The sequence below is a fragment of the Rhodamnia argentea genome, chromosome 6 (assembly GCF_020921035.1).
Source record: "Rhodamnia argentea isolate NSW1041297 chromosome 6, ASM2092103v1, whole genome shotgun sequence".
NCBI classification, from domain to species: domain Eukaryota; kingdom Viridiplantae; phylum Streptophyta; class Magnoliopsida; order Myrtales; family Myrtaceae; genus Rhodamnia; species Rhodamnia argentea.
This window is the reverse complement of record NC_063155.1, coordinates 18,220,802-18,289,655: the sequence shown is the minus strand read 5'-3', so window position 1 is coordinate 18,289,655 and position 68,854 is coordinate 18,220,802. Positions and strand designations below refer to the sequence as shown.

The 68,854-nt window shown below is 40.4% G+C and overlaps 6 protein-coding genes, 1 long non-coding RNA gene and 2 pseudogenes across 12 annotated transcripts in view; 8 read left to right on the top strand and 1 right to left on the bottom strand.

The window, feature by feature from the left end:
- LOC115751684 (sugar transporter ERD6-like 5) overlaps positions 1–1,799 on the top strand; it is a 5,366-nt gene extending 3,567 nt beyond the window's left edge. The window contains 10 exon segments of the mRNA XM_048280979.1: positions 142–234; positions 323–403; positions 469–553; positions 632–675; positions 760–822; positions 908–967; positions 1,058–1,111; positions 1,218–1,277; positions 1,343–1,457; positions 1,553–1,799. Coding sequence (XP_048136936.1) covers positions 142–234; positions 323–403; positions 469–553; positions 632–675; positions 760–822; positions 908–967; positions 1,058–1,111; positions 1,218–1,277; positions 1,343–1,457; positions 1,553–1,674 — 777 coding nt within the window. The 3' untranslated portion in view covers positions 1,675–1,799.
- Positions 1,800–6,630: 4,831 nt separating this feature from the next.
- Positions 6,631–11,287, top strand: LOC115751685 (annotated as a pseudogene).
- Positions 11,288–18,368: 7,081 nt separating this feature from the next.
- Positions 18,369–22,592, top strand: LOC125312544 (sugar transporter ERD6-like 5). Its single transcript, XM_048280710.1, has 18 exons — positions 18,369–18,557; positions 19,427–19,489; positions 19,593–19,682; positions 19,775–19,834; positions 20,189–20,254; positions 20,348–20,413; positions 20,497–20,572; positions 20,660–20,724; positions 20,918–21,010; positions 21,099–21,179; positions 21,246–21,330; positions 21,408–21,451; positions 21,540–21,602; positions 21,687–21,746; positions 21,838–21,891; positions 21,997–22,056; positions 22,133–22,247; positions 22,322–22,592. The coding sequence occupies exons 1-18, from the start codon at positions 18,369–18,371 to the stop codon at positions 22,441–22,443; spliced, it is 1,452 nt and encodes a 483-aa protein (XP_048136667.1). The 3' UTR covers positions 22,444–22,592.
- Positions 22,593–34,715: 12,123 nt separating this feature from the next.
- Positions 34,716–65,347, top strand: LOC115751691 (annotated as a pseudogene).
- On the bottom strand, positions 38,162–64,436 carry LOC125315604. Its single transcript, XR_007198812.1, has 5 exons — positions 64,387–64,436; positions 57,887–57,889; positions 47,669–47,677; positions 39,621–39,625; positions 38,162–38,233 (listed from the first exon to the last, which is right to left on the bottom strand). It is a non-coding gene; the product is annotated as an uncharacterized LOC125315604 (long non-coding RNA).
- On the top strand, positions 38,598–39,065 carry LOC125315603 (sugar transporter ESL1-like). The gene is made up of 3 exons (XM_048280981.1): positions 38,598–38,666; positions 38,743–38,857; positions 38,936–39,065. The coding sequence occupies exons 1-3, from the start codon at positions 38,634–38,636 to the stop codon at positions 39,055–39,057; spliced, it is 270 nt and encodes an 89-aa protein (XP_048136938.1). The 5' UTR covers positions 38,598–38,633; the 3' UTR covers positions 39,058–39,065.
- LOC115751683 (sugar transporter ERD6-like 10) lies at positions 39,907–45,109 on the top strand. 3 transcript variants are annotated; one of them, XM_048280975.1, is made up of 18 exons: positions 39,907–40,163; positions 40,690–40,752; positions 41,057–41,146; positions 41,229–41,396; positions 42,655–42,720; positions 42,794–42,859; positions 42,942–43,017; positions 43,111–43,175; positions 43,302–43,394; positions 43,502–43,582; positions 43,681–43,765; positions 43,839–43,882; positions 43,972–44,034; positions 44,120–44,179; positions 44,280–44,333; positions 44,425–44,484; positions 44,573–44,687; positions 44,827–45,109. In XM_048280975.1, exons 1-18 carry the CDS (start codon positions 39,918–39,920, stop codon positions 44,955–44,957), a joined length of 1,626 nt encoding a protein of 541 aa, XP_048136932.1. In that variant the 5' UTR covers positions 39,907–39,917; the 3' UTR covers positions 44,958–45,109. The 3 variants fall into 3 exon arrangements, with proteins under 3 accessions (XP_048136932.1, XP_030545496.2, XP_048136933.1); XM_048280976.1 differs by lacking the exon at positions 39,907–40,163 and adding an exon at positions 40,323–40,513; XM_030689636.2 differs by lacking the exon at positions 44,827–45,109 and having other exon boundaries at positions 39,909–40,163; positions 41,229–41,288; positions 44,573–44,728.
- On the top strand, positions 47,681–52,526 carry LOC115751689 (sugar transporter ERD6-like 5). Of its 2 annotated transcripts, XM_030689649.2 has the most exons (18): positions 47,682–47,939; positions 48,834–48,896; positions 49,077–49,166; positions 49,269–49,328; positions 49,723–49,788; positions 49,870–49,935; positions 50,029–50,104; positions 50,180–50,244; positions 50,402–50,494; positions 50,597–50,677; positions 50,788–50,872; positions 50,968–51,011; positions 51,112–51,174; positions 51,254–51,313; positions 51,399–51,452; positions 51,610–51,669; positions 51,776–51,890; positions 52,375–52,526. In XM_030689649.2, exons 1-18 carry the CDS (start codon positions 47,757–47,759, stop codon positions 52,491–52,493), a joined length of 1,443 nt encoding a protein of 480 aa, XP_030545509.1. In that variant the 5' UTR covers positions 47,682–47,756; the 3' UTR covers positions 52,494–52,526. The 2 variants fall into 2 exon arrangements, with proteins under 2 accessions (XP_048136935.1, XP_030545509.1); XM_048280978.1 differs by lacking the exons at positions 50,788–50,872; positions 50,968–51,011 and having other exon boundaries at positions 47,681–47,939; positions 50,597–50,681; positions 51,086–51,174.
- LOC115751690 (sugar transporter ERD6-like 5) lies at positions 54,396–59,518 on the top strand. 3 transcript variants are annotated; one of them, XM_030689653.2, is made up of 18 exons: positions 54,396–54,723; positions 55,718–55,780; positions 56,461–56,550; positions 56,771–56,830; positions 57,000–57,065; positions 57,169–57,234; positions 57,308–57,383; positions 57,462–57,526; positions 57,732–57,824; positions 57,909–57,989; positions 58,072–58,156; positions 58,237–58,280; positions 58,363–58,425; positions 58,513–58,572; positions 58,665–58,718; positions 58,820–58,879; positions 58,968–59,082; positions 59,166–59,518. In XM_030689653.2, the coding sequence occupies exons 2-18, from the start codon at positions 55,751–55,753 to the stop codon at positions 59,288–59,290; spliced, it is 1,233 nt and encodes a 410-aa protein (XP_030545513.1). In that variant the 5' UTR covers positions 54,396–54,723; positions 55,718–55,750; the 3' UTR covers positions 59,291–59,518. The 3 variants fall into 3 exon arrangements, with proteins under 3 accessions (XP_030545513.1, XP_030545510.1, XP_048136937.1); XM_030689650.2 differs by lacking the exon at positions 54,396–54,723 and adding an exon at positions 54,730–54,986; XM_048280980.1 differs by lacking the exon at positions 54,396–54,723 and adding an exon at positions 55,019–55,198.
- Positions 65,348–68,854: the final 3,507 nt, after the last annotated feature.

Genomic DNA, 68,854 nt, shown 5'->3' with positions numbered 1-68,854 from the left:
AAAATCTGAAACATAATCCAATTGGTGTTGACCACCCTTGTGTGGATTTGCTAATGTTGTAGAATCATAGAACTGGATGACGAAGCCAAGACCATGCATTTTTTAATTTACGAAATATAACTAGCAGATAGTCACTTGCAGGTAGTAGTCCACCAAGAGAAGGAGTTTGCAGTTGCATTACAGCGACTCAGAGGCAAAGGTGTCAGTATTACTCAGGAAGCAGCCGATATCAGAGTAATCTCAATCTCGCATGTCTTTCTTATAATTTGGAAGCATTTGATATTTTGGCAATGATGTGCTCTCATTTCACTTTTTCTTACAGGACCACACAGAGATGTTTGAACGGCAGTCTCAGTCTAGAGTTCTGGATCTGTTCCAAAGACGATATGTTCATCCACTTATGGTGAGAATTCCCCCAAATTATTCAAGTTGCTTGCGATTCTTTTCCTGATCTTGTCAAAGCATTAGATAGCAGTTGGGCTGATGACGCTTCAACAATTTGGTGGGGCTAATGCATTTGCCTACTATACAGGCTCCATATTTGAATCAGCTGGTAAAAATCAAATGCTAAATACATTAGTAACTTAATTGATAATGAAGGCTTGGTCATCTTAATATTTTATCTTGGCAGGCTTCTCAAGTAGCTTTGGTACCAGAAGCATAGCTATTATCCAGGTACCAGATATCTAGAATTGCGGTGAAAGACGAATTTTTTGTTATTTCATCGTGTTTTCTAAAGATTCTACACTTGTTTTGCAGATCCCAGCAACTGCTCTTGGCGTAATCTTGACTGATAAAGCCGGAAGACGACCACTTCTGATGGTTAGGAAAATTAAAAATTTGCTATAATCCCCTTAAAGAGAACACTTTTCTAGATACTGAACCTGAACCCAGCTTTTATTTGCAGATTTCTTCAGCTGGGATGTCCTTAAGTTGCATTCTTCTAGGATTGTCATTCTTGATTCAGGTTTCGTGAACAATAACTATCCTTACTCATGGTTCTCGATGTTTTTAAGTGACCTTATTTTTCCCTGATATTTTTCTGTTGCTGAACCAGGACCTTAATCATTGGAAGGCAGTGACGCCAATTTTGGCGTATGTAGCAATTACTGTAAGTCCCTGTAAGAGTGCCTTTTTTCCTTGTCTCTTTTCATCTTGAATCGTTGCTCAATGACGCATTCCGATGAATATTGCTGACAGATGACCATTTCATGTAGGTGTATTCCATAGCTTACTCAATTGGCATGGGGGGATTACCATGGGTTATCATGTCTGAGGTACATGGCTTAAGTCTACATTTGCACTTGGAAATCATTATTCTCAGTGAATATGTTCTCTGTAGATATTCCCTGTAAACATCAAAGGGGCAGCCGGGAGCCTGGTGACATTCACCAATTGGTCCTGTTCCTGGGTTGTGACTTATACTTTCAACTTCATGTTCGAATGGAGTGCACCTGGTACTCACTCTCTCTCTCTCTCTCTCTCCCTCGCGCCCTCCTGTGTGTGTGATATATTCAGCATCTATGCTTAATCTGGATTGTGCTACTTTCAGGGACATTTTTCATATTCGCGTGCATATGCGGTCTCACGGTCTTGTTCACCATGAAGGTAGTCCCCGAGACCAAGGGGCGAGCATTGGAAGAACTGCAAGCATCACTTGCCCATTTTCTTTAATGATTATGAGCCGCAGGGTGTTGGAACTTGAATTGGTACGAGCCAAACACAAGCAGCACTGTTAGGAAGGCTGACAGGAGGCTTTTTGTTGCAAAGTATAAATGCAATGTGAAAACGGGGAGGATAGAAAAAGGAGAAGTTCCATAGTAATACATTCCATTAATGAAGGTAAACTACACAGACCGGTTTGTGTATCGGTAATTTCAAGTTGAAGCACCTAAATTTGTATAACTGGGTATCGATAGTACAGCAGAAATTTGGCAGCCATTAGTACAAGTAAAATGAAAGCGGTACTTTTCGGATTAAAAATTCAATTTTGTCGAAGCTACTCATGTATATAACTGGATAAACAGGTCACCAGCCACCTCATTTTTTTATATTAATGTTGCTATAAATTACACCAAAGTATTTGTTTGTTACTGACCACGGACAATCAGCCTGTAATTTCTTGTATGGATCACCAAAATTGTGCTATAGAATCAGCCCTAAAGCAGTTGCTTTTACGCACAATTAGAATCAACATATCATGTAAAGAGTACCCGTTTTTACAAACTCTAAACCATAATTAGAAGTACCCTTCAAATATTTCAAAATCCACTTTACAGCTTGCTAATGAACTTTGCCTGCGCATGATAAATATTTACTTACCACGCTAACAACTTGTGAAATGTCGGGGTTAAGTGCAAACCATAGCATACATAAGGCTATCAAATGTACAAGAGTGTGGAGGAAATTATGTATATTTTATCTCCTCATCAATATGTGAACATAAACTAGCTGATAATATAAAGTGAGCAGCAAAATGAGTGCTTACTAGTTTGGCATCTTTCATGCCAAAACGATTTAATACCTTCTTAACTAGCTTTTTTGGGAAAGATACAACTTTTGTCTTTTTTGATCTCATCGAGTTTCCATGCCTAGGATTTTCTTCACCCTACCTAAATCATTCATCTTAAATTCAACGCTTAACTATGCCTTCAAATTATGTATATCAGATTTATTTTTTGCTGCAATCAACATGTCATCAATTTATAATAGCAGATAAATGAAAGTGCCATTTGGAAGTCTGCGTAACTATATACAGCTATCGTATTTGCTCTTACAATAGCCAAGTTGCACCATAAAAGAATCAAACTTTTTATACCAATGTCAGGCGATTGCTTCAAGCCGTTTATAGACTTTTTCAATAGATAAGCATGGTCTTCCTTACCTTCAAACTGAAAACTCTCTGGTTGACCCATACAAATTTTCTCTTCAAGTTCACAATGCAAGAAAGCTGTTTTCACATCGAATTGATCCAACTCTAAATCATGCGTAGCAACTAACGCACGAAAAACCCGAATGGAGCTGTGTTTAACGACAGGTGAAAACACATCATTAAAATCAAATCCCTCAATCTAAATATAGCGCTTAGCAACTAGATGATTGTTAATCTGATGTCTTCAGCTCCAGGAATACCTTATTTTCTTTTGAAGACCCATTTGCAACCCACAATTTTCTTTCCTTTTGGTGGCTTGACAAGCTCCTAGGTTTGATTTTTCTTTTCATGAGATTTCATCTCTTCATTCATAGCAACTAACACTTTGATGAATCTTTTGAAGAAATAGCTACCTTATAGGTTTTAGGCTTATAGTCCACTGGTTCTGCAATTGAATGCACATAAGCAAAAAAAGATTGAGTACCCATATTTTTGTGGAGGCTTCACTATCCTTCTTGGTTTGTCTTTGGCAATAGAGCAAAGTTCTTCTTCAGGTTTTTCAATCTCAATGTTATTAGTAGATGACGGAACTGGCCGTGAAGAAATTACTTCAAGCTCCACTTTCTCTGCAGTACTTTTTGGGTTTTCATGACAAGGAATAAACGATTACTTGCTAGGATGAATCATAGTAGACTCATCAAAAGTTACATCTTTGTTGGTAATAATCTTAAATAAATCAAAACACCAAAGTCTATAAATCTTTACACCATAAGCATAACAAAGAAAGATGCATTTTTTTGCTCTAGGCTCCATTTTCTCCGCATTAACATGTGCATATACTGGACATCCAAATATTCGAAGAGAAGAATAATCCACAGATTTACTTGACCATACCTCTTCAGATGTCTTGCACTCAATAGATGTGCGAGGAGAACAATTTATCAACCAACAAGCTGTATTAACCGCGTCAGCCAGAACACCTTCCCAAACCTGGGGTTGCCGGAGTTGGCCGGAGGGCGGCGGTTCCGGGCGGAGCAGCAGACCGACGCAAAACAGGGGACGTCGGGCTATTCCGGCTTCCTCGAGCTGCTGCGGACGGCAGTGGCATGGCGCGGTGGTGGCGACGGGTAGAGGGGGCGGAGGGGCGACGGCGCAACGCTTGGGGATGGTCGGAAGCGGCCCGGGGTGGCTGGAGCAGAACTGCGACTCCCTGAGGCGGAAACAGAGCAGGAATCCGCCGGGGCTTCTGTGGGCTGTCCGGCGGCTTCGCGGCGGCCGGAGGTGGAGGCGGAGTGGCGGCAGAGGAGGCTGGAGGTCGGAGGTGAAGGCTCGGGGTGGTCGCACGAAATTGGCCGGAGGAAGGAGGAACCGTGCGGGTGGGGGGCTGTTCGCGCGTGAACAGGGGAGGGGGAAGGGGCAGACGGGAAAGAGAGAGAGAGAGAGAGAGGAGAGAGAAGACTGAGTTGATCGGTTGAATAGGGGATTTGACCAGATTTGACTGCGGTGGGCCCACGGGTCTCTTTAAAATTAAATACTTTCATAATATCCAAGGGCAAAACGGTCTTTTGACAAATTAGGACTGATCGGATTTTTGGCTCAACCGATTGAGAATGAAATTTAGATTTTCACGGGCTAGGTTCGGTCCGAAAAAAGTTTTGACGCAAGGATTAAAAATCCTAAGTCGCGGCGATCGAGATTTCGAGACCCAATCGAAATCGAACAACTTTCCGGGAATCGTCCAAAATTCGTCACTTTCGTCCTTGCGATCCGAAATTTGCATAGACTAAAATTCAATTTTCTTTTTTTTATTGAATTCGGGCAATTTACCAAAATTCGAATTTCCCGGGTGTCACCCCAATAATCAATCTGCGTTTTCTTCTTCAAAAGCACTAGCTTGAGCGCGATTTTCGTTTCTCCGATTCTTTCCGTTCTGGTAGTTTTGATTGTTCTGCCAATTTGCATTCCATCGATTTTGCTGATTCATATCATTTTCTCTTTGTTGCTTTGCCTCAGTTTCAGACAATTTATCATTTTCTCTTTATTGCTTCTCTCAACAGACTTTCCTCTAACAACTAAACCAACCCCAAGGTCATTACTGCCTTCAAAATTCAATGCTCTCAATAGTTTCTCCGTCAACAATCACGGTCTCTCTAAAATTCTTATACGAGAGAGAGGTAGTGCAACTAACAATAAAAGAGCTTGATCTTCATCTTCAATCTTAACATCAATACTCCTTAATTCAAAGATAATAATATTGAACTCGGAAATATGGGATTTAAGGGAAGCACCTTCAGCTATATGAAGAGTGAAGAGACGTTACTTGAGCCTCAATCAATTGGTAAGGCATTTTGTCAAAAAAAAAAAAAAATCCCAAATTTTGCTGATAGACCTGCAGCTAGAGGTGGCCGGTTCCGGTTCCTGAAAAAGGTGGAACCACCTGTTCCTAGGCCCAATGGTTATTTTTTACCGAGCCTCCTCCCTTTTTTTTTTTAACCGGGTCGGAACCGGCGGTTCTGGCCGGGTTCCGACAATTATGGAACCGTGGGCCCGGTCAACGGGCCGGTTCCTGGCCGGTCAAAGGGCCGGTTCCGGGCCGCTTCTGGACCCACGGTTCATTTTGGCCATCTCTACCTGCAGCTGATATTTGATCTAGTACCTCCTGCAAAACTTTGTTCTAGAGGAACAACTGGATAGTAAACAAAGCTTTTTCATCCAAATCTTCCTAGGTTTTATCTGACGTTCTTTCAGCTTTATTCCCAAACAGAGTTCTCTTCAAACCCGATTGCATAAGAACAACCAACATATGAACCTGTCATAAGTTGAAATTGCCGTTCCCATCGAACTTCCTAGTATCAACTTTCGTTGTTGCACTTGAAGCCGTAACAAGAAGATCAAGACACCCTCTGTCTCCGATGCTAGATTATTTTGACCAGCACAGAAGCTATAACGAAATTAAAACTGAGAATAATAAACAAGCACACAGATTTACGTGGAAAGCCCTTACGAGAAAAAAACCATGGGGAGAAGAGAAGCAAATTCACTATGGAAATCGAAGGACTACAAAATGTGGGTAAAAAACTAAAAACTATTTTTTGTCTTCTTCTTAACTTAATAACTTGAATAAAAGAATATTTATACTGCTCTCAAGCCCTAATATTGGCCTAATCCCATAAAGAATTCAAGATATATTCAATACTTTCAATCAAACAAGAACACCCTAAAGAAGAGTTCTGGATCCATTCTGGGTTTCAGAGCCACATTCCGACCTAGATTTATTTCGCAGCTCAACCAGTAGATCAAAATCAAGATTGTCATACGGCCCAAAGTTTCAAAATAGTGATGAAGTGGCGATTGCGGCTTTGCATCGGCATTGAGGAATTGATTGCCAACAACGAAGGCCTGTGAGGTCTCCTATTTGTCAATTCTACATGCTATCGGTTTGGTTTGCACGTGAAAGGAAGTATTAGAATATCCCACGATGCTTGTTATCTAAGTTTTTTTATTTCTACTCTTTAAGAGTATCCCCACGTGCTCTCTCTCATCTCAACTTATACTCCAAAATATTGTAGTTTGGTGGACTTCCATCGACCAGAAATGAATGACTTGCCGCTGTAGCTACCACAAATTTGAGCAACTACTCACGTGTTCAATTAAAGATTTGGAAAACGATCATAAAATAATGAGGAAGAGTGAAGAAACCTTCTCTTGCAACACAGACCGTTACTTGGGGCTCTCTATATCTGCCTCTCTCACTCACCCCCATCTTACTCTATTCTCTCACTCATCACGACTCGTTCTTGCCAATTTTCATTTCTTGAAAACTTACCACTAAAAAGCTTTCAAATGAAAGATTTGGAGAGAGAAAGGTTAGGAGAAGATGGATTGCCAACAAGTCCTCTGCTTCCCCAAGAAGTCTGTTCCCATGGCGGTCATGGCAGCCCCATCACGTCTTCAAGTGATTCTGCAGTCACGCCACTTGTCGTTTTTAGCACTCTTGTCGCCGTTAGCGGCTCTTTCGTTATGGGGTGTGCTGTGAGTACTGCATCGACTTTTAGATTCATCACCAAGAAACCAGCTCCATTCTTTTATTGTTTCTTGACTCTCATTTTCTCCCACAACTGTATTGAATTGGAGGTAAATTGTGCAATCAGGGTGCTTTTTTTGATAATTCTAACGATTGCCAAGTGGGCAGTGTCACGGTTTCCTTCAAGTTCTACAGAAATTTTTTGTGAGTAAATGACAAGAGGAAAGAAGCACATAACTTGGTCAAATCTTTTCTGTCTTTTCATATTATTGGTCAAAATTGTATTGTCAAGAAAAATGTGGGTTTTCAATTTGGCCATGGTGTAAGTAGGATAAAGCAACCAAGATCTGTGTCTGCAACTCTGGCTGAATGGGTGCCTACTACTGTTTATGGTGCCTAATGGTTGGTAAATTGTTTCCAGAAGCACCTGTGTGTCATGTTGTTAATCAGTTGGCTGATACCAAGACATTATGTGACCTGGATTAGTTGAGAATGTAATAATTTGTCCCAACAACTACTTTGTACCATTTCCTTTTCGCAACCTGGGACAAAGGAGGAGAGGGTGTTTCAGACAGTCTATACTCGTTATAATGCCTTCATATAATTATATCAACTCGATCCCCGATAAGGCAAGTAGCTGATTAAGGATCACTCAAACACAAGACGTGAAACTCATTTATGCAAAAAAGATGTCAAATGATCTTCAGTAATTACTTCAATCACAATTATGAGAAAGATACCATTCAAAACTGCCTTTTGGCCTGACTCTTTTTTTTTTTTTTTGTTGCATCCATGGCGGAATTTTCTCGGCAATTGTGCTTTCCGCTGCATTTCTTGACAAGATTAGTCGCCACCAAGTAGAGCGTACCCTTAACTGGTGGCATGTTTTGGCAATGCAGACCGGGTATTCTTCACCAACTGAGGCAGGCATCATGGAGGATTTGGGCCTCTCCACAGCAGCGGCAAGTCCTCTCGAGGATTGGTGCTATATTTCTAGGATTGTTCATCTATAATCTGCTATACTAAGTTCAATACATTCAGTTTAGGAGAAAGACGGATATTCCTTGCTCATTATCAAGCCTTATTCACAAATCTCGTGTGGGGCTAATTGTTTTCATATCCATCAATATACGGTCAAAAAAGATTTGTTGGAGTGAAATAAAACGCATGAGATTGAGTAGACTAACAGAAAGTGACATCTGTATCAGTGACGCCAAAGGGAGAAATGGAAAGTGGATCAAAACTTGTATTCACATTCTCCCTTTTTTTTTTTTTTTTTTTTTGTGTTACAGTATTCGCTTTTCAGTTCAATATTAACAGTTGGAGGCCTAATCGCAGCTCTGGTAAATGGGAGGGTAACAGATTTGATTGGGCGTAGACGAGTAAGTGATCCTCTTCCTATCCCTTTCATTCTCCAAAGCTCAACGAAGAACCCAACAGATTTTATGGGATTCTCGTATGTTTTTCATGCAGGCAATGTGGCTTTCTCAAATAGTTTGCGCTGCGGGATGGCTTTCTATAGCATATGCCAAGGTTCCTCCCCTTCCTCTGGCCTCTTCAGAAATTTTTCTGCGTCATTGATAACTCGATAAAAAGGCTTAATAATTTAAATTGCATTTTCCACCTTTCACGCTTATCATATGGATGAGTTCATTCAGATATTGGTCGTGTAGGATGTTTTCATGATTTTTCACTGCAGTGGTGAAATTTTGCACTTCAAACTGTCTGCCTGACTGGTTAAGGATCACCGTTTGTCCAATTGATTTCTTCCAGCTAAGATGCAAGGAAATTTTTTATGACATCTTCTTTTCGTGAATGATCAAGTCATGGTTTAGGCTGTGAGATAGAGCAAAAGCACTTAAGTGGTATATCCGTTGAACCTGCAGAATGCTTGGTGGCTGGATATTGGGAGACTGCTAAACGGGCTTGGCATTGGGATTATGTGCTACGTGGTATACAGGAGGATTCGAACTTATTGTCCTCATAAAATTTCTAGAAGTTGATGCTGCCAATATGTGGTGATCGTTATCTTCGTTTCCAAACAGGTACCTGTGTACATTGCCGAGATAACACCTACAAGTGTCCGGGGAGCATTCACGGCATTCAATCAGGTCAAAAAGTTTGGACAACGTAGAAATTGAATGAGTCAAGACAATTCATTTGCTTACCAACACCCAACTGGCTTCTGTTGCAGTTCATGTTGTGCTGTGGCTTTTCATTGATTTATTTTCTTGGAACAATTGTCTCCTGGCGCATCTTGGCTCTGATCAGTAGTCTCTCTGCTCCCATTTTCATGTTATGCGGTGAATAAGTTGGGAAAATATCAGGAGGTCATTCTTGGTGATTTCACTTTCAGGTAGCATTCCCTGTGTCGTACAAATTTTGGGTCTGTTCATTGTTCCAGAGTCTCCTAGATGGCTGGTAAGTTGTTAGTGGAGTTGAGGCATAGGTATTAACATATTTCAATGGCAATCGAACTCTGAAACATAATCCAATTGGTGTTGACCAGCCTTGCAAGATTTTTCTAATTGGGTAGAATCATAGAACCGGACGATGAAGCCAAGACCGTGAAATTTTTGTTGTAAGAAGGATAACTAGCAGATGGCCACTTACAGGTAAAAGTCCACAGAGAGAAGGAGTTTGAAGTCACATTACAGAGACTCAGAGGCAAAGGTGTCAATATTACTCAGGAAGCAGCCGACATCAGAGTAATATCTGAACCTCGCATGTCTTTATTTTAATTTGGAAGCATCTGATATTTTGGCAATGATGTGCTCTCTTCACTTTTTCTTATAGGACTACACAGAGACCTTCGAAGGGCAGTCTCAGTCTAGAATTCTGGATCTGTTCCAAAGACGATATACTCATCCACTTATGGTGAGAATGGCCTCCAAATAATTCAAGTTGCTTGCAATTCTTTTCCTAACATTGTCAAAGTGTTAGATAGCGGTTGGGCTTATGATGCTTCAACAATTTAGTGGGGTAAATGCACTTGCCTACTATGGAAGCTCCATATTTGAATCAGCTGGTAAACATCAAGTGCTAAATACATTAGTTACATAATGATTGATGAAGGCTTGGTCATATTGTTCTATCTTGGCAGGCTTCTCAAGTAGCTTTGGTACCAGAAGCATAGCTATTATCCAGGTACTAGACATCTAGAATTGCGGTGATCGTGAAAGACGAATTTTGTTATTTCATTGTATTTTCCAAAGATTCTGCACTTCTTTCACAGATCCCAGCAACTGCTCTTAGTGTAATCTTGACTGATAAAGCCGGGAGACGACCACTTCTGATGGTTAGGAAAATTACAAATTTTTTATAATCGCCCTAAGGAGAACACTTTTTGAGATACTGAACCGAACCCAACTTTTATTTGCAGATTTCTTCAGCTGGAATGACCTTGAGTTGCATTCTTCTAGGATTGTCATTTTTCATTCAGGTTTCGCAAACTATAACTATTCCTACTCGGGGTGCTTGATGTTTTCAAGTGACATTATTTTTTCCTGCTATTTTTTCTGTTGCTGAACCAGGACCTTAATCATTGGAAGGCAGAGACCCCAATTTTGGCGTATGTAGCACTAATTGTATGTCTCTATAAGAGTGCCTTTTTCCCTTGTCTCTTTTTATCTTGAACCGCTGCTCAATGACTCATTCTGATGAAGTTTGCTGACAGATGACTATTTCATTTAGGTGTATTGCTTAGCTTACTCACTTGGCATGGCGGGATTACCATCGGTTATCATGTCTGAGGTACATGGCTGAAGGCTAAATTTGCACTTGGCAATCTCTATCTTTAGACCGCTCTCAATTGATATATTCTCTATAGATATTCCCTGTGAACATTAAAGGGGCAGCCGGGAGCCTGGCAACATTCGCCAATTGGTCCTGTTCCTGGATTGTGACTTATACTTTCAACTTCATGTTCGAATGGAGTGCACCAGGTACTGACTCTCTCTCTCTCTCTCTCTCTCTGATATATTCAGTATGTATGCTCAATCTGGATTGTGCTACTTCCAGGGACATTTTTCATATACTCGTGCATATGCGGTTTCGCAGTCTTGTTCACCATGAAGGTAGTGCCCGAGACCAAGGGGCGAGCATTGGAAGAACTGCAAGCATCACTTGCCCATTTTCTTTAATGATTATGAGCCGCAGGTTGTTGGAATTTGAATTGGTACGAATCAAACACAAGCAGCACTGATAGGAAGGCTGACAGGAGGCTTTCTGTCGCAAAGCGATTTGGCAATTCTCGGATCAACTAGATATTAGTAAATTCAATTTTATCGGTTACTTCCTTATATATTACTGGATAAACAAGTCACACCAGTCACCTCATTTTGACTGATGCTGTTGTGAATTACACTATAGTCGTTGTTTGGTATTGACCACGGACAATCAGTCCGTAATTTCTAGATTTTCAAAATCGATCCTAACAGTTGTTTTTTTCTTTCTCCCCCTATTTTCTTGATTTCTGAGATTCAAATTGAACCTCCGATCTGGCTCTCACACATCAAGAGAGATGCGCAGGAATTATTGAAAGCTATCATTCACGTGATCCAGCAAAGAACAGACTTAAAAAATGGAACGTGAATCACGTGGCCCTGAACCAGAAACTTTCTGAGGGGGAAAAAAAGAGGAAATTTAATAAAGCCAGGCATAAAAAAAAAAAGATAGAAAAAGAGAGGGGGAAAGGAACTTCTACAACAGCACAAAGTCGGATGATCAACCAGAATCTGATTGTTTTTCTTTTTTCTTTTGGGTTCTTTTTTTACAACAACCACACGGGGAAGAAAGGGGAGATATCTGCAAAAATGGAGGGAATAATGGTTAACGTGGGGAATCACTATCAGTTCACAGTGTTTGGAGTGGATAACACAGGTTCTGTCTTGTGATGAAGCTGACTTCATAAGATGCCCACCATCATCGTCACCCCACTACTCGTCAACACAGAGTATCTCTTCAGGATTAGCCCTCTTCTTCTTGTTGCTGCTTGCTTCCTTTTGGTTGATGGCGACAGAGACAGAAGCAGAATCTGCTGATGACCCTTTGGATGAGATGGGCAATGAAGAAGAAAGAAGAGGAGGAGGGAGGAGGAGGTTGAGTGAGCTCTTTGGCAATCTCCACTTGAACCGCTCAGTCGGTTCTGCAGAGAACACAGAGCATGAGCAATGCGCTGTGGCCTGAGCAGCCAACAAGTCGAGCCACAACCTTGCAAAGCCCAATTGATCTCACATTCGCTGTGAGGGAGAGAGACAAACATGAAATCTCTTTAGGAATTAGATTTGGAGGCTTACAAATTGAAGGAAGGAGTCCCTCATTGGCTGCCTAGTGAGGATAACGGGAAAAGTACACTAGAAGTGCCACAACTTGTGTACGGCGTTCACTTGAGTGCCATAACTTTCAAAACGTTCACTTAAGTGCCATAACTTTCAAAAATCGTTCACTTAAGTGCTACGTCGGAGCAAAATCGTTCACTTGAGTGCTACAGTAACTTTTCCGGCATGCCACGTCGGCTTTCCGGCGTGCCACGTCGCCTTTCCGGCGTCTACAGTAACTTTTCCGGCATGCTACAGTAACTTTTCCGGCTTCTACAGTACTTTTCCCGGCTGCCACGTTAGCTTTTCCGGCTGCCACGTCAACATGGTACTCAAGTGAACGATTTTTAAAAGTTATGGCACTTAAGTGAACGTTTTGAAAGTTATGGCACTCAAGTGAACGCCGTACAAAAGTTATGGCACTTCTAGTGTACTTTTCCCGATGATAACAAATAAGCTGGCTCTTTAAAAAAAATGCCAAGAATGAGATGTGGAGATTTACTTCTCTTGCCTATTTGGCTAAAGATGAAGTGACAAGTTAATTTTTTTAGTGAAAAGGCCGGACATGCGTGTTGACCGCATGTCCTGCGTGTTGAACAAGTATCGGTGCTCGACAGGTGGCGCACACCCCTAGGGCGTGTCGTTGCTTCTTAGATGAACATAACCTTATTGGAAAGGACTAGATGCATGCTGTCCAGTGCTGGTTTGGGCAAGGAGTTCTAGGTTGAGGCAGTCAATACAGCTTGTTGGTTGATAAATCATTCTCCTTGCACATATATTGAGTGCAAGACACCTGAGGAGGTTTATAGTGCAAGACACCTGAGGACTTTTAGATTTATCACCAAAAAATGAGAGCTAAGTTGGATCTTTCTTGGTTATGCTTATGGTGTAAAGGTTTATAGACTATGGTGTTCTGATTCTTCAGAGATTATTATCAGCAGAGATGTTACTTTTGATGAGTTTGCTGTGATTCATCCTAGCAAGGAATCGTCTATTCCTTGTCATGAAAATTCGGAAAGTGCTGCGGAGAGGTGGAGCTTGAAGTAATTTCTTTGCAACCAATTTAGTCATCTACAATAACATTAAGATTGAAAAACCTGAAGAGGCACAGTATTCTATTGCCAAACGTAGCCCAAGAAGGAGAGTGAAGCCTCTACAGAAGTATGGATACTCAGATTCTGTTGCTCATTCAGTTGCATAGCTAGTAGAGTATGGTGAGCCTAAATCCTATAAGGAAGCCGTTTCCTCAAAAGATTCAGCGGAACATTAGATGCTATGAATAAAGAGATGAAATCTCTTGAAAAAAATCAGAATTGGGAGCTTGTGAAGCCACCAGAAGGAAAGAAAGGTCCGCAAGTGGGTCTTCAAAGAAAAGAAGCTATACGTTGAGTTGGTATAGTCAGATTGAGAGAGTTGGTTTTAATGATGTGTTTTCACCTATTGTTGAGCATGGTTCCATTCGGATTTTTCTCGTGTTAGTTGTTATGCATGATTTAGAGTTGAAACAACTTGATATGAAAATAGCTTTCTTGCATGGTGAACTTGAAGATAGAATTTATAGAAGTCAACCAGAGGGTTTTCAGTTTGAAGGTAAGGAAGATGATATTTGTCCATTGAAAAAGTCTATATATGGCTTGAAATTCAGCATGAAAATCTTAGGCATGGAAATTCAGCATGATCAAAATACGAAAAATTTGTTGAGATGCGATTCATACTCTCCAATGATAGGAAAACACGCAGGTCCCTTGGACAACAGAGGGCTTTTTATAGTTTGAGCTCATATTTTTTCATTGGTAGTTTAGGCTTGAACCCATGAGTAGTTACTACTATATATACTCTTTTTTACTTGTAATTTAGTGATGTAACGAGAAGTGTGGTGTGCTAATTATAGTGGAATTCTTTGTTGGACATAACCCTAATTTAATGGTGTACCGGGATAAATCTCGTGTCTCGTTTTCTCTTTCTCTTTTTTACACTTTACTTCGCTATAGTTGTGCGCCGAATCCTAACAAAATTGTATCTTTCCCAGAAAAGCTATATTCAGAAGGTGTTAGATCGTTTCGGTGGGAAAGAAGCCAAACCAATAAATACTCTTCTTTTGGCTCACTTTAGATTATAAACTAGTTTATGTCCACATACAGATAAGGAGATAAAATATATGTCACATGTTCCATACTCTAGTGTAGTTGGTAGCCTTATGTATGCTATGGTTTGCACTCAACTCGACATTTCACATGTTGTTAGCGTGGTAAGTAGATATTTATAATGCCTTGGTAAAGTTCATTGGCAAGCTGTGACGTGAATTTTGAAATACTTGAAGGGCACTTATGATGTTTGTTTAGAGTTTGAGAAAATTGGTGTCACTCTTTCATTTGACTTGTACTAGCGACCAATGTGCTAAAAACGAGAAGTGCCGTTTTAGAAGAATCACTGGAAGATGTAGAGTTGCCGTGATTGCCACAATTAGAGACTTCTTTGAGAAGCAGAGAGCTTGTTGAGAGCCCATCCTCTTCTAGACTCTCTCTCGATGTCTCTTTATTTTTTTATGAGTAAGAATTGCAAGAAATGTAGGTGACAAGATTGAATATTCAATGAACATAAAGGAATCAAAGAAATGGACTTTTGGGTGTGTGAAAGTGTGAGACTTTACAAGAGAGAAAAGCTTAGGCAGTGGTTGTTTCAATCAAATTAATTTTCTTGAAATAATCATAAAAATAATAATTTATAATGCATATTTAGAAATATATATTTAATATACAACGAGTTCCAATGTGTCAAAATTCTCTATGTTTTAGAAATGACATGTCGGCGTGTTGTGTCGTGTTATATGGTGTCGCATGTCAGTGCCACTTAGATGTTCATGCGTTTGACAACACCATTTTGCTGAGGTGCATTCACAGTAGGATTTTGCCTCACAATGCCTTCAATTTTGCAGAAGTCATTGAATTCGCCTCCACAAAATTCCAGACTGTTATAAGTTCTCAGCCTCTTGATCTTCTTACCGGTTTGCTTCTCGTTCTATGTTTTTGGTTGCTTAAATGTAACAAAAACATCACTCTTTTGCTTTAGAAAATAGATCCCAACCTTTCTTCACAAATCATCAATGAAAGTGAGTATATACCTTGAAGCAATGCCTTTCGTAGGAACTTTCGCAAGCCCCCAAATATCAGAATTAATGGAATCCAAAGTGCCCTTTGATGTATGAATTCTTGTCTTAAAACTGACACTTTTGTGTTTCCAAAAGCACAATGTACACAATCAATTTTTCCAATTTTCTAATACTGGAAAGACCGCTCTCACTCAACTCTTCTATCCCTCTAATACTCATATGGCCTAATCTCATATGCCATAAGTTAGTGTTGTCTAATTCTGTCATAGCGGATGAGATTGCTGTCGAATCAGTAACTGTGGTGCCTTGTAATTGATACAAACTGCTAGTTTTTAGCCCTTTCATCAACAAAAGTGAACCTCTCACAATCTTCGTAACTCCACCTTCAGCTATAAATCTACAACCGTTAGCATCAATTGTATCCAAAGAGATGAGGTTCTTCTTTAAATCAGGAACGTGTCTAACATTCTCCAAAGTTCTAATCATGCCGTCATGCATCTTAATGTTGACAGTCCTAATCCCAACTGCTGTGCATTTTGTGTTGTTTCCAATTAAAGTAACTTCACCATTATATTCTTGTACGTAGAGAACCAATCTCGATTCGGAAACGTGGTACGCATAGCCTAAATCAAGAATCCAATTATCATTGAATTTGTCGTTATATCATCTACAACCAATAGCAATCCGCATTTTCTTCTTCAGCAGCACTGGTTTGGGCAGGATTTTCTTTTCCCTGATTCTGTCTTTTCTGGTAGCTCTGATTGTTCATTGATTTGCATTCATTGATTTTGCTGATTCAGATTACTTTCTCTTTATTTCTTTTCCTTCAATTTAGACAATTTATCTTAATATGCCCTTTAGACTTACAGTAGTTGCAAGTCAGATCCTTATGCTTCGATTTTGACTTGCTCCCGCCGCTATTGCTTCTCTCAATAAACGTTTCTCTAGCAACTAAACAAGCCTCATGACCATTACTGCCTGCAAAAGTCAATTATGTATCTAGTTTCTGCTTATTTAAAAGACTAGTCTTGACATCTTCAAGATTGATAGTTTCTCTCGTAACAATCATGGCGTCTCTAAAATTTTTATAAGAAAGAGGTGGTGAAACTAACAATAAAAGAGCACGATCCTCATCTTCAATCTTAACATAAATACTCCTCAATTCAGAGATAATAGCATTGAAGCAAAAAATATGAGACTTAAGGGAAACAACTTTAGCCAAACAAAGAGTGAAGAGACATTACTTGAGCCTCAATCGAATGGTGAAAGATTTTGTAAAAAAAAAAAAAAAATCTCCAATTTCATCCATAAACCTGCCAGACTGTATTTGTGAGGCGTAGCTAGATAGTAGACAAAGCTTTTTCATCTAAATCTTCCCAAGTTTCATCCGACGTGCTTTTAGGTTCTTCTCTTTCCCAAAGAGAGTTTTCTTCAAACCCCGCCGTGTAAGAACAACCAACATACGAACCTGCCATAGATTAAAATTACTGCTCTAATCAAACTTCTCATTATCTAATTTCGTTGTTGAACTTGAAGCCATCATATGGCTTTGATACCATATTATTATGACCAACGTGAAAACTACAACTAAATTAAAACGGGAAAAGTATACTAGAAGTGCCATAACTTGTGTACGGCGTTCACTTGAGTGCTATAATTTTCAAAACGTTCACTTAAGTGCCATAACTTTCAAAAATTGTTCACTTGAGTGCTACGTCGGAGCAAAATTGTTCACTTGAGTGCTATAGTAACTTTTCTAGCATGCCACGTCAGCTTTCCGGCATGCCACGTCGGCTTTCCGGCGTCTACGGTAACTTTTCCGGCGTGCTACTGTAACTTTTTCGGCTGCTACAGTAACTTTTTCAGCTGCCACTCAGCTTTTCCGGCTGCCACGTCAATATGGCACTCAAGTGAATGATTTTTGAAAGTTATGGTACTTAAGTGAACGCCGTACGAAAGTTATGGCACTTCTAGTGTACTTTTCCCAATTAAAACCGAGGAGAATAACTGAACACACAGTTACCTGGACAACCCTTGTGGGAAAAAATCACGGGAGAAGAGAAGTAGATTCACCATGGAAATTGAAGGATGACAAAACGTGGCTCAAAAATTTAAAACTCTTTCTATCTATGCTTCTTAACCTAATAAATTGAGAAAAAAGAATATTGATAGTGCTCTCAAGCACTAACCCTAACATTGGCCCAAGCCCATAAATAATTCAAAGACATACTCAACCCGTTCACTCAAACAGAAACACCCCAAAGAAGAGTCCTAGATCCATTCCGGGTTTCAGAACTACATTTTGATCTAGGTTTGTTTCGCAGCTCGACCAGAAGATCGAAATCGCGATTGTCATATGGACCAAAGTTTCCAAATAGTGATGAAGTTGCGATCGCGGCTCTGCATCAGCATGGAGGAATTGATGGCCATCAACGAAGGCCTATGAGGTTTCCAATTTGTCAACACCACACGCTATCAGTTTGGTTGCATGTGCGAGGAATTGTTGAAAGGAAAATGCTTCCCTCGACAGTCGATAGTACTGTCGGTTATTTCTGGCCGTAGATCAACACCCCCCCATCATTGTGTGTTTTGCATAAAGCACTCATTAATTGAAAAATCGTGGGGTTAGAAATAATAATAGTACTGTCATACTGTCATGTTAGCGGGAGCCTTGTTAAAATATCCCCACAATGCTTGTTATCTAAGTTTTTTATTTCAACTTTTTGAGAGTATCCCAACGTGCTATCTCTCATCTCAACTTATACTCCAAAATATTTTGGAATGAATGAATTGACGCTATAACTACTACAAATTTGAGCAACTACTCCCATGATCTATCAAATATTTAAAAAATGGGAAAACGAACATAAATTAGCGTGGAAGTTTTAGAGTGAAGAAACCTTCTCATGCAACAGAGTCCGTTACTTATAGCCCTCTATCTCTGCCTCTCTCACTCAACACCATCTCACTCAATTCTCACACTCACTCCGGACTCATTCTTGCCAGTTTTCGTTCCTTGGAAAGCTTACCACGAAGAGCTTTCAAATGAAAGATTTGGAGAGAGAAAGGTTAGCAGAAGATGGATTTCCGACGAGTCCTCTGCTTCCCGAAGAAGTCTCTGCCCATGGCAGTCATGGCAGCTCCATCACGTCTTCAAGTGATGCTGCAGTCACGCCATTTGTCGTTTTTAGCACTCTTGTCGCCGTTAGCAGCTCTTTTGTTATGGGATGTGCTGTGAGTACTGCATCCAATTTAGCTCTCATTTTTATTGATTCTTGACTCTCATTTTTTCCCACATCTGCATTGAATTGGAGGTGAATTTTGCAATCAGGGTGCTTCTTTTTGACAATTCTAACGATTGCCAAGTAGGGAGTGTCACGGTATCTTTCAAGTTCTACTGAAATTTTTTGTTAGTAAATGACAAGAGGAAAGCAGCACATAACTTGGTCAAATCTTTTCTGTTTTTTCATATTATTGGTCAACATTGTATTGTCAAGAAAAATCTGGGTTTTCAATTTGGTCGTGGTGTAAGAAAGATAAAGCAACCAAGATCTGTGTCTGCAACTCTGGCTGAATGGGTGCCTACTACTGTTTTTGGGGCCTAATGGTTGGTAAATTGTTGCCAGAAGCACCTGAGGGTCATGTTCTTGATCACCTGGCTAATACCAAGACATTATTGACCAGGATTAGTTAAGAACGTAATAATTTGTTCCAACAACTACATTGTACCATTTCCTTCCCGCGACCCGGGACAAAGGAGGAGAGGATGTTTCAGACAGTCTATATTCGTTACCGTGCCTTCATAGAATTATATCAACTCGAACCCTGATAAGTCAAGTAGCTGACTCAGGATCACTCAAAACTAGACATGACACTCATTTATGCAAAAAAGATGTCAAATGATCTTTCATTAATTACTTCAATCACATTCATGAGAAAGATGCCACTTGAAACTGCCTTTTGGCCTGACTTTTTTTTCTTTTTTTGGTTGCATCCGTGCTGGAATTTTCTCGGCAGTTGTGCTTTCCACTGCATTTCTTGACAAGATTGGCTGCCGCCAAGTAGAGTGTACCCTTAACAAGTAGCATGTTTTTGCAATGCAGACTGGGTATTCTTCACCAGCTGAGTCAGGCATTATGGAGGATTTGGGCCTCTCCAAAGCTGCGGCAAGTCCTCTCAAGCATTTCTGCTATATTTCTAGGATTGTTCATCTATCAGCCGCCGTACTAATTGATATCCATCAATAACTGTCAAAATTTTGTGTCACAGTATTCGCTATTCAGTTCAATATTAACAATTGGAGGCCTAATCGCAGCTCTGGTAAATGGGAGGGTAACAGATTTGGTTGGGCGTAGACGAGTAAGTGATCCTCTACCTCTCCCTTCCATTCTCAAAAGCTAAATGAAAAACCCGACTGATCTTATGGGGATTCTCATATGTTTTTTATGCAGGCAATGTGGCTTTCTCAAATAGTTTGCGCAGCAGGATGGCTTTCTATAGCATATGCCAAGGTTCCAGCCCTTCCTCTGGCCTCTTCAGAAATTTTTCTGTGTCATTGATGACTCGATAAAAAGACTTAACAATTTAAATTGCATTTTCCACCTTTCACGCTTGTCATATGGATGAGTTCATTCAGATATCGGTCTTGTAGGATGTTTTCACGATTTTTCACTGCAATTGTGAAATTTTGCATTTCAAACTATCTGCCTAACTGGTTACGGGATCACCGTTTATCCAATTGATTTCTTCCAGCTAAGATTGAAGGAAAATTTTTAGGACATCCTCTTTTCATGAGTGATCAAGTCATGGTTTAGGCTGTGAGATAGAGCATAAGCATGTAAATGGTATATACGTTGACTATGCAGAATGATTGGTGGCTGGATATTGGGAGACTGCTAAACGGGCTTGGCATTGGGATTGTATGCTACGTGGTATTGAGGAAGATTCGAACTTGTTGTCCTCATAAAATTTCTAGAAGTTGACGCTGCCAATGTGTGGTGATCATTATCTTTGTTTCCAAACAGGTACCTGTGTACATTGCTGAGATAACACCTACAAGTGTCCGGGGAGCATTCACGGCATTCAATCAGGTGAAAATGTTTGGACAACATAGAAATTGAATGAGTCAAGACAATTCATTTGCTCACCAACACACAATTGGCTTCTGTTGCAGTTCATGTTGTGCTGTGGCTTTTCATTGATTTACTTTCTTGGAACCTTTGTCTCCTGGCGCATCTTGGCTCTGATCAGTAGTCTCTCTGCTCCCATTTTTCATGTTATGCGGTGAATGAGTTGGGAAAATATCAGGAGGTCATTCTTAGTGATTTCATCTTCAGGTGGCATTCCTTGTGTCATACAAATTTTGGGTCTGTTCTTTGTTCCAGAGTCTCCTAGATGGCTGGTAAGTTGTTAGTGGAGTTGAGGCATAGGTATTAACATATTTCAATGGCAATCAAACTCTGAAACATAATCCAATTGGTGTTGACCAGCCTTGCAAGATTTTCTAATTGGGTAGAATCATAGAACCGGACGACGAAGCCAAGTCCATGAAATTTTTGTTGTAAGAAGGATTACTAGCAGATGGTAACTTGCAGGTAATAGTCCACCAAGAGGAGGAGTTTGAAGTCGCATTACAGAGACTCAGAGGCAAAGGTGTCAATATTATTCAGGAAGCAGCCGATATCAGAGTAATATCTCAACCTCACATGTCTTTCTTTTAATTTGGAAGCATCTGATATTTTGACAATGATGTGCTCTCTTCACTTTTTCTTATAGGACTACACAGAGACCTTTGAAGCGCAGTCTCAGTCTAGAATTCTGGATCTGTTCCAAAGACGATATGCTCATCCACTTATGGTGAGAATGCCCTCCAAATAATTCAAGTTGCTTGCGTTTCTTTTTCTAACATTGTCAAAGTGTTAGATAGCGGTTGGGCTGATGATGCTTCAACAATTTAGTGGGGTACATGCACTTGCGTACTATGGAGTCTCCATATTTGAATCAGCTGGTAAAAATCAATGCTAAATACATTAGTAACTTAATGATTGATGAAGGCTTGGTCATGTTATTGTTCTATCTTGGCAGGCTTGTCAAGTAGCTCTGTTGCCAGAAGCATAGCTATTATCCAGGTACTAGACATCTAGAATTACGGTGATCGTGAAAGACGAATTTTGTTATTTCATTGCATTTTCCAAAGATTCTGCACTTCTTTCACAGATCCCAGCAACTGTTCTTAGTGTAATCTTGACTGATAAAGCCGGAAGACGACCACTTCTGATGGTTAGGAAAATTATAAATTTTTTATAATCACCCTAAGAAGACCACTTTTCGAGATACTGAACCGAACCGAACTTTTATTTGCAGATTTCTTCAGCTGGAATGTCCTTGAGTTGCATTCTTCTAGGATTGTCATTTTTCATTCAGGTTTCGCAAACAATAACTATTCCTACTCGGGGTTCTCAATGTTTTCAAGTGACCTTATTTTTTCCCGCTATTTTTTCTGTTGCTGAACCAGGACCTTAATCATTGGAAGGCAGTAAGCCCAATTTTGGCGTATGTAGCACTAATTGTATGTCTCTATAAGAGTGCCTTTTTTCCTTGTATCTTTTTATCTTGAACCGTTGCTCATGGCTCATTCTGATGAAGTTTGCTGACAGATGACTATTTCATTTAGGTGTATTGCATAGCTTACTCACTTGGCATGGCGGGATTACCATGGGTTATCATGTCTGAGGTACATGGCTTAAGTCGAAATTTGCACTTGGCAATCTCTATCTTTAGATCACTCTCAATTGATATATTCTCCATAGATATTCCCTGTGAACATTAAAGGGTCAGCCGGGAGCCTGGTGACATTCGCCAATTGGTCCTGTTCCTGGATTGTGACCTATACTTTCAACTTCATGTTCGAATGGAGTGCACCAGGTACCGACGCTCTCTCTCTCTTTCTCTCTGATATATTCAGTAGCTATGCTTAATCTGGATTCTGCTACTTTCAGGGACATTTTTCATATACGCGTGCATATGCGGTTTCGCTGTCTTGTTCACCATGAAGGTAGTGCCCGAGACCAAGGGGCGAGCATTGGAAGAACTGCAAGCATCACTTGCCCATTTTCTTTAATGATTATGAGGCGCAGGTTGTTGGAATTTGAATTGGTATGAGTCAAACACCAGCAGCACTGATAGGAAGGCTGACAGGAAGCTTTCTGTCTTAAAGTATTTGGCAATTCTCGGATCAACTAGATATTAGTAAATTCAATTTTATCGGTTACTTCCTTATATATATTACTGGATAAACAGGTCACACCAGTCACCTCATTTTTCCTGATGCTGTTATGAATTACACTAAAGACGTTGTTTGGTACTGACCACAGACAATCAGTCTGCAATTTCTTGTATGGATCATCAAAATTGCGCTATGGAATCAGCCCTAACATGTCATGTTGCTTTTACGCGCCATTAGATTTTCAAAATCGATCCTAATAGTTGTTTTCTTCTTGTTTTTTCTTTCCGCCTCTTTCCTTGAATTCCAAGATTCAAATCGAACCTACGATGTGGCTCTCACACATCAAGAGAGATGCGCAGTGGCCACTGAAGCAAAGGCGTAGAGGTTCAAAAGTAGTGTCAAATTACTACCACCCAAACGAAGAGATTGTTTAAACTGACGATTTCAACTCAATCCTTGAACTTGTCCTATTTATTTATGAATATTTGTACACACTGCAACATAAGTAGCAATCAATCTTCTACTTTTTTCCAATATCTACAGGATGGCTAGCAGGTTTGATGAAACAAATACATAAACAAATTGCGGCTACAACTACCACAGATTTTGGAATTATTAAAAGCAATCATTCATGTGATCCAGTAAACAACAGACTAAAAAAATGGAACATGAATCACGTGGCCTTGAACCAGAAACTTTCTGAGGGAAAAAAAGAAAAGAAATTCAATAAAAAAAGGGATAAAAAAAAGATAGAAAAAGGGGGGAAAGGAACTTCTACAACAGCACAAAGTCGGATGATCAACGAGAATCTTTTTTTCTTTCCTTTTTTTTCCTTTTGGGTTCTTATTTTACAACAATCACTCAGGAACAGAGGAGGGATATCTGGAAAAATGGAGGGAATAATGGTTAACGTGGGGAATCACTATCAGTGCACTGTGTTTGGAGTGGATAACACAGAGTCTGTCTTGTGATGAAGCTGACTTCACAAGATGCCTATCATCATCGTCACCGCACCTGTCAACACAGAGTATCTCTTCAGGATTAGCCCTCTTCTTCTTGTTGCTGCTTGCTTCCTTTTGGTTGATGCGACAGAGACAGAAGCAGAGTCTGGTGATGACCCTTTGGATGAGATGGGCAATGAAGAAGAAGAGGAGGAGGAGGGAGGAGGAGGTTGAGTAAGCTCTTTGGCAATCTCCACTTGAACCGCCCAGCCGTTTCTGCAGAGAAAATAGAGCATGAGCAATGTGCATGTGGCCTGAGCAGCCAACAAGCCGAGCCACAACCTTGCAAAGCCCAATTGATCCCACATTGGTTTTGAGGGAGAGAGACAAACATGAAGTCCCCTTTAATGAGACAGGAATTAGACTTGGAGGTTTAGAAATTGAAGGAAGGAGTCCCACATTGGCTGCCTAGCGATTAAGATGGCTCTTTAAATGCCAAGAATGAGATGTGGAGATTTACTTCTCTTGCCGATTTGGCTATAAATGAAGTGACAAGTTAATTTTTTTAGTGAAAAGACCCGACACGCATGTTGGTGTTTGGCATGTGGAGCATGTGACAGCCGAAAATTTATCCTATGTATGCTAGTTATAAAGCTTTGAATTAGAAAATAGAAGAACGGATAAATTGAAAATTTGACTCCAAAATTGATATGGTATAAGCCGATATCGGGGATCAACCCAAAGCAGACCCTGCGACTAGTGGTCCCAACGACCCAACTGATTGCACCGGCCGGCATGGCAACGCCGGCAGCGAAGCCCGCGACAATGACAATGGCGATGATGCAGCCGAATAGTGGCGACTTGGCGGCGGATCAATGAATATACAAGTTGTCTTAAGGTTAGAGTTTACCAAACTTGTGTCCCACGGTTGTTGTTGTCCGAAGATGAGCAAGGGACTAGAAAAGTCAAGGATCTTCTAGAATCAAAATCTTAGGCCATCGTGATTAAATCTTCAATCCACCTAAGCAATTTAACTTCATTGGGCGCCTAAGCTCATTGTAATGGATATAAGACAAACTTCACGATGTTTTCGTCAAGAAACTCCCCTTTTGGACCACCTAAGTTTAATATTATGTATATAAGACAAGATTTCATCATGAAGGGACAAAAGAACTCTTTCTAATAGACCTCTAAGATATCTTAGAGAATCTGGAGGCCAACATGATATTATCACAACATGGATGAATAGCAACCAAGTATTTAGATGTAATCATAAAACCTAGAAACCTAAGGTACCACCTCTTGACTTTGGACCAACATTTAACGATTTTGAAGTGTGCCACTTAGCTTAACATAATGAGGAGGAATGATTACCAAAGACCCATAAATGGACTCATTCACCCAAAATTCGGCACCCATACACGACCCCCCCCCTCTCTCTCTCTCATGCCGTCTCTCTCGGCCTTCCACCGATTGTTGCTGCCGCCCACACCCGAGATTGGTTCAGCTTCATCTCACGAGGTAAGTGGAGTCCCTAGCTCTAGACTAAGACGATTGGTTCGGTGCTCGAGTCCGGTTACGCGTAAAGAGATTGTTAGAGCAAGAATATATAATAGTTTATGCATAACGCAGATTTGTTTATGGAGGAAAATCTTACTTGGTTTAGATGAGAAACAAACTAAAATAAGCATCCCTATAGTTTTATGCAGTTGTATTGTGATGAATATATGTTTGTTTACGCAAGTTATCTACGTGTACGGTTTTATGTTATATGTTCGATGTTCGTATTATCGCTAAAGTACAAGATAATACACTTATTGGGTGTGAACATCACGAATGTGTGAACACTAAGAAAAGATAAGATTCTTCGTAGCTCGAGGTGATGGAGATGCCTCGTCTCGGTTGCAAGATGCCCCCACGCCGCCGGGATGCCCGGAGAGAGTTTCGGGATGCCGCCAACAGCGGGCGATGCTTTGGTCGAGCCAAGAGGACCCCAAGCCAGGAGTTTCGAGATGCGGAGGAGTGCAATGCCTGGTTGATGCTAGAGGGACTGGTTGATGCCGGGACGATGACAATGTTATAAAAAGTTTATGCTCACATGTTCATATTTATGCATTGTCATAGTGGAAGTTCACGTTTATATAGTAAATAATTAGTAGTGCATTTGCTATTGATTTGCCATCAACTTTGCTCTGTGGGGAGTGTGACTAGTTAAGACATCGAACTATTTTCTTATCCTAGAATTAGTGACTCTACTTGCTGAGCGTCGTCTCACTCCATTATTTTTCCAGACTTGTAGGTATGGGTTCTTATGAAGCCCTATACGTTGGTACACCAATAAATATTGCAATGACCGCCGTGGATGTATTTGACATGGATGACGAGCACTCTATCGACGATATGATTCCATTGTGTGGGTGAAGCTGGGGTTGGCAGAGCGCGTCCCATATGACTTTTCAACATGGTATCTCGTCGTCAATGGAGTCGAACTCGGGCCCCTTCCCGCTTACAACGGTCTAGCCGGACCTAGTAGCGGAGGCACAACCACAATTAAATGACATGCCACGGGAGGGGGGGGACCAATTTTGGAAAGTAGTCACCTGTAGCGGTACTAGGTGCCCCAATCTTTTGATATAGTAGATAGTATGTGAAAATAGTGTAATGGTAGTCGGACAAAGCCCTAGAGGGCTATGTAAAATATTTTGACGTATAGTAAAAAAATGGTGTGTTTTCTGTATACCTAGAAGTTTTTTGTAGTTGTCTATATGCTTCTGCATGTTGCTAATGAAACGGAAATGAGAAAGATGAGAAAGATGTGGGTTGAACTCGAAGGCGGCGCATCCTAGGGCGTCACAAGACACACCCCCAAGGCGTGTCATTGCTTCTTAGATGAACATAACCTTGTTAGAAAGGACTAGGAGTAGTTTGCCCAGTGTTGGTTTGGGCAAGGAGTTCCGGGTTGAGGCAGTAAATACAGCTTGTTGGTTGATAAATCATTCTCCTTGCACATATATTGAGTGCAAGACACCCGAGGAGGTATGATTAGATAAACCCATCGATTATTTTTCTATTTGAATATTTGGATGCTCAACATATGCACATGTTAATGAGGGGAAACTAGAGCCTAGAGCAAAAATGGATCTTTCTTGGTTATGCTTATGGTATAAAGGGTTATAGACTATGGTGTTCTAATTCATTAGAGATTATTATCAGCAGAGATGTGACTTTTGATGAGTCTGCTGTGATTCATCCTAGCAAGGAATTGTCTATTCCTTGTCATGAAAATTCGAAAAGTGTGGTGGAGAGGTGGAGCTTGAAGTAATTTCCTTACAACCAGTTTAGTCATCTACAATAATATTGAGATTGAAAAACATGAAGAGGCACATTATTCTATTGCCAAACATAGCCCAAGAAGGACAATGAAGCCTCTACAGTAGTATGGATACTCAGATTTGGTTGCTCATTCGGTTGCATAGCCAGGAGAGTATGGTAAGCCTAAACCAATAAGGAGGCCGTTTCCTCAAAAGATTCAGCAAAGTGTTAGATGCTACGAATAAAGAGATTAAATCTCTTGAAAAAATCAGACTTGGGAGCTTGTGAAGCCACCAAAAGGAAAGAAAGGGCCACAAGTGGGTCTTCAAAGAAAAGAAGCTATACCTAGAGTTGGTATAGTCGGATTGAGAGAGCTAGTTTTAATGACGTGTTCTCACCGTTTGTTGAGCATGGTTCCATTCAGATTTTTCTTTTGTTATTTGTTATGCATGATTTAGAGTTGGAACAACTCGATGTGAAAACAACTTTCTTGCATGGTGAACTTGAAGATATAATTTAGGGTTAATACCATGAAAAACCCTAAACTGGTACACCCGTGACAAATTTACCCGAAACTATTTTTTTGACCACGAAAAACCCCAAATTGGTACATATATGACAAATTTACCCCAAACTATTTTTTTATCACCAAAAACCCTAAACTGGTATATTTGTGACAAATTTACCCTAAACTAATTATTTTGACCACGAAATACCCTAAACTGGTACACATGTGACAAAGTCACCCCCCGTTAAATCGTCACTTTGTTTTGGCTTTTGGTCCGCTACGGTATGGGAGGACACAACCCTTGATGCTCCACCCATCCGTGCGCTATGGATGGTGTCATCGTACAAGAAGAGACTATTGAAGGAAGGAGGTTCACGATTTGACATAAATAGGTAAGCCTTAGGGGCGGCCAAATGGCGAAGATCCCGACCATGGAGACCATGGGGATAACCTGGTAACAATGATACGGAAAGCAAGTCTTCGATCTTACAAAAAAAGGCGATGGCTCGAAGACCTCGTCTCTAATGCTTTTGCCTTCCACGAGACCGTACCTGTCAGATCCGAAGATCGTCTATCTCAAATTGATAAACTTGTAACAAATAGAGGGTTAAAACCCCATATTGGTATACCCGTCAACTATCACATGTCACTAAATCAACAATTTGATAGTTAAATTTAATGAAAATTAACGGAGGGTAAATTTGTCACATGTGTACCAGTTTAGGGTAAATTTGTCACAAGTGTACCAGTTTAGGGTTTTTTGTGGTCAAAAAAATAATTTGGGGTAAATTTGTCACAAGTGTACCAGTTTGGGGTTTTCCATGGTATTAACCCTATAATTTATATAGGTCAACCGGAGGGTTTTCAATTTGAAGGCAAGGAAGATCATATTTGTCTATTGAAAAAGTCCATATATGGCTTGAAGCAATTACCTAGATAATAGTATAAAAAGTTTAATTCGTTTATGATGCAAATTGACTATTATAGGAGCAAATATGATAGTTGTGTATATTGGCGCAAACTTCCAATTGGCACTTTCATTTATCTGCTATTATATATGGATGACTTGTTGATTGCAACAAAAGATAAACCCGATACACATAATTTGAAGGCATATTCAAGCGCTGAATTTGATATGAAGGATTTAGGTGCAGCGAAGAAAATCCTACATGGAAATTCAGCATGATGAAAATGCAAAAAATTTAATGAGGTGTGGTACATACTTCCTAACGACAACAAAACACGTGGGTCCCCAAGACACTAGTGTACTTTTTATAGTTTGAGCTCATATTTTTTCATCGGTAGTTTAGGCTTGAGCCCATGAATAGCTATTGCTATATATAGTTTTTGCTTGTAATTAAGTGATGTAACGAGAGGTGCGGTCCGCTAATTATAGTGGAATCCTCTGCTAGACACAACCTTAGTTTAATGGTGAACTAGGACAAATCTCGTGTCTCGTTTTCTCTTTCTCATTTTTACGCTTTACTTTGTTGTGGTTGTGCGCCGAATCCTAATAAAATTGTATCTTTCCTAGAAAAGTTATACTCATAAAGTGTTGGATCGTTTTGGCATAAAAGAAGCCAAACCAATAAGTACTCTTCTTTTTGCTTGCTTGAGATTATAAGCTAGTTTATGTCCACATAGATATAAGGGGGTAAAATATATGTCACATGTTATATACTCTAGTGCAGCTGGTAGTCTTATGTATGCTATGGTTTGCACTCGACCCAACTTTCACATGTTAGCGTGGTAAGTAGATATTTATCATGCGCAAGCAAAGTTCATTGGCAAGCTGTGACGTGAATTTTGAAATACTTGAAGGACACTTTTGATTTTTGTTTAGAGTTTGAGAAAACTGGTGACACTCTTTGATTTGAATTGTACTAGCAACCAGTGTCCTAAAAACGAGAAGAGCCATGACAGAAGAATCACTTGAAGATGTAGAGTTGCCGTGATTGCCACAACTAGCGACTTCTTTGCGAAGCAGAGAGCTTGTTGAGAACCCATCCTCTTCTAGACTCTCTCTCGAAGTCTCTTTATTTCTGCTGAGTAAGAATTGCAAGAAATGGAGGTGACAAGATTGAATATTCAATGAACATAAAGGAATCAAAGAAATGGACTTTTGGGTGTGTGAAAGTATGAGACTTTACAAGAGAGAAAAGCTTATAATGTGGTTGTTTCAATCAAGTTAATTTGCTTGAAATAATCATAAAAATGATAATTTATTATGTTTATTTAGAAATATATATTTAATATACAACGAGTTTCAATGTGTCAGAATTCTCTATTTTTTAGAAATGACATGTCGGCGTGTCGTATCATGTCACGTATCATGTGTCGGTGCTACTTAGATGTTCATGTGTTCGACATTACCATTCTACTATGGTGCATTCACAGTAGTATGATGCCTCACAATGCCTTCAATTTTGCAGAAGTCATCGAACTCGCCTCAACAAAATTCCAAACCGTTATAAGTTCTTAGCCTCTTGACCTTCTTACCGGTCTGCTTCTCGATCAATGTTTTTCGTTGCATAAACGTAACAAAAACATCACTCTTTTGCTTTAGAAAATAGACCCGAACTTTTTTTCACAAACCATCAATGAAAGTGAGTATATACCTTGAACCAATACCTTTCATAGGAACTTTTGCAGGCCCCCAAGTATCAGAATTAATAGAATACAAAGTGCCCTTTGTTGTATGAATTCCTGTTTTAAAATTGAAACTCTTATGTTTCCAAAAACACAATGCTCACAATCAAGTTTTCCAATTTTCTGAAACACAAAAGACCTATCTTACTCAGCTCTTCTATCCCTCTAATTCTCTTATGGCCTAATCTCATAAGCCATAATTTAGTGTTGTCTAATTCTGTCATAGCGGATGAGATTGTTGCTGAGTCGATCACTTTAGTGCCTTGTAATTGATACAAACCGCCAGTTTTTAGCCCTTTCATCAGCAAAAGTGAACCTTTCATAATCCTCATAACTCCACCTTCAACCGTCATTCTACAATCGTTAGCATCAATTGTACCCAAAGAGATGAGGTTCTTCAAATCTGGAACGTGTCTAACATTCTCCAAAGTTCCAACCATGCCGTCATGCATCTTCAAGTTGGCGGTCCCAATCCCAATTGCTTTGCATTTAGCTTTTTTTCCCATTAGAATAATTTCACCATTATATTCCTTGTATGTAGAGAACCAATCATGATCCGGAAGCGTGGTAGGCATAGCTTGAATCAAGGATCCAATAATCACCGAATTTGTCTTTATATCATCTACAACCAATAACCAATTCGCGTTTTCTACTTCAACAGCACCAGTTTGAGCAAGATTTTCTTTTCTTGATTTTGTCTTTTCTAGTAGTTTTGATTGTTCATCCGATTTGCATACCATTGATTTTGCTGATTCGGATAATTTTCTCTTTATTGCTTTGCCTTCAATTTTGGACAATTTATCGTAATATGCCCTTTAGACTTACAGTAGTGGCAAGTCGGATCCTTATGGTTCGATTTTGACATGCTCCCGCCGCTATTGCTCTTCTCAATAGACCTTCCTTTAGCAACTAAACAAGCCTCGTAACCATTACTGCCTCCAAAAGTCAATTATGTATCTAGTTTCTGCTTATTTGAAAGACTAGCCTTGACATCTTCAAGATTGATAGTTTCTCTATTAACAATCATGATCTCTCTAAAATTCTTATAAGAAAAAGGTCGCAAAACAACCAATAAAAGAGCACGATCCTTGTCACGCCCCAATCCTCGAACGCGCGACATCCCCGTCATCTCATCCCTCGGGTTAAAAGGATAGCGCCCCAAGCACGCTATCAACCCATTAGATTAACTATGCATGCAGAAACGTATAATATTCCCGGACAAAAATATAAAATAGGAATAAGCAAGTAGGAAAAACACATTAATTCAAAAACATGATTTTATTTACAGTTGCGTCGTGTGTCAACCGAAATGACACGCTAATTAGTCCCATACTTCAGGATGGGGTAGGATCAACTTCGTACCTACTCCAAATTGGGCTACGTCACTTTCATCCTTATCGCCTTTTCAAGAATTACTAGCTCTATCACTTAGAACTTGAAAATGGTTTAACAACGATGGGGCGAGATATAAATCTCGGTGAGTTAACGCCTAAGCCCGGCTAAGGCGTTAATTCGTCCGCAGGGTCTCATCGATCAATCACATATTGATATATAAATATCCCAATCACATGCAACTCACTGCTTGAAAATCACACGGTATGTAATACTCAACATAATATGCCACACATAACAACCCATAGATATCATGCCAATCGCATACCCGGATACCACACGTGATCCGATTATTAACGGCCATCCGGCCCAATTGCATACGACCGGTGTGACTTTACACTACGACCGGCGTGACTAGGCTTCGTCCCTTACTTCCGGCGACGGCATCTAATAGCCCGTGTGACTCGTACGACCGGCACGACACGGCACTATCGGGAATCCCTGTAGGGGCTTCGGTCCGTCACAAGCTGCGACCGGCATCCGACAATCCATGTGATTCGTACGACCGGCACAGCACAGACCGACGGGCATCCGACAAGTCGTATGATTCCGTACGACCGGCACGGTTTGAACTTGCCATGAATAATCAATTGTGTGACCACTCAAGCATACTCAGCAAAATGCCGCTTTATAATCCGCATTTAGTCAAATACTCACACGATATGCTCACACCGCAAGACCTCTTGAGTAATCACACAAATGCACATGTTATCCATGCGACCTCGCATTCATAAATCGAGTGATCGAACTCCAACCAATCAATCAATTTGACTACCCATTCGTCAATGCATTTCATCAATTAGTCCATATAAATTATAATTGAACGTAGATCAATAATTCAATGACAACATTCAATCCAATCGCACGTAATTAAATCTAAATAATCAATCAATCATACGCTCATTCTTGACCTATTATTCGCTCACGATCAACCAATGCCAAACAATTGATCGCTTATTCCGTCCAAACGAGCCACAATCAAATTAATCCAATTAATTAGGACCATTTAACCTAAACCGAGTCTCTAGCCTAAACCGGCCCTAATTAATCTACCAAAACACCCCAATAATCTAATTAAACTAATCCAAACGTAATTAACGACTTAGTCAAGGATTAGAGGTCGACTCACCGTTAATAACTCGAGGCGAGACCAGCGACGATCCACGGGAATTCCTTGGCACGAACGTGGGGCAACATCCGGACTTTTTGGCCCACGAACTTGGCCGCTCGGCCCAAATCCTCGGTCACACGGGCCAAAATTCTCGGCCACTTGGCCTGTGGTCTGGGCACACGGACCTGGACACTCGGCCAACTTGGCCCACGGAGCCGGCACACGGCCCAGGCTCTCGGCCAACTTGGCCGGACACGAGCCAGGCGGGGCCCAGGTCAAAACAGGCCACGGTCCATGGAACTGGCCCGCGACCAAGGCACACCGGAGACAGAACAGGGCAGGCAAAGGCAGGGTAGGGATGTTCGCGGCTGTGGCGGCTCTTTTGGGTGGTAAATGGCTCCGAGGTTGACGGTGAGGGTGTGAGGTGGTCGGGACAAGGTCAAAGGACAGTTGTGGGTGGCGGAGTAGTGACTGAGAGCTGAAAACAGAAGCAGAATCGCAGCGCAGGTGGAGGTAGAGCAAGGTCTCCCGTTTGCGCTGTTCCGGGGTTCCGATGGTGGTTTGAGGGGGACTAAGGGAGGTGGCTAGTGGCTCTTGGTGGTCAGAACAATTGCAGAACCAAGCGTCGCAGCAGCGAACAAAACAGAGCAGAAAACAGGGGAACAAAGCAGAAGCTTCGGTTCTTAGGGCTGTTCGGGGTTCGGCAAGGGGCTAAGGCGGCTCAACGGGGACAGGACAGGTGCGGGGGTGGTCGAAGGAAGGATCGGAGCTGCAGCAGGAGCGAAAACAAAGCAAGGGCAGCAATACAGCAGAAACAGAAACAGGGCTGCAGCGAGGGAGTCGGGCTGATTCGAGGCTCCCGAGGGCTGCTGCAGCAGCGGCGATGGCTGCAGACGGTGAAGGGAGTGGTGGTTGATGGGCTATGAGGTGGTGGTGGTGTTCGGTGGTTGAGGAGGCGTCGCACGAAGTGAAAACAGAAGAAGAAAAGAAGGATAAAGAAGAAGAAAAAGAAGAGGGGGCAGGGGAGAGTCGGTCTGGGGGGAGTTAACGTGGAGGAGAGAGAGAGATGATGGGTTGGCCGGCTGGCTTTTGGGGGCTAAAGAGGTAAGGTGGGTCCCACTTTAATAAATTTCCTTGTCTTGAACTCATAAAATTCTAGAGCGTTACAATCCTCATCTTCAATCTGAACATCAATACTACTTAATTCAGAGATAATAGCATTGAAATAAAAAAATATGAGACTTAGTAGAAATACCTTTAGCCAAACGAAGAGTGAAAAGACATTACTTGAGTCTCAATTGAATGGTGAAGGATTTTGTCAAAAAAAATATTCTCCAAATCCATAAACCTGCAGCTGATGTTTGATCTAGCACCCCTGCAAGACTTGATTTGTGAGGTACAGCTGGATAGTAGACAAAGCTTTTTCATCTAAATCTTCTCAAGTTTCATCCAACGTGCTTTTAGGTTTCTTCTCTTTCCCAAAGAGAGTTTTCTTCAAACCTTGCCGCGTAAGAACAACCAACATACAAACCTGCCATAGATTAAAATTGCTGCTCTAATCAAACTTCTCAATATCAAAGTTCGTTGTTGAACTCGAAGCCATCATATGGCTTTGACCAGATTGTTATGACCAACGTGAAAACTATAACGAAATTAAAACCGAGGAGAATAAACGAAGACGCAGAGTTTCCTGGAAAACCCTTGCGCGAAAAAATCACGGGGAGAAAAGAAGAAGATTCACTAAGGAAATTGAAGGATGACAAAAGGAGGCTCAAAAATTAAAAACTCTTTTTTGTCTCTACTTCTTAACCTAATAAATTGAGAAAAAAGAATATTGATAGTGCTCTCAAACCCTAATCCTAACATTGGCCCAAACCCATAAAGAATTCAAAGACATACTCAACACTTCCACTCAAACAAAAACATCCCAAAGAAGAGTCCTAGATCGATTCCGGGTTTCAAAACTACATTCCAAATAGCAATGAAGTTGCGACCGCCACTCCGCATCAGCATGGAGGAATTGATGGCCATCGACGAAGGCCTGTGAGGTTTCCAATTTGTCAACTCCACGTGTTATCTAAGTTTTTTGTTTCAACTCTTTGAGAGTATCCCAACGTGCTATCTCTCAACTTATACTCCAAAATATTTTGGAATGAATGAATTGACGCTATAACTACTACAAATTTGAGCAACTACTCCCATGATCTATCAAAGAATTAAAAAAGTAGGAAAACGAACATAAATTAGCGAGGAAGTTTTAGAGTGAAGAAACCTTCTCATGCAACAGAGTCCGTTACTTATAGCTCTCTATCTCTGCCTCTCTCACTCACCACCATCTCACTCAATACTCACACTCACTCAGGACTCATTCTTGCCAGTTTTCGTTCCTTGGAACGCTTACCACGAAGAGCTTTCAAATGAAAGATTTGGAGAGAGAAAGGTTAGGAGAAGATGGATTGCCGACGAGTCCTCTGCTTCCCGAAGAAGTCTCTGCCCATGGCAGTCATGGCAGCTCCATCACGTCTTCAAGTGATCCTGCAGTCACGCCACTTGTCGTTTTTAGCACTCTTGTTGCCGTTAGCGGCTCTTTCGTTATTGGGTGTGCTGTGAGTACTGCACCGACTTTTAGATTCATCACCAAGAAACCAGCTCTATTCTTTTATTGATTCTTGACTCTCATTTTTCCCCACATCTGTATTGAATTGGAGGTGAATTTTTCAATGAGGGTGCTTTTTAAAAAAAAAAAAAAATTCTAACCATTGCCAAGTAGGCAGTGTCACGGTTTCTTTCAAGTTCTACTGAAATTTTTTGTTAGTAAATGACAAGAGGAAAGAAATACATAACCTGGTAAAATCTTTTCTGCTTTTTCATATTATTGGTCAACATTGTATTGTCAAGAAAAATCTGGGTTTTCAATCTGGCCATGGTGTAAGTAAGATAAAGCAACCAAGATCTGTGCCTCCAACTCTGGCTGAATGGGTGCCTACTACCGTTTTTGGTGCCTAATGGTTGATGTAGTGTTTCCAGAAGCACCTGTGTGTCATGTTCTTGATCACTTGCTGATACCAAGACATTATATGACCTGGATTAGTTAAGAATGGAATAATTTTTCCCAGCAACTACTTTGTACCATTTCCTTCTCACAACCCGGTACAAAGGAGGAGAGGATGTTTCAGACAGTCTATATGCCTTCATAGAATTATATCAACGTGAACCCTGATAAGGCAAGTAGCTGATTCAGGATCACTCAAATGCTAGACATGACACTCATTTATGCAAAAAAGTTGTCAAATGATCTTCATTAATTACGTCATTCACATTCATGAGAAAGATGCCTTGGCCCGACTCTTTTTTTTTTTTTTTTGGTTGCATCCGTGGCGGAATTTTCTTGGCAGTTGTGCTTTCCGCTGCATTTCTTGACAAGATTAGCCGCCGCCAAGTAGAACGTACCCCTAACTGGTAGCATGTTTTTGCAATGCAGAGTGGGTATTCTTCACCAGCTGAGTCAGGCATTATGGAGGATTTGGGCCTCTCCACAGCAGCGGCAAGTCCTCTCAAGATTGGTGCTATATTTCCATCAGCCGCTGTACTAATAGATATCCATCAATATACTGTCAAAAAAGATACGCATGAGATTTAGTAGACTAACAGAAAGTGACATCTGTACCAGTGACGCCAAAGAGACAAATGGAAAGTGGATCAAAACTAGAATTAACATCCTCCCAAATTTTCTTGTGTTACAGTATTCGCTTTTCAGTTCAATATTAACAGTTGGAGGCCTAATAGCAGCTCTGGTAAACGGGAGGGTAACAGATTTGATTGGGCGTAGACGAGTAAGTGATCCTCTTCCTATCCCTTTCATTCTCAAAAGCTAAACGAAGAACCCGACAGATGTTATGGGATTCTCATATGTTTTTTATGCAGGCAATGTGGCTTTCTCAAATAGTTTGTGCTGCGGGATGGCTTTCTATAGCATATGCCAAGGTTCCAGCCCTTCCTCGGGCCTCTTCAGAAATTTTTCTGCGTCATCAATGACTTGATAAAATGGCTTAATAATTTAAATTGCATTTTCCACCTTTTACGTCTATCATATGGATGAGTTCATTCAGATATCGGTCGTGTAGGATGTTTTCGTGATTTTTCACTGCAATTGTGAAATTTTGCACTTCAAACTATCTGCCTAACTGGTTAAGGGATCAGCGTTTATCTAATTGATTTCTTCCGGCTAAGATTCAAGGAAAATTTTTAGGACATCCTCTTTTAGTGAATGATCAAGTCATGGTTTAGGCTGTGAGATGGAGCTTAAGCACTTAAATGGAATATCCATTGAATCCGCAGAATGCTTGGTGGCTGGATATCGGGAGACTGCTAAATGGGCTTGGCATTGGGATTATATGCTACGTGGTATACAGGAAGATTCGAACTTATTGTCCTCATAAAATTTCTAGAAGTTGACGCTGCCAATGTGTGGTGATCGTTATCTTTGTTTCCAAGCAGGTACATGTGTACATTGCCGAGATAACACCTACAAGTGTCCGGGGAGCATTCATGGCATTCAATCAGGTGAAAAAGTTTGGACAACGTAGAAATTGAAAGAGTCAAGGCAATTCATTTGCTCACCAACACACAATAGGCTTCTGTTGCAGTTCATGTTGTGCTGTGGCTTTTCATTGATTTATTTTCTTGGAACAATTGTCTCCTGGCGCATCTTGGCTCTGATCAGTAGTCTCTCTGCTCCCATTTTTCATGTTATGCAGTGAATTGTTGGGAAAATATCAAGAGGTCATTCTTGGTGATTTCATCTTCAGGTGGCATTCCCTGTGTCATACAAATTTTGGGTCTGTTCTTCGTTCCAGAGTCTCCTAGATGGCTGGTAAGTTGTTAGTGGAGTTGAGGCATAGGTATTAACATAGTTCAATGGGAATCAAACTCTGAAACATAGTCCAATTGGTGTTGACCAGGCTTGCAAGAATTTTCTAATTGGGTAGAATCATAGAACCGGATGACGAAGCCAAGTCCATGAAATTTTTGTTGTAAGAAGGATAACTAGCAGATGGTAACTTGCAGGTAGTAGTCCACCAAGAGGAGGAGTTTGAAGTCACATTACAGAGACTCAGAGGCAAAGGTGTCAATATTACTCAGGAAGCAGCCGATATCAGAGTAATATCTGAACCTCGCATGTCTTTCTTTTAATTTGGAAGCATCTGATATTTTGGCAATGATGTGCACTCTTCACTTTTTCTTATAGGATTACACGAAGACCTTTGAAGGGCAGTCACAGTCTAGAATTCTGGATCTGTTCCAAAGACGATATTCTCATCCACTTATGGTGAGAATGCCCTCCAAATAATTGAAGTTGCTTGCGATTCTTTTCCTGACATTGTCAAAAGTGTTAGATAGCGGTTGGGCTGATGATGCTTCAACAATTAAGTGGGGTAAATGCACTTGCCTTCTATGGAGGCTCCATATTTGAATCAGCTGGTAAAAATCAAATGCTAAATACATAAGTAAATTAATGATTGACGAAGGCTTGGTCATGTTATTGTTATATCTTGGCAGGCTTGTCAAGTAGCTTTGTTACCAGAAGCATAGCTATTATGCAGGTACTAGACATCTAGAATTACGGTGATCGTGAAAGACGAATTTTGTTATGTCATTGTATTTTCCAAAGATTCTACACTTCTTTCACAGATCCCAGCAACTGCTCTTAGTGTAATCTTGACTGATAAAGCTGGAAGACGACCACTTCTGATGGTTAGGAAAATTATAAATCTTTTATAATCACCCTAAGGAGACGACTTTTCGTGATACTGATCCGAACCCGACTTTTATTTGCAGATTTCTTCAGCTGGAGCGTCCTTGGCTTGCATTCTTCAAGGATTGTCACTTTTCATTCAGGTTTCACAAACAATAACTATTCCTACTTGGGGTTCTCGATGTTTTCAAGTGACATTATTTTTTCCTGCTATTTTTTCTGTAGCTGAACCAGGGCCTTAATCATTGGAAGGCAGTGACCCCAATTTTGGCGTATGTGGCACTAATTATATGTCTCTATAAGAGTGCCTTTTTGCCTTGTATCTTTTTATCTTGAACGCCCAATGACTCATTCTGATGAAGTTTGCTGACAGATGACTATTTCATTTAGGTGTATTGCATAGCTTACTCACTTGGCATGGCGGGATTACCATGGGTTATCATGTCTGAGGTACATGGCTTACATCTAAATTTGCACTTGGCAATCTCTATCTTTAGACCACTCTAAATGAATATGTCCTCCATAGATATTCCCTGTGAACGTTAAAGGGTCAGCCGGGAGCCTGGTGACATTCGCCAATTGGTCCTGTTCCTGGATTGTGACTTATACTTTCAACTTCATGTTCGAATGGAGTGCACCAGGTGCTCACTCTCTCTCTCTCTCTCTCTCTCTCTGATATATACAGTATGTATGCTTAATCTGGATTCTGCTACTTTCAGGGACATTTTTCATATACGCGTGCATATGCGGTTTCGCAGTCTTGTTCACCATGAAGGTAGTGCCCGAGACCAAGGGTCGAGCATTGGAAGAGCTGCAGGCATCACTTGCCCATTTTCTTTAATGATTATGAGCAGCAGATTGTTGGAATTTGAATTGGTACGAGTCATACACAAGCAGCACTGAAAGGAAGGTTGACAGGAGGATTTCTGTCGCAAAGTATTTGGCAATTCTTGGATCAACTAGATATTAGTAAATTCAATTTTATCGGTTTCTTCCTTATATATTACTGGATAAACAGGTTACCAGTCACCTCATATTTTCTGATGCTGTTATGAATTACACTAAAGTCGTTGTTTGGTACTGACCACGGACAATCAGTCTGTAATTTCTTGTACGGATCATCAAAATTGCGCTATGGAATCAGCCCTAACATGTCATGTTGCTTTTACACGCCATTAGGTTTTCAAAATCGATCCCAACAGTTGTTTTCTTCTTGGTTTTTTTCTCCTCCTCTTTTCTTGATTTCTGAGATTTAAATCGAACCTTAGATCTGGCTCTCACACATCAAGAGAGATGCTCAGTGGCCACTGAAACGAAGGCATAGTGGTTCAAAAGTAGTGTTAAATTACTACCACCCATATGAAGAGATCGTTTTAACTGATGATTTCAACTAAATCCTTGAACTTGCCCTATTTGTTTATGAATATTTATACACATTAGGATATAAGTAACAATCAATCTTCTATTTTTTTCCAATATCTACCAGATGGCTAGCAGGTTTGATGAAACAAATCCATAAACACAGTGCGGCTACCACTACCAAAGATTTTGGAATTATTAAAAGCAATCATTCACGTGATACAGCAAACAACAGAATAAAAAAATGGAACATGCAGTAATCATGTGGCCTTGAACCAGAAACTTTCTGATGTAAAGTCTTCTACTTTCACAGACCCAAAAGTCCATTTCTTCGATTCCTTTATGTTCACTGAAGATTCAATCTTGTCACCTCCATTTCTTGCAATTCTTACTCATCAGAAACAAAGAGACATGGAGAGAGATAGTCTAGAAGAAGATGGCCTCTCAACCAGCTCTCTGCTTCTCAAAGAAGTCTCAAATTGTGGCAATCACTGCAACTCTACATCTTCCAGTGATTCTTCTGTCACAGCTCTTCTTGTATTTAGCACACTGGTCGCTGTTTGCGGGTCTATTGCAACTGGCTGCGCTGTGAGTATCGGTGCTGCACCAACCACGCAATGTGTTCGAAAGCAATTGATTAGCCATCACTTGTCTTTATGAAGTCTCTGTTTTCTGTGTAATGTTTCTTCTGTTCATCATCACCAAGATGCTTTCTGTTGGACTACAATATAGGACAGGTCATACTCTTAGGAAGATGCAAATAACTTGGTTAGCAGGTCCTGCATCATGTGGCCTGTCCCTGAAAAAATAACATCCACAGGAATATTAATTGGAATTTTGTGCTTTTGTAAGAACCCGTTTACATGGGATTGGGACTGTTACAACCCCTAGGAAAGTAATCAAGTGTCCGAGCTCCGTCACAATATCAGGAGAAAAGGGGAAAAGGAAAAACAAAGCATGAAATTTGGAGCAGTGTTTTGGCTGCCTTTAAAGTTGACTCCACAATCTAGCTTTCTGACCATATTGTGCTGCCTCAGTTAAGGCTGAATTTACTCACAAGGTTACTCGCAGTTACAAAGGCAACCTTGACAATGGCGAGCAATTTACTGTGCAGGTGGGTTATTCGTCGCCAGTTAAGTCTGGCATAATGGAAGATCTGGGACTTTCTGTAGCGGCGGTTAGTCTACTTTCCTCCTCACAGATGAAGAATCTGTCGAATGGGTTGGATGTATGCAGCTTATTGCTGAAATAGGATCAGGATGACATGATTGCTGCAAAGTTTTAGATGATTAACTCTCATCTATTATAACCTAATTTTCTTCGTACTTAGTCCCTAAACATACGATATAAAATTAACCGTGTATCTTAATCGATAAGTGCTAAAAGCATATCTTGTGTTAAGGACTCCTGAGGGATAAGTGCAGTCGGTTGCGGTTCAGGTTCTCTGTACTAATCTTTCCCCTATCTTTCTTATGCTGCAGTATTCACTTTTTGGCTCGATGCTGACAATTGGAGGACTAACAGCAGCTTTAGTAAATGGAACTATAACAGATATGATCGGTCGAAAGCGTGTGAGTATTTCATGAGCAATAGACTTTCGAAAATTTCACAATTGCATTGAACCAAATGCTCTTATTGTGTCTTGTGATGCAGACAATGTGGCTTTCTCAAATACTTTCCACCGCTGGATGGCTTTCTATAGCACTTACCAAGGTTCCTTCCCTTCCTCTTGACTCTCCAAATTCTCCTCAGAGGTTGCCAACATGTGTGCTATTTGAACTTAGCAAATGGAATAGGAAATGCTCTAAAGAGAATTTACTGGTAACTTCCAGTTCGGTGTGGTTGGGGAAGATAATGATTTCCATTTCTGTTGTTCGATTACATGATCGTGTTACTATAGAAGTATGTTTAAGTTGGCTAGCCATAGGATAAATTAAAGTTTCTTGACATCCCTTTCAAAGGGTGCAATTTTTTTTTTTTTAGTAGAAACATGCTTTTACAGATACTCCAAATAAGAAAGCACTAACCAAGGCCAAGTCCTAGTCTGAATCTCCGAGGATATTGCTCTTTGCTTATCCAATACAACCAAAGTTTCTAATTTATGACAAATTCAATTGAAAGTACATATATTGTAAATTGCCGTCAATGCTAGCTTGTCTGCATACTGATTTGATAACCATAACACATGCTTAATCCTCATCTGCTGCAATTCAGCTAATACATCCCTGCATTCATTCCAAATTGAGTTCAAGTTAGGGATGTCAACACTAGTATTCAGCAAAGCATATATCACAGTACTGGCATCAGATTCGATCTCTAAACATGTTACATTTAACTCTAGGCAATAGTTAGTGCCCCCTTGATAACCAAAGTCTTTCCCAAATGAAGGGTATAACCCTTCACCAATTCCCCTTGATCATCACTTATTATGCCACCAATTCCAACAACTCCTGTACTCTCCACCACCACTCCATCAAAATTCAATTTGCAGCAGCCTGCTTGTGGAATTTCCCAATTTGATCCTGATCTGGACTTCTTTCAGCATTGCTTAATCTCTGAAAATGCTGCAGACGTTCCCTGCTCATCTAAAGAAAAAGAAGTACTACAACAGATCCTATGCTTATTGTACCAAGTTTTAGTTGTGACATCCCTAATCCACTCTCTTGAGGATTTCTGTAGCTCCCAACCGTAGAAAGAGATTTTGCAATGTCATCCCAAAGTTTCTGAGTAAAGGGACAATCTCCTAACAAATGAACTATAGTCTCACCTTGAGTATCACATATGGGACACATCTTGCACATTCATGCCTCAGTGAGCAAGCAGATGCCTTGTGGCAATATTGTTTTGAGGAACCAACCAAATGAAAATTTTGATTCTAGGGGCCACATCACATTTCCACACCCAATTCCAGTTCTCCCCTTTACCATCTCTTGGGTCCAAATCCATCGCAATTTATAGGCAGAACGCAGGCAGATCGCAGCTTACACTACTTGTTAATGTCGGAGAAGTTCCATCAGAATTTGACCGGGTGCAATGTTTTTCATTATCACTTAACTGCACTCTACATGTCACCTAGCAGAATGCTTGGTGGCTCGATGCTGGAAGAGCATTAATAGGATTTGGCGTCGGGCTCACAGGCTATGTGGTAATACGCACTTTGGACTTCCCGGTACACTTATGTGAATTGCGATGATCATCACCTCTCTTTTTCCCATCAGGTACACGTATACATCGCAGAAATAACACCTAAAAATGTCCGGGGAGCATTTGCTTCATTCAATTCGGTAAGAATAAAAATTGCAACATTATGAGCTTGCTTTATGTTGCCAATCCATCGCCTTTTGGTCTACTTTTCTTGGGTTGCAGTTCATGCTTGCCTGTGGCTTTTCATTGGCATACTTTATTGGGACTATTGTTTCCTGGCGCGCATTGGCTTTGATCGGTAGTGTCTGGGATTCTCTATTTACAGTTATTCCTGATTAAAAAAAAGTTCAGAAAATAAAAGAAAAGCCACCTCTTGCATTTTATTTTTCAGGTGGAATTCCTGGTGTAATACAAATTTTCAGTTTATACTTCATACCAGAGTCACCTAGATGGTTGGTAAGTTCCTTCAGGATTTTCCAGTAGTTGGGTACAAGTGACAATCTGATATGTGAGAAAATTAAATCTAAAGTCGTACTACTAAGCTTCCAAAAACTATGCAATTTTACGCGAAAGATTTTACAGGTAAAAGTGGGTCAAAAACAGGAGTTTGAAGCTGCCCTACAGAGACTCAGAGGCAAAAGTGCCGATATTTCCCAGGAAGCGACCGACATCACAGTAAATTCTCATTCCCTTCCCAATTCTCTAGGGAAAAGCTGATTTTTTCCCACCAAGGACTGATTAATTCTAGAACTTCACATTCTCAACTTCTGTGAATCTCACAGATCTACACAGAAACCTTTGAAAGGCAATCTTGGTCCAGATTTTCAGATGTGTTTCAACAAAGATATGCTCATTCACTCACAGTGAGCTTTCGTTCAACTACATGCGAACATTTGTACGCACATCTATATGCCATACTGTCTAGTGAGGACTTACATTTTTCAATCATTTCAAAGCTTAGGTAGGACTTGGACTGATGCTGCTTCAGCAGTTTGGCGGAGTTAGCGCTTTCTCATACTATGCAAGCACCATTTTTGAATCAGCCGGTAAAATTGAAGGCTTCACTACTGCTTCAGGAAGCATGAAGAAATAATCACAACAAATGTTTTTCCATGACAGATTTTTCAACTAGCATTGGCACCAGGAGCGTGGCTATTGTTACAGTAAGCCGTTTTTCTGTCAATTATGGAATATCGTCGTGAAATTTGACTTCCACATGTTGCCTTTACAAATAGTTTGACATGTTTTGTAGATGCCAGCACTCGCAATTACCGTAATCTTGACTGATAGAGCTGGACGCCAACCGCTTTTGATGGTTAGGAAAAGAAACTCATGCTCTTTTGGTTCCAAAAGGAATCAATCAACAGAAAGTTGAGATTGAGCTTAATCTCGATTTGCAGGTTTCTTCTGCTGGAGTGTGCTTAAGCTGTTTAATCCTAGGATTGTTATTTTACATGCAGGTTAGCTCTACTATCACTAAATCAACAACAAGTACGCTTGGGGTCCTTTAAGAATTTGACCCGCTTTTCGTTCCTTCATGTCCTCAACCCTTGTCTACAGGATCTGCACAATTGGAAGGATGTCACTCCGATTTTGGTTTTCCTAGCTATATTGGTAAATCATTACACCAGAGCTTAGTGAATCCTAGTCTATAATTGTGTGGTGAGTGTTGCTGAAGTTGCTGATAGACTGGTAATGCAATCAGGCATATTTTGTATTTGCGTCGGTCGGCATGCAAGGACTGCCATGGATTCTAATGTCCGAGGTGCGAATTGATAATGTTTTCATTGAATTTTATGATAAACTAATACTAAAAGCAATAGACTAGTGATTGCTTTGATTCCACACTGTAGATATTCCCAGTAAATGTAAGAGGGAGAGCAGGAAGCCTGGTGACCTTCACCCACTGGTCCTGTTCCTGGATTGTGAGCTACACTTTCAACTTCATGTTCGAATGGAGCGCACCCGGTATGCTTTCCGTGTCCATCGACTTTGTTTATGTAGTATGATCTCAGTATTTGGAGCTTAAGCGCATGTGACTGTGCGCTGGCATATATTTGGAGCATTATCCGATGGTCATTTTGCATCTTGACCCTGCTTTTTCCAGGGACATTTTTCATATTCGCGGGCGTTTGTGGCTTAGCGATCCTGTTTACTGTGAAGTTAGTGCCAGAGACCAAAGGGCGCGCCCTGGAAGAACTGCAAGCATCACTTGCTCATTTTTCAGCAGTGAGTTAAATTAATGAATCTTCTATTAGTCAAACGACATTGCAACTACGCCTATTGGGATGTCAAAAGACCTTTGTGGGATCAACATTTTATTCCTGATTGTTGCAAAGAATGAACTGCAACGTGAAATGGAAGAGCAAAAGCGTTGTAAATTCCTTGTCATTTTACGGAGTACTAGTCAAGTTTTTACTTTTATTTGTGGGATATGTTTATTGGAATCCTAAAACTTATTAGAAAAGTTTAATTAAATCAGAAAACTTACAAAAAAATACAATTAAATCATAAAACTTGTCAAATTGGTACAATCAAGTCATTTGTTAACTCCATCCAATTTGGCTAGTGGAAAATGCTGATGTGACTTTTTTTTTATATTTTCTCTCTCCTATGTAGCTATAACATGACGAAAACGACATCATTTTGGTCCAAATATGATTTTTACTATAACTATTACTTAAATTATATTAAAAATAAGCTAAAATCATTTATAAAAAAGAAGAAAGAAAAAAGGTTAGAACCAGCTCTCGTCGCCCCCTGTCATCGAGAAGCCCGGCCATGGTGGGGGAATGGTGGGTGGGGGTCATCAAGGCTCGGCTAGGGCTCGGAGACCCTCGCCAACCGCAAGCGAGGGCTTGCCGGCCGAACCTTGACAAGATCTGGGAGAGGATAGCGGCCCTTCCCCAAATCAGGCGAGGATTGTCGGCGCTTGCCTAATCCTGGCCGAGGGCCGCCAGAGGCGGGGTTCAGCCTCCAGCAAGAGTCACCGGGCCTAGACATGGCCAAAATGAACCGTGGGCCTGAAACCGGCCCATTGTTCCGGGCCCACGGTTCCAACCCGATTTAAAAAAAAAAAAAACAAGGGAGGAGGCCCGCTCAAAAAGAACCGTTGGGCCTAGGAACAAGGGATTCCGAACCGGAACCGGCGTTTCCAAACCCGGAACCGGAACCGGCCACGTCTAACCGGGCCCGTCAACCATTTCCCCATCATTACCGGCCCCTTGCCGCTTGGTTCTAGCTTTTTTTTTTTAGTTTAAATTTTAGCATATTCTTGAATTTAATTTCAGTAAAAATGGTATGTTAAGTCATATTTGGACCAAAATGGCGTTCGTATTTTAGCCACGTCATCACCACTTAGCAGAGAAAAAATATTAAATGAACGAGGAAGCAATAAAAAGTTCAACTTTAATTGTATGAAAATGATTATTAAATATAGATCTTGTTGCGAAATTTTAGTCACTTTGAATGCCGGCGTATCACAGACATTGCGACGCTTAGTCGGCATTTTCTATCTCCATTCTGACGATGACGGTAGTACGAATCAATTTTGACGTGTGATTTAAATCTCGTTGCAAAATTCTAGTCATTATAAATACTGGAGAATCACAAATATTGCGATGCTCAGTCGGCATTTTCAGCCAGCTCTCTGCCTGCTTTTTCCCTTGCATGCCTTCACCCCAACCCCACCACCACACGACCCCAACAAAATCAAAGAATGCAGCCTTTGTTTAGATTGTAATTGGACAAGAGTGGGAGGTAGTTCTCAATTATTCTGCCGCTGCCACTGAAGCAAATCCTCAAAAGAATGCAGCCCTTCTTTAGATTCTAACAAAGTATTTCAATTGACATCAAATTAATGATGATTGTGTTTCTGTGAAATTAGTTTTTGGTCACAAGATGTTGCACTCAATCAGTGTCCGCCATGGCCTTTGGGCCCCCAGACCTAGCTTCGAGGTCAAACAGCCAGGGTCGCGAGCTTTGAAGCCAGATCTGGCCATGGTGGCCGTGACACTCACGGTGGGCAAGCTCCACCGTGCCGCTCTAAATAGAGAAAGAAGGAGATGAAAAGGATGCACGGAAGAAGAAGGAAGATGATGAACAGTTAAAGAAAAGGCGAAATACTCATCGGTTGTTTTTCTAATTTTTTTCCCTTATAATTAACAATTTTTTCTGATGTAGCACCATCTCATCAAAATGTGTTGTAAAAAATACAAAAAATGCCATGCCGACATCTTTCGTCAGTCAAATTGAATGGAGTTAACGAAATGACGTTATTGTTCTAATATAACAAGTTTTAAGATTTGATTACACTTTTTGTAAGTTTTAAGACTCAATCGCACTTTCGCAATAAGTTTTAGGACCGTCAATGCACTTGTCCCTTGAAACAATGAGGGTACTTCAAGCCCTTATATAAAATAATGTTCACTTTGAGTCTTTATTTAAGCAAATTAGGACACTTTAGATCCTTATATAAAATTTTCCCTAAATTGAATAGAGGCAACAATATCCTTATCTTTCACATAATTTTGTCAAAAAATAGGAATCCATACCAAATCGAAGTCTGTTTGGAGAACTACTTCTACTTTTGACTTATGCTTTTAAATTTTCCTTCCAAAATCTATAAATGGAGGTACAATTACTCAAATTTCAAGAAATTATGGAAAAAGTTATATTTTCTTTTATTTGACGGTACTCGTATTTAATACCATCACTAGTAGAAATTACTTAAAATAGTTAATGTCACTACCTGGGTTGAACCTGGTAATAGTGGGACTCACAGTGTCACACGATTAGTATGTTGATGATCATGTGGTCGAGATGGACGAAGTCCTATGAAAGAACTTGTCGGCGGTGACGTCAGAACAGACAAGAGAAAACGACGAACTGCATTAACGACAAGCTTCGCACCTCGCTCTTTTGTCCGTGCCTTCATCATTCCGCTTCACACACTCTCTCTTATCCGGGAGATTTTAGTGGGCATTCACCTCCTGTCTCATCACTCCAGTTCTTGGTCTTTCAAGAAAGAAGAACAGAATGAACAGGGAGAGTTCAGATTCAGAAGCAGCAAAGCCGGCAAGAACTCCTCTGCTTGAGAAGAGAACCACCGGTCCAGATGAAGGGGGCGGTGGATCTTCTTCATCATCTTCTTCGGCCACGCCTGTTCTTGTTCTCACCACTTTGGTGGCGGTCTCCGGTTCATATGTGTTTGGTTCTGCCGTGAGTATCTGCAAAAACAATCTTTCTATTACTTGGGTCTAGCTTGTTTGATTTGAGTTCTTGATCATATGGCTGTCTTCTTGGGTCTATCGTTGCAATCTCTTCCTTCAGATTTGGTCGTACCATGTGTATTTCAAGTATTTGTTTTGGCGGTTTATTATCAGAAAAGTTTTTTCCTGCTGATGATTGACATAGCTTTATCGGATAACTTTTGTGACGTAAGTCAAGTCGGGTTTAAATTTCAATGTGCTTATGCTTTAAATGTTGGTTCAGGGGAGGAAAAGTTAAGTCTTGTACAGTGTTTGAAGGCGATCTATCTATGTTGGCAAATTAATACAGGAAAGGAGGGATAAGTACAGTACAAATGCTATAACTTGCGTATAGCGCTCGCTTGAATGTCATAATTTTTTTTTCAACCATTTAAGTGTCATAACTTCAAAAAAAAATCGTTCTTTTAAGTGTCATAACTTTCAATAGATTACTTAAGTGCAAATTAGTGTTTTGAAACGTTCACTCAAGTGCCGTAAATCCCACATGACATAACATTTGTGATGAATGTTTTTAAAAAGTTATGGCACTCAAGTGATCGACTGAAAAGTTATATGGCACTCGAGTGACAAAAAAAAATTATGGCACTTAAGTAAGCGCACTGCATAAGTTATGCCATTTAAGTGATCGAATAAAAAGCTATAGCACTCAGATGAGCGTCGTATGAAAGTTATGGTGCTTGTGATGTTCTTGTCTCGAAGGAAGGAAGACTCAGATTTGACAATTTGAATTACTCTTACATAAATTTCTATTCACTAGGATTTGGGAGACTTTGGTGACAGTTTTCAGTATGATTCGCAATTAGATCACTTCTTCAAGAATTGACACTTTTGATTCTGATTGAAGGTGGGATACTCGTCTCCTGCTCAGACTGGAATCATGGATGATTTGGGCCTCACTTCTGCACAGGTAGTAGGAATGTTGTTCATCACTTGTCTTTGTTCTTCTTCCAATAACAGTGACTGCCATTCATTTTACTACTTTATCATCTGAATGTGCAAAAAGATGCAAATTTAAGAGTTTAATGTACTTCCTTGCATAATGTTAATGTTCATGCCCTACATTTACGGCTTGGCAATCACCCTGCAGTACTCAGTTTTTGGCTCAATATTGACAATTGGAGCTATGATAGGAGCAGCAATCAGCGGGAGAATCGCAGATTACATAGGTCGAAGAGGGGTAAGTAGCTCCCCTTCCTGTAAGGTCTTGTTGTATGACATTGTCTTCAAAATGTTCAACAGAAGATTAGTTTCCTGAACTTATTTAATTTTGGTGAAGCAGACAATGGGACTTTCAGCGGTATTATGCATAACAGGTTGGACCGCTATAGCATTATCAAAGGTGCGTTCATCTTGTTCTTGTCTCAAGTATACTCAGATTCTCCAACTCTTTGAGATTTACCTCTTCTAATAAGCTTTTATGCCAAAGGCACATCAGTTTGTGTCCGAACTCTGCATGTTGCACATCTGAACCATTTTAATGTTGTTGAAATTTTGTGGACGAGCTTTGCTCGTCATATTTTCAAATGCCTTGCACAAAGAAAATGAAGTTTGTGAGTGAGCCTCATATTTGATTTTTCTTTGTCATAATTGGGGAACCTATTTACTGGACTTATGTTTCGACGCCAATAACCAAGTATCGGATGCATATTCCATACCATGACTCATCTTCAAAGAGCCACTACATTTTGTTTTTCTTAATATTTAACACTAATTTGCTCGATTATTCTTGGAAGATTTCTTTGTGGCTTGATATTGGGAGGTGGCTTGTTGGATGTGGAATGGGGCTCCTCTCATACGTGGTAATGATTGTTGAAAATTTGGAATTCAGTATAACTTCTTCTCTTACTGTAATAGTCAATCTCTTTCACTTGATGAAACAGGTCCCCATATATATAGCAGAAATTACCCCAAAAGACCTACGTGGAGGATTTACAACAGTACATCAGGTAATGCAAAATCACTTATAGATTCTAGCTATACCTTTGAACTCTTGTTGCTCCTGCACCTAACTCAACCATGAACATTTACATTTTCCACAGTTAATGATCTGTTGTGGTGTGTCAATGACTTACCTTATCGGTGCATTCGTTGCTTGGCGAGCATTGGCTCTCATAGGTGAGTTTGTTACCCAGTGATGCTCTATTAATCTCATCGGAACAGTGTTACAATTTTCTATGTATTTCATTTCAGGTATTATTCCATGTCTTGTACAGGTCATCGGTTTGGCTTTCGTTCCGGAATCTCCTCGATGGCTGGTGAGTTGTGAAAGTTCTTTTCTTCGATGACCTTCCTTCTAGATGACCCACAACTTTTGTTTTTTTCACATTTTTCTACAATTAAGGAGAAGAATTTAACAACCACATTTGCAGTGTCCCAAAAAATTATATTTGACAATACGATGATGTCTTTCAGGCAAAGACAGGCCGGAGTAAAGAATGTGAAGCCGCCTTACTTCGCTTGAGAGGGAAGAATACCGATATCTCTCAGGAAGCAGCTGAGATTTGGGTAGCTCATTTAACTTCTTCTAAAACAGCTCTCTGGGATGGAATCATTATACATTTTGTCTTGCAGGTAATAGATCCTGATGTGGGTTGAAATATTTTACAGGAATACACACAAACCCTTCGACGGCTTTCAGAAGCCAGGATATCAGACTTGTTTCAGAGGAAATATGCCTACTCACTTATTGTCGGTATTCTACATTAGTTTAAGTCTTGCAACTTGATTTTATTTTAGAGGGACGAGAGCGAAAATTGATTAGAGGGACGAGTGCGAAAATTGATCACTTTGATGTGTAGGTTGGGGTTGGGTTGATGGTACTGCAGCAATTTGGAGGGGTGAATGGAATTGCCTTTTATGCTAGTTTTATATTCACATCAGCTGGTACATCTGGATTTGTTTTGTAAAGCTATGTTTGATTTGGAATGCAACAAGCAAGAAATGGATTTGTTTATTCTCTGATTTTTTACTTTTGGTAGGCTTCTCTGGTAGTGTCGGGACGATAGCGATGGTTATTGTTCAGGTTCCTCTCTCTTGCTTCTCTTAGTCCTGTTTTGGCCGTTGACTCGGCATTTGTAATTTCTTTTCCTCTTGGAGGGTGGGGATTAATTTCATGTGTGCAGATTCCAATGACGGCATTGGGTGTGCTCTTGATGGATAAATCTGGACGAAGGCCACTTTTGTTGGTAAGCACTGAAGCACCTTTTACTCTCTACCATTTCGTCAAGTCGAAGTGTTGACGCTGAGGTTGACCAACTTTGACAGGTTTCTGCAGCAGGAACATGCCTCGGTTGCTTGATGACAGGATTCTCATTCTTCTTCCAGGTATTCTTTTCAGTGATGAGCATCATATGGCTTTTTATCAGTCCATGTGCATTTTGGCTCATGAATTTTAATCTCTTTTTGTTAGGACCTTCAAATGTGGACGGTTTTCACTCCAATCCTGGCTCTTGTCGGTGTGCTGGTACTGCAGATTAACTATGCTTGATATTTATCACCCTTTGCTAACAGGATGCTTTAGATTTACCCGAATGTTGTCGCAAATTGTATGTTTTAAGTTAATCCAGCACAAATTTTGGTTGTGAAACAACAGAGTAAGCACAGCTTCAACTTCCCTACAGGTTTATACAGGATCATTCTCTCTAGGCATGGGAGGAATTCCGTGGGTTATAATGTCGGAGGTAGCTTCGTTTCCTAACTTCTGCATCAAGTTATTACTACCAGGAAAATGAACAAGAACAGCGGCAAGTCATTACATCTTGACTGAGAAATTTCTTTTGCTGTTAGATATTTCCTATAAACATGAAAGGTTTGGCCGGAAGCCTCGTGACGGTGGTGAGTTGGTTAGGTTCTTGGATTATCTCATACGCCTTCAACTTCATGATGGATTGGAGTTCAGCAGGTAAACTTTTCCCCTCTCTCTCCCTCCCTCTCTGACATTGCTTACTTTTTGGAAATAGATACTCTATGCTTAATTCATGGAGAGACACTGCCTTGTCCAATGATCTCAGTTCAGATTTTCCATGGTGTTAGGATTTCCTTAATTTCTAGCTCATGAAGCATAATCTTGCCTTCACCTCTTCATCATGTCGTAGAATGATGTGCTGCATCAAAACGTTCAACACCTCGCACCATTTGCCAATTGAAAGACGTCACATCCCTTGTAGTGTAAAGTACTTGTCTCTCAAGAAAAGAAGTAACTAAGAAAATGAGTCAGTCTGCAACTCTGTTGTACAAAACAACTTCTTTTATGCATACTGTACACGCACGGACAAGATTCACGTTCACGACACTTGCGACTAACAGTTTTCGATGCTTGGTCTCTCATGCTTGCGCACATCATATCCACAAAAATTGTTCAGTGACATGTCCACTTATATTTTCAGGAACATTCTTCATATTTTCGAGCATATGCGGATTCACTGTCCTATTCGTAGCAAAGTTGGTGCCGGAAACTAAAGGGCGTACATTGGAAGAAATACAGGCCACCATGAATCCATTTTAAGTTGGAAAGAAACGCCGGAATTTCTGCAGCAGATGCATCACCAATTTCACAGTAACCAGTTTTTTCGACATGGCTTGGCCAAGAGGAGAAAGTACATTCAGCACCATCTTGTCCCATGGTTATCGTAAAGGAGGTTGATGAGAGGATGCGACGATGGAACTGTCATTTGGTCTCGAGATCTAAATAATCAGAGTCCATTTTGCTGGAGTACATTCCAGAATGGCTCTTTGGCCTACATTAACCGCTTTTTGCTTTCGTTTTCGCCTGGATTTCAGAGGACGTGAACAACCTACTTGTACTGCAATATTTTTGCTCCCCTCGGGTCGATGCTCATATTGCCTAGCCCGATCTTGTGCCTTGCTAGTGTAACCTCAATCACTAAGCATCCGCATAAACTCGATATTGGTTTGGAATAATGCCACTGTGCTTTGAACGTGAACGTGTCTCTACAACAATGAAGCTGTCCCATGGTACTCAGTCATGCATGTGGACGTGGTCCTGGGAATTTTGTTGATGGCATAGATGGCAAATGACAGTTTAGAATTTGCAGAGAATGTCTGCTGTTCTTGTCTTGAATTCTGTCGCTACAAGCAAAACGTTTTGGTTTTCTTCTCTCTCACTTTGGTCAGAAAATGTATTTTGTTGCTTTAAATAGAGGAAAAGCTGCACTTTATTATAAATGTAACATGTCGAACCTTGAGTTTATTTCTTTTGAGCTTTTCTCAATTGTTGATTCGACTACAACAAGTGGTTGGGTAAGCGATAAATTGAGTTGGCGTGGCGATTCGAATAATAAATATTTATATGTGACTTATCGGTGAATAATTTCTTCTATAGAGTCGCAATATATTTCCCTAAAAGTTCTCTATAGTCTAAGTTCATAAAAATCAAGATTAGCCTAACCAATTTTGTAATAGACTATATACTGTCCAACATCCTTTGCCAGGGGGGCAACAAGACAATATAGAGAGAGAGAGAGAGAGCTAGAGAGATGGGGATGTAGCTCTGGCGGCGGCCTTAGTGATGAAACCGGAGAGAGGAAAGTTGGGTGAGTGGGAGCTGTTCTGCAGTGTCACTTTCTTTATAAATGCTTACTTAATTTATTGAATAATAATGCTCGACATCCTTAAAAAAAAAAAAAAAAAAAGAGTTACTATCACTTGACATTTTATCCTTAAAAAAAAATAAAAGATTAATATCACGTAAATTTTATCTTTAAAAAAATAATAAGATTAATATCACATAAAATTTTAAATTAGTATATAATGATAAACTCATCTTAAATTATTATTTTTGTATCACAGAGAGCTCCAAACTAGTATATATGTGACAAATTTACTTCAAATTATTTTTTTTACCACAATAAGCCTAAATTGGTAAACCTGTGACAAATTTATTCAAAATTACTTTTTTGACCATAAAAAATTCAAACCTAACATACCCGACAAATTTATCTCATACCCAAAGTACACATATGACAAATTTATCATCCGTTAAATTAGGTTAATAGAACGAAAAACCCGAACTAATATATATGTGACACACACAGAGTAAAAATCCTAAATTACATGACTCAGCAACTTGATTGTAAAATTTAATGAAAACTAACGGAGAGCAAAATTTATCACAAGTGCACCGATTTGGGATTTTTGGAGATCAAAAAATTAATTCGGGGTAAATTTGTGACAGGTGTTACAACTTGGGATTGTTGGTGGTCAAAAAATAGGTTGGGGTAAATTTATTATAGATAAATATGCTTGAAATTTTTTGTGACAAAAAAATAATTTGAGATAAATTTATTATAAATATACTCATTTAGAATTTTTGATGATATTACTCCAAAAGAAAAATGGTGTTAAAATGTTCATCATCGTCATTCTCCAAGCAACGGAGAGACCGGCACGGCCATTTGTGGGCTCGATTTGCCCCCTCTGCTGTTGCATCGCCATTCCTCCATATCTGTCTCTCGTCCATGGCCATGACATCGGTCCGTCAAAAGATCGATCTTTCATGGCGTCGCAACTCAAGTTCATCCTTTTTGTTTTCCTTTTTTTTTTGCAACACCAACTCTAATAAATTCCATTAGCATCACTGAACGAAGAACAGAGGACATCGCAGCCAAACCCATGATCCACAAGCGTAAGCACTGTTCAAAGGCGACTCGTTGGGTCTGTAACCGACGAGTTCATCGACTCTTCAGTCCTGCCGCCACGAAGATGGGAGTTGCGACGCAATTCCGAAGAGTACTGTCGGTTAAAGAACGCGTTGACTAGCAGTTGCACTTGTGGGTAACTAGACTTGTTCACTGACAGAACTAAGTAGTCCTCAGGGGTTGTCAACTTTTTGGAAAACGAAAACATGGACGGACAAGAAGGTGCAGAACAAGGGCTCTTGACGGCGACTTCGCCGGGTCGCCGCGGCGGCTCCGCCACTTGGGTGTTGCTGTTTAGCACTCTGGCAGCCGTGTGCGGTTCCTTGCAGTTTGGGATAGCAGTGAGTGACGCTCTTCACACTTAGAGACCAATCTAAAAATGATATTATTGCTTCACTGTGCTGGGGTGGTTTGTGTATGGATCAACTGAGTTTCCCGAATGCACTGATATTTGAAAGTGTGAGCCCTCGTGTGGGGATGGAGCTTTACATAGTGTGCACATCGTTGGAAGGCAAATCTATATTGTGTACGCGACTCATAGGAAATAATCAGGGTAATGATGATATGTGGAAAAAATTCGGTCTCACTCATTTCCAGTGCCTCAGAAAGTATTTTGCCATGCGAATTGACCCTGGCCATGAGGAGAATTCTGTTGTTATGGGATGCCTTTCAAGAGATTGCATGTCATTTGTTGGTTTATCCCTGTTAGTAGAATGCAAGACAGACATTTCGATAAAATGTTTGGAGCACCTATGAGTTTATGATTTGGGGGGATAATCGATCCTTCTCATGCCCAATTCTGAAAAAGCTTTCACTATTATTTCAGAAATGAATAAGGAGTTGTATAGACGTTGCTTTGAATGCTTTTATCCTATCCTGAATTCTATCCTGATTACCAAATGTAGCCTAAGGGTGTGTGTTTGATTGCTTTACGTATAATGAAGTCATATGTAATGGCCATGTTCACATGTCAATTGGCCAGGTCTGACCCATTCTTGTTGCACGGCCAGATGTTTGTATATGTGTTTAAGTCAGTTGAATGACAGTAGTTTCTGCTTTGTCATAATTGCAGATAGGATATTCATCACCTGCTGAATCTGGTATCATGGATGACTTGGGTCTCTCTCTGGCTGAGGTATGCAAACATGGTGGATATTATTGGGATATGTTGAGTCTCCAATCAATGGGAAATGTAATTGTGGACACCATTGGGAAGGGATTTGCAGGGTAGACACGTGCGTTTATTATCTATATGATTTTTTATCTCTTTGCTGAATTTTGCAGCTCCATGACATTTTGTATGGGTCAGAACCCCAGTTAGTAAGAGGTTTATTTCTCTTTTAATAGACCATCTTATAGACTTAATATCGGTAAATCCATCTGGTGAAATGCTCCTATTTACACTGACTCAGTGAGTCTGTGCTACTTGGTGTTTTCTTGGTTGAAGGAAGAGCAACTCCTTTTGTCTGTTGGACCACGTGATATAAGCACATGGTTATCATTTCAAAGGGTGGTTTGAAAACACTTGTAACCAATTGATACAGAGACCGAGGTTTACAACTCTTGAGTGACATTTCCTAGCGCATCTTATTGGCTCTTTAATTTGGAGCATATTGTTCAGAAATAAGTGTTTTCATAATTCTTAAAATTGCTGTGTGGCCTTTTGAACATGTAATTCTGTGGCCCTGTCTCAGTAAAGCAGCTGTTCATTTTTTGTTGCTTCAATTAGTTTAAGTCTAGATTTCTTGGGCATTTCTATTTTCTTGTTGTTGACTTAACCTCATGCTTATGTATAGAGCCTTTTTGTACATGCAGTACTCTGTTTTTGGCTCAATTATGACGATTGGAGCAATATTAGGTGCCATAATGAGCGGGAAGATGGCAGATCTAGTGGGTCGCAGAGGTGTAAGTCTTTCTTTTTGTCACGCATCCTTGAGCCTAGATAATTAATGAACTCCTGTTTATTTAGTTATTCACACATGGTCTCAGCCAGGGTCGTGGGCTCATTGTTGGTTCTCATTATTCTTTAAGTTCAACTTGTGTCCCGAGCATTGCTATGTAAGGGGCTGAAAGAGGCGAAACAATTGATTGTTACCGTGTGCGTGTAATTTGCAAATATTGACAGACAATGGGGATTTCTGACATACTCTGTCTCTCCGGATGGATCGCAATAACATTCTCAGAGGTATCTGCATATTCGCATTTTTTCCTTTGATTGCATGCGTATTAATTGAGAGGAATTACTAGATGTATAATGGAGAAAAGGAATCAATAAGGAATTACTAGTGAGGGACATGGTATACTTTTTCTTGGTGTTAATGTCAGATAACTAATTTGTCAATTGATGCTAGTAGGGTGCTTGGGCGCTCGACATTGGAAGGCTGTTGGTAGGATGTGGAGTTGGGCTTATTTCCTATGTGGTAAATGTGCCATTTCAATGTGAACTTGAAATGTGAACTTGGGACTTGCTTGCTGGTGCTGATTCAGTTTAGTTATATTCTAGTACTTTTTATCATGAAATAGGTTCCGGTGTATATCTCAGAAATAATGCCTAAAAATCTCCGCGGGGGTTTCGGAACAGCTCATCAGGTAACTGTGATAGCTTGAATATGTGTTTGGCTATCTTTACGATACTTGATGTGTGATTGATTCCATTCGACAGTTCATGCTCTCTTTTGGCTCAGCGCTTATATACTTCATCGGAACTGTCGTCAACTGGCGTATTTTAGCTCTAATAGGTAATTTTATTATGGTTTCATTTCCAATATGATAGTAATTCCAACAACAAAGCGTTTTTCTTGTAATGTCATCTGTAGGTGCTGTTCCCTGCGTGCTTCAACTTTTAGGTTTATTTTTCATCCCAGAGTCACCAAGATGGCTGGTGAGTCAAAAGTTCACACGCCCCATTGGTGGAGCATATATAAGTACTGAACAATTGACCTAAGCATAGTTTGGTTGCTTTTTTTAGTATTCTTGAACTTTGGAAACGGAAAGAAGTGGAACAACTATGAAATGTGTGCAGAGTTTGCTGAAAAGATTGTGATGTCCTACGGAAAATCTTTTTCAGTTTAGTGACCTAAATGCAGGAAAAAGTTGGTAGGGAGAGAGAGTATGAAGCAGCTCTTCGATATCTGAGAGGGAAAAAATCAGATATTTCAGAGGAAGCAACTGAGATCAAAGTATGTTTGCTTAATCATTCTTATTGCAAAATAATCTGATAAATTTACGTCATAAGCAAAACAAGCTAACTATCTGGTCTGCAGGAATACACACTGACTCTTCAACAAATCTCCGAGGGTAGAATTTTGGACTTATTTCAGAAGATATATGCTCGCTCTCTCCTTGTGAGTCGTCAATGCATCTCCTATTGGTGTTATTTCTCACCTGTCAATTAACTTTTGTTTCAGCCTAACTGAGACACTGCAGGTTGGAGTTGGTCTGATGGCTCTGCAACAATTTGGCGGTTCTAATGCCATCGCCTTTTATGCGAGCTCTATATTTGAATCTGCAGGTAAATGATTACTTTTTAAAGGATCATCTGTTGGCAAGATACTACAGCCGACGACTTACAAAATCTTCTTATTATTGTAGGTTTTCCTGCCAATATAGGAACTGTAACGATGGCTGTCGTTCAGGTCTTTGGCTCGTTCAAAAATGAAATAGAATTACTTGGCTGGAAAAGAGGTCATTATTTTTTTACTCTCGTATTGACTGCAGGTTCCTATGACAATTGTTGGTGTGCTCTTGATGGATAAGTCAGGGAGGCGGCCATTGCTTCTGGTATAGTGATCCGAAGAATCTGATCTTAAGCTTGCTATATATGATAGAAGTGAAAGTAATGACTTGAGGTCAAGTGATTTTTGACAGATTTCTGCAAGTGGAACATGCTTAGGTAGCTTTCTTGCCGGACTGTCGTTTCTGTTAGAGGTACAATCTGTAATCAAGTGACCCAGAAAAAACCTCTGTAAGAGTTGCCCATCGAATTTACTCAGACTTGCTCAAGCATTGCCATCTGACAGGATTTTCACCGGTGGACACAAGTTGCTCCCACTTTGGTTTTTGTGGGCATACTGGTAATGACGAGCATCCAAAGATACTTTTCGACTTCCTCATACACATCTGTACTTGTTCAATCAATTAAGTTATGCGCTGATGTCTTCAATTTAACAATCAGGTGTATAATGCGTCATTTGGACTGGGCCTTGCCGGAATACCGTGGCTCATAATGTCCGAGGTGAGTAAATCTCAGCAAGTGTCAGTTTTAATTACAGAATCTAGTGAATTCTGATGAGGCTCATTTTGATTGGTGTCTGTTGCTCCAGATATTTCCCATAAATATGAAGGGTTCAGCTGGAAGCTTAGTGTCTTTGGTTAACTGGTTTGTTTCCTGGATCGTTACATACATCTTTAATTTCTTGATGGAACTCAGCACAGCAGGTTTGCTCACTTGCTCAATTTCCCTCTCTATATGCGGAAAAGTTAGAGCCAACTTTGTGGACTCTTATACTCTCCTCTTCCAGGAACATTTTTCATATTTTCAGCCATAGCCGGCTTGACTATACTGTTTGTGGCAAAGCTGGTGCCCGAAACCAAAGGTCGAACGTTGGAAGAAATACAGGCAGCCATGAACCCGCTCACCGCATGAAGACGACTCTCGTGCCAGTGATGACTTTGAGAGTCTCCAGTTGCTCTCTCATTTCTTGTTTTGTCACATGCAGAGCATGTCTGAAAGCATGTAATGCGTTTGAGTTTCATGATTGGTTCCTCTTGGGTAAGCCCGGTGTCACGAAATAGAGATCAATGTACATGAGAGATATTTTTGTTGCTTCATGTCTCTCTTCATGGTCTAATCATATTATTCATTGGATTCTACATACTCCATCAAATGCAGACTTGTCATGTTGATAGGCATTTGGGTCCTAATACGGTTGAGAGAGAGAGAGAGCCCGACCGAGCTCCAACAAGGTGCCACGTGGAGCACGGTCATGAGGCGAGGGCTTTCAGGCTCTCTTTCGCAAATCAAAACGGAAACAAATAAAGAAAATAATCGATTAATGTGACAAATTAAGAAGAGATGTCTCCCGTAAGAGAAGAAAGGAAAAGGAAAGAAGCTTTGAAGCTTTACTTTCCGACGATTGCCTTTGGGATGCTCTGATATAACGTGATATAGGAGAAGGAATACATACAGCAGCCACAAAAGGGAAAAAAAAATCCAAATGGTATAGGATTGAATCTTACTTACAAGAGTACAGATGAAAATGATATTGCATGTGTATTTCATAGTTTCAGTTATGGATACATTGTCAATCATGATGCTTTACTTTTACCGTTCTATTAGGCTAAGTTAGCAGGAAAATTACCTAAAAAAGTCCTAAACCTACTGCAATTATGTTAATTCAGTCTTAATTTTTTATTTTATTTTTTACCGATTCAGTCTTAAACCTTTTTGCAATTGTACCAATTCAATCCATCCGGTGAATTTTGACTGGCCGGCATTGACGTGGATGCTACCCGGCTGGCAACGTAATATTTTAAGATTTTTTATTGAATTTTTTCTTCTTTTTTTTCCTTCGGTTTTTTCTTCCCCTTCCCTCTTCTTCTTCTAGTCGGTTGCTGAACCTCGGAGACCAGCCGGAGGGACAGTTGGCGAGGTCGGCCTCGCCAGCCCAGATCTTTGCCCCCGCCGCAGTTGCTTGCTGCAGTTGCGCCCTTTGAAGTCGTCGGGCTTAAGTACACCACAAGTGCCATAAGTTGTGTACGGCGCTCACTTTAGTGCCAAAACTTTCAAATCGATCACTTTAGTGCTAAGTTTTTGTAACTTCGATCACTTCAGTGCCAACTTCTTTTAAAAATGATCACTTTAGTGCCAAAGTCGACGTGGCTTGTCGAAAATTCGACACGTGTTATTTTTTATTAATATTTGAGATGACGTGGCTCGATGAATTTGACACTAAAGTGATCGTTTTTAAAAGAAGTTGGCACTTAAGTGATCGAAGTTACAAAAACTTAGCACTAAAGTGGTCGTTTTGAAAGTTTTGGCACCGAAGTGATCGAAGTTACAAAAATTTAGCACTAAAGTGATCGATTTGAAAGTTTTGGCACTAAAGTGAGCGCCGTACACAACTTATGGCACTTGGGGTGTACTTAAGCCGAAGTCGTCACTAGCATCTGCAAGGACCACCCCTCACGACCGGCTGCACACATAGCCAAGCCCCACCCCCTTCTAGCCATAGTTGCTCCTCTCTCTCTCTCTCTCTCTCTCTCTCTCTCTCTCTCTCTCAAACTTGAATTCAAGCGGCCATGGAGTACTCTCTCTCTCTCCCTCTTTCTGAAACTCAATATTGAGCAGCCATGGAGTTCAAGACCTCCGGCGATTTGCTCGTAAGAAGGTCCCTGACCTCGTGTGACCACGCATCACGTCCGCATGAGGCCAGCAACTTCCGAGCAACCCTCTCCCTTGTAACCCTTAAACAATCCAACTCTCATCTTTATCTATAATTGGTGATTAGCATGACTTGCACCCAGCAGTCATTGATAAGACTCACAACACTTAGCTTCTTCTTTGCCCGTGCTGGGCACCGAGTCGTTCCTGAAGAAACAAAGACAGATGATGGCTGTTACAATTTCATGAATGTGATTCCTCGAACTGATCTTCCATATCACCAAATTCAACATACGAGGTTGAAGTTTCGCAAACGTAAGGTTTTCTATTTGCCTTCCACATGCTATCAGTCTAGTTTGCACGTGAAGGGAAGTATAGAAATATTCCCTGTACCCACTATTCACATGATCAATCAAAGAACAAAAAAACTTGGAAGAAGATAAAATAATGACGAGGCTTCAAGCAAAGATACCTTCTCATGCAACAGACTAGTCCATTTACTTTGAGCTCTCTTTATCTGCCTCTTTAACTCACCACACCATCTCACTCACTTCTCACGCTCACTCTCCACCCATTCTTGCCAATTTACGTTTCTTGAAAACTCGCCACGAAGAGCTTTGAACAGACGACATGGCGAGAGAGACCTTCGGAGAAGATGGATTGCCAGCAAGAGCTCTGCTTCTCAAGGAAGTCTCTGCCAATGGCAGTCATGGCGGCTCCATCATGTCTCCAAGCAATCCTGCAGTCACGCCACTTCTCGTGTTTAGCACTCTCGTCGCTGGCAGCGGTTCTTTCGTTCTTGGGTGTGCTGTGAGTACTGTATCATTCTTCTTGTTGTTTCCTTGGACAAAGTTTCTCTGTTTTCTTTTATGATTGGTCAGCATTGTGTTTTCAAGAAAAGATCTGTCTCTGCAACTCTGGCTGAATGTGTGTCTACTTCGGTTTTTGGAGCCTAAAATTTAGTTTTTTATTTCCAGAAGCACGGTATGCCATGTTCTTGGCCACATGGACATAAGGTTGAGCTGGATCATTTAAGAATGTAATAACTTGTTTGGACAACTACTTTTGTCAAATGTTCTACTCACAACCTGGTACAGAGGAGAGGATGTGTCGAACAGTCTGCTGCTTGTTACCATAATGATTTCAACTCGTACCATGATAAAGCAAGCAGCTGATTCCAGATCACTCAAGCGCAGGGCCTGAAACTCAAGCATGCAAAAAAGTTGTCAAATGATCTTCCGTAATTACTTCATCCACATTTACGAGAAAGATGCCATTCGAAAACTGATTTTTGGCCTGCCCCTTTATTTTGCATCCATTGCGGGATTTTCTCTGCGATTGTGCTGCTCGCTGCATTACCTGAAAAGATTAGTAGCCTGTCAAGTAGAAAAAACCATTAACTGGTGGCATGTTTTTACAATGCAGACCGGTTATTCTTCACCAGCTGAGTCAGGCATAATGGAGGATTTGGGCCTCTCCACAGCAGCAGCAAGTCCTATCGAGCATGCATGCTATATTTCTAGAAATATTCATCTATGAGCCCCCATACTAATCGTGTTCCAGCAATATATTGTAAAATAAGATTTGTTGGACAGAAATAAAACGGACGAGACTTATCAGTGATGCCAAACAGAAAAAAAGGAAAGTTGATCACAACTCATATTGAGATTCTCCCCCATTTTTTTGGGTTACAGTATTCGCTATTTGGTTCAATAGTGACAATTGGAGGCCTGATAGCAGCTCTTGTAAATGGAAGGGTATTCAATTGATTTTCTTCCAACTAAGATGCAAGGAAAATGTTTACGACATCCTATTTCTGGGAATCATCAATGCATATTTAAGCTGCGAGACAGAGCATAAGACTTATGGCATACTCCATTAATCTGCAGAATGCTTGGTGGCTGGATATTGGAAGACTGTTAAACGGGCTTGGCATTGGGATTATATGTTACCTGGTATGTGAAGGAAGATTCGGACTTACTGGCCTAATAGATTTCCAGAAGTATACGCTGCCAATGTGCTGTTGAACCTTATCTTTGTTTCCAAACAGGTACCTGTGTACATTGCAGAGATAACACCAAGGAGTGTCCGGAGTGCATTCACAGCATACAATCAGGTCAAAAAGTTTGGACAACATAGAATTTGAAATTGAGTGGAGACAACTAATTTGCTCACCAACACAGTTGGCTTCTGTGCAGTTCATGATATGCTGTGGCTTTTCGTTGATTTACTTTCTTGGGACCGTTGTCTCCTGGCGCATCTTGGCTCTGATCAGTAGTGTCTTAAATCCCTTTCCTTTATACATGTGGTGAATAAGTAGCGGAAAACATCAAAAGGTCATTCTTGGTGATTTCATCTTCAGGTGGAATTCCCTGTGTCATACAAATTGTGGGTTTGTTCTTTGTTCCAGAGTCTCCTAGATGGCTGGTAAGTTGTTAGTGGAGGTGAGGCCTAGGTTTTAACATTTCAATGGCAATCACACTCTTACGCACAATTCAATTGGTGTAGATCACCGTCGTAAGGATTTGCTAGTTGAGTAAAATCATAGAACTGGATGACGAAGCCAAGATCATGCACTTTTCGCTGTAAGAAAGATCACTAGCGGATAGTCATTTACAGGTAATCCACCGAGAGGAGTTTGAAGTCACATTACAGAGACTCAGAGGCAAAGGAGTTGACATTGCTCAGGAAGCAGCCGATATCAGACTAACATCTCAATATCGCATGTCTTTAGGATGATTCTGAAGCATCTGATATTTTCCTAATGATGTGCTCTCATTTCACTTTGTCTTGTAGGACTACACAGAGACCTTCGAACGGCAGTCTCAGTCTAGAATACTCAATCTGTTCCAAAGACAATATGCTCATACACTTATAGTAAGAATTCCCTCCAAAAGTATTCAAACTGCTTGCAATTTCGTGCCCTTCTTGTATCGTCCTAATCTTGTCAAAGTGTTAGACAGCAGTTGGGCTGAAGATGCTTCAACAATTTGGTGGGGCTGGTGCAGTTGCCTACTATGCAAGCTCCATTTTTGAATCAGCTGGTAGACATCAAACCATGAATACAGAAGTAATTTATTAATAATGAAGGCTTGGTCATCATAATCTCTTTTCTTGGCAGGCTTCTCAAGTAGCTTTGGTACGAGAAGCATGGCTATTGTCCAGGTACTAGACTTTCTACAATTGCAGTGAAAGACGAATTCGGTAGTTTCATCACATTTTCTAAAGATTCTACACATGTTTCGCTGATCCCAGTGAGTGCTCTTAGTGTAGACCGATAAAGCCGGAAGACAACCACTTCTGATGGTTGGGAAAATGATGAAATTGCTATAATGTGCTTAAAGAGACTGATTTTTGACATACTGAGCCCGAATCCAACTTTTATTTGCAGATTTCTTCAGCTGGAATGTCCTTAAGTTGCATTCTTTTAGGATTGTCATTCTTCATGCAGGTTTCAGGAACAATAACTATGTCTGCTATGTCTGCTCGTGGTTCTCGATGTTTTCAAGTGACCTTATTGTTTCCTGCTATGTTTTACTGTTGCTGAACCAGGACCTTAATCATTGGAAGGCAGTGACCCCAATATTGGTGTATGTAGCAATAATTGTGAGTCTCTATTGGAAAGCCTTTTTACTTGTCTCTTGTCATCCTGAAATGCTGCTCAACGACCTGTTCTGATGGAAGTTCGCTGACAGATGAGTATTTCATTTAGGTGTACGTCATGGTTTACTCACTTGGCATGGCGGGATTACCGTGGCTTATCATGTCAGAGGTACACTCCGTCAGTCTAAATTTGCGCTCTTGGAATCTATTTCTCATGACCATTCTCAGTGAATGTGCTCTCTGTAGATACTCCCTGGGAACATTAAAGGGTCAGCCGGGAGCCTGGTAACTTTCTCCTATTGGTCCTGTTTTTGGATTGTGACTTACACTTTCAACTTCGTGTTCGAATGGAGCGCACCCGGTACTCTCTCTCTCTCTCTTCCTCTCCCCCCCCCCCAAAATATATTCAGTCTCCATGCTTAATCTGGATTGTGTTACTTTCAGGGACATTTGCCATATATGCTGGCATATGCGGTCTCACAGTCTTATTCACCATGAAGGTAGTGCCGGAGACCAAGGGGCGAACATTGGAAGAACTTCAAGCATCACTCACTCGTTTTGTGAAATGATTAAGATCTGCAGTTCGTTGAAATTTGAATTGGTATGAGCCAAACGCAAGCAGCAGTGTTAGCAAGGCTCACAGGAATCATTTTGTTGCAAAGAATTAATGCAATGTGGTACGCTGAGAAAACAAGGAAAGAGAAGTTCCGCAGTGGTACATCCGACGAATGTCGGTAAATTACACAGGCCGAATTGTACATCGGTAAGTAACTAAATTTGTCTAACTGCATACGGATAATACAGCAAAACTTCAGTTGCCATCAGATATCGGTTTGGTAAGTCACGAAAAACCAAACTGTATGTCGGAATTCATGACCATTGACCTCCGGCGACTTGCTCGCACAAAAGTTACTGACCACATGCGACCACCGATCACGTCCGCATGAGGTCGCCAACTTCCATGCAAGCCTCTCCCTGTATCAGCATGAGTAGTTGCATGCAATAGACCATTGGTGAGATATCGAGACTTATGGCACCGACCTCATTGCCCCGTTCTTAGACAACGAATTTCAGCGGTCGTAAGACAAAGGGTGAGAAAGTCGGTGTTGACGCCTAAATTTTGATTAATCTATTTTTTGCATAAAAATTATAAAAAATCATCTCACATATTTATTTTTAGCGTACATTGCATTGGCATATAATCGGGCAAGCAGAACACTTAATTTAGCATGCGTCTAGACTAGGCACGGGATGGAAAAATACACCGAGAAGATTTGAAACTTCAAGGACTGTATTGCAAATACTTAAAATTTCGGGGACTGAATTGCAAATACTTGGAACTTCAGGGACTGTATTGCAAATACCAAAAGAAGATGAAGAAGGGAAGATGATGAAGGGAAGATAATGAAAAGAAGATGAAGAAGGGAAGATGATGAAGGGAAGATAATGAAGGGAAGATGAAAATGGAAGGTGAAGAAATGAAGATGAAGAAGGGAAGATGAAAATGGAAGGTGAAGAAATGAAGATGAAGAAGAGAAGATGAAGATGGAAGGTGAAGAAATGAAGGTGAAGAATGAAGGATGAAGAACTTTGCCTATAAAAGAGAGAGCTCTTGAGAAGAGTTTTAGAAGGGGGAAGTGGAAGAGAATTGAGAGAGAGAGTAGAGGAGAATTTTTGGGGGTGATAGAGAATTTAGAGAGCTCTTAGAAGGGGGAAGTGGAAGAGAATTGAGAGAGAGAGTAGAAGAGAATTGAGAGAGTTTTTTAGGAAGAGTGGAAGAGAATTGAGAGAGTTTTGAGAGAGTTTTTGAGAGGAATTTTTAGAGAGGAAAAAGAGAGTTCTTGAGAAAAATCAGAAGAGAAAATTCGAGAGTGAAGAAAAGTGTTTTAGTCGAGCATCATCTTCGACGAGTCCCGACACATATTTCGCCCCTCGCAACCCAACAAGGCCATTGCTTGCCATTTTCGACGACAGCCGCGTTCTTCCAACTCCGAGATCTTGAAGGGAACTATAACGTGTATGTGAGTAAGATTTTGTGTAATAGAAGGTAATCCTTTCCATCTCGATCTACAAAAATGTAATCGTTTGGTTTGAATATTTGTTTGTTTATTTTAGACATGCCACGTGTTTCAAATTTTAGCATTATTACATGTTAATTTATTTTTATAAATACTCGTGATTGGCTGCATTTTCTTTCTTTCTAAATCACCCATGGTGTATATCGTACAAAGTTCAATGTTTTACATCCCCATAAAAAGAAGAAAAAACCAAAAAAATTGCATCTTTGAATTTCGAGTAAAATCCATCAAAATTGCCAAATCAAATATTTTTCATGAAAATGGTACCGAAAGGGCGTTAGAGAAATCCGACGTAACCAAATCCCCGAATTCAAAATCTCCGGTTCGCGGAAATAAGATAGTTTTCTCCCGCTATTTTATTTAGGTTTCTAATCAACCTACCGAAAATGATTAGTGGCGACTCCAAATTCAAATCACATTGCATGTTAATTATTTGAACCTTAAGTTGCGATTTGGTATGGACTTGGGAGAGTCCGAGTTAGGTTAGTTAATTAATTAACCCGATAATCCATTAGCCCGAAAATTAACTTGTTTATTTTTTTTTAGGTCGCGACAGCTTGGCGACTCCACCGGGGACTCAAAGAGGACTTAGGCCAGATAATTTCATGAAAAAGAAATCACTTGATTTGGTAAACTTTGGTTGAATTCTCATTCTTAGGTGTTAAATGTTTTTGCAGATTGGGAGTTATAAGGGGAGGAGTGATCGGCTAACCCTTTGTTTTGCGAGCTTGGTGAATTGGAATTGTGATTTAACTTTTGAATCATGGAAGCGGTGTTTGCCTTTAATTGTTGTGCATGATTTATCGTATTTGCACTACACCGCACACAACCCGTGACCGGACACCGGGTCACACTAATAGTTTTGAGATGGTATTTAGATGGTGCTTTAACCTTGGCGGTAAGGTTTCGCTAAAGGTTATCCCATCCGGATCCCGAAATTTTTTCAAAAAATGGCTCAAGGGTCGTTCTCATACACGTGAGGCTACGATGCATGAGAATTGCCCTTGTCGACCGAACCAAGCCGAAGTGATTGGACTCGACTAGTCATGACTATTGTACGCGAGATTGCGACTAGTCATGATGATTGCGCGCGAGGCTGCGACATGTCATTTCGTTCATCATTTCACTTTGCAAAAGCCTTTTGGATAGATAGAATAAGATTTAAATTCACAATTCATGCGCATGTCTTTGTGATTGGCATTTTCTTCGTATGAGAGGTAATTTCTTGTCTCTTGTACCCTGTTATCTCATTTTTATTTTGGGCCGGTCCATGGTTTAGGTTGATTGTTTAGAAGTTTCATTGTCTTATTTTCAATTTCGCACTTTGCTTCCGTAGCTTTTACAATTTCATCAGTTGTCCTCAATTTTGATTTGGCTTATTCCTGTTGTGCGATTTTTACTAAATTCTACGATCGAGTTTTGAGTAAGTGCCAAACACGAAAGTTGTAGACCTATGTTTCAACTAATATCTTGCAAAATTTCAGAATTAAATTCATAATTTAAGATGGCCCTTCGTTTTTTCAACAACATGCGGTTATAACAGTTTTCTGAACGTGATTGTTTTGGAGAGACACATTAAACTGATTTGATCCGTGCATTTCTAGTCTGATTGGCCAACATAAAAGTTGTTCATCACCTTCTCAACTATAAGCTCGTAAAATTTGGACATGTTTTGATCAACGTACGGATTAATACGAATTTTTTCGTAAAAGCGGACAAACTGAAAATTACATGTTTCAATCCTTTGGCCATAATCACTTTGTTCGTTTGAGTCTAGAGGGATGTCATGGGCCGGCTCGCTATTCTTGCTCCCTATACTCATTTTGGGTTTGTTATCTGCGTACAGGTAATTTGTCACGGATCCTCTACACATTACTCGATCGGTCGCAAAGAGGATGGCCGACATCAACGCTATCGTCGGTCTTGCCCTAGACGAGAAACTTGGCTCCTTGATCGAGCGCTTTGAAGGGATGATGTCCCGAAAGATGGAAGAAATTATGGCCGCCTTCACCGCCAAACTTCAATCATCCGCCGCCATCCCGCCGCTTCCTGCTCTAGTTCCTCCTACGGACAACTTCGGTAAAGCCCCGGAAGCTACTCCCTATCCGACAATGCCGGTAGAGGATGTGATCATCACGGGCGTGAG

What these genes read in the sequence shown, in the direction of transcription:
- LOC115751683 (XM_048280975.1), top strand. Translation starts at nt 39,918, where the DNA reads ATGTTCACTGAAGATTCAATCTTGTCACCTCCATTTCTTGCAATTCTT. An exon ending in CATTTGCTTCATTCAATTCG is followed by an intron (nt 42,860 to 42,941) that starts GTAAGAATAAAA and finishes CTTGGGTTGCAG; the next exon opens with TTCATGCTTGCCTGTGGCTT. An exon ending in CACCATTTTTGAATCAGCCG is followed by an intron (nt 43,766 to 43,838) that starts GTAAAATTGAAG and finishes TTTCCATGACAG; the next exon opens with ATTTTTCAACTAGCATTGGC.
- LOC115751690 (XM_030689650.2), top strand. Translation starts at nt 54,852, where the DNA reads ATGGACGGACAAGAAGGTGCAGAACAAGGGCTCTTGACGGCGACTTCG. An exon ending in CAGAGTCACCAAGATGGCTG is followed by an intron (nt 57,527 to 57,731) that starts GTGAGTCAAAAG and finishes ACCTAAATGCAG; the next exon opens with GAAAAAGTTGGTAGGGAGAG. An exon ending in GATGGAACTCAGCACAGCAG is followed by an intron (nt 59,083 to 59,165) that starts GTTTGCTCACTT and finishes CTCCTCTTCCAG; the next exon opens with GAACATTTTTCATATTTTCA.
- LOC115751689 (XM_030689649.2), top strand. Translation starts at nt 47,757, where the DNA reads ATGAACAGGGAGAGTTCAGATTCAGAAGCAGCAAAGCCGGCAAGAACT. An exon ending in GCGAGCATTGGCTCTCATAG is followed by an intron (nt 50,105 to 50,179) that starts GTGAGTTTGTTA and finishes ATTTCATTTCAG; the next exon opens with GTATTATTCCATGTCTTGTA. An exon ending in CGGAATCTCCTCGATGGCTG is followed by an intron (nt 50,245 to 50,401) that starts GTGAGTTGTGAA and finishes GATGTCTTTCAG; the next exon opens with GCAAAGACAGGCCGGAGTAA.
- LOC125315603 (XM_048280981.1), top strand. Translation starts at nt 38,634, where the DNA reads ATGGCGGGATTACCATGGGTTATCATGTCTGAG. An exon ending in CATGGGTTATCATGTCTGAG is followed by an intron (nt 38,667 to 38,742) that starts GTACATGGCTTA and finishes TGTCCTCCATAG; the next exon opens with ATATTCCCTGTGAACGTTAA. An exon ending in GTTCGAATGGAGTGCACCAG is followed by an intron (nt 38,858 to 38,935) that starts GTGCTCACTCTC and finishes TGCTACTTTCAG; the next exon opens with GGACATTTTTCATATACGCG.
- LOC125312544 (XM_048280710.1), top strand. Translation starts at nt 18,369, where the DNA reads ATGAAAGATTTGGAGAGAGAAAGGTTAGCAGAAGATGGATTTCCGACG. An exon ending in TTTCTATAGCATATGCCAAG is followed by an intron (nt 19,835 to 20,188) that starts GTTCCAGCCCTT and finishes TTGACTATGCAG; the next exon opens with AATGATTGGTGGCTGGATAT. An exon ending in CTCCATATTTGAATCAGCTG is followed by an intron (nt 21,331 to 21,407) that starts GTAAAAATCAAT and finishes CTATCTTGGCAG; the next exon opens with GCTTGTCAAGTAGCTCTGTT.